This window comes from Lissotriton vulgaris, chromosome 11 (assembly GCF_964263255.1).
Source record: "Lissotriton vulgaris chromosome 11, aLisVul1.2, whole genome shotgun sequence".
Taxonomy (NCBI): domain Eukaryota; kingdom Metazoa; phylum Chordata; class Amphibia; order Caudata; family Salamandridae; genus Lissotriton; species Lissotriton vulgaris.
The window spans coordinates 112,847,180-112,919,268 of NC_141699.1; the positions used below are offsets into that span (position 1 = coordinate 112,847,180).

Here is a 72,089-nt window from a genome sequence, read left to right on the forward strand (position 1 = left end):
GTTATGCGGAAAATGCTGCAAATCCATTATTATTAAAAAAAAAGCTGCAGAATTGCATAATTTCATGTATCTGCAGCGAATATATGATTATACCACGATTTCAATTACCACGCATGGCTTTACCACGCGAATTTTACATCGCAAGTGGCTTTACCACGCTGGTATTTACAACGTAGGATTTTACTACGCGTAGAAACGTCTTACCTGCACGTCTTTCTCTACGAGCCCTTACTTCCATCCTCCATGGAAACAAGCGTCAAAACACGTATACCAAAATAAAAAAAGGACTGCTTTTTTGACGTACACTGCACGTCTTTGGGGGAGGCTCTTTCCTTTTTCTTCTAAAATTATGTACTTTTTTTTTTAAAGTAACCTGCTTGTTATTTTGGGGGGGGGAGACCCCCCCCAGCCCCCCTCCGAGCCCCCCCCCCCCTCTGCCCCCCCAAGCCCACGCAGAACGACTTGAAGGAATACCACGTCTCCCCCCCAGCCCGTGGTAAAGACGTCGTGGAAGGCACCCTCGTTGTAAAGACGTTTGCGTGGTAAGTGTCACGTGGTAAACGTTAGTAGTGGTAATGCCTTCGTGGTAAATGATGTTTCCCTCTGCAGCGCTAAAGCCGCCTCTTTGGGGGTGAACAATGCGCTCTACGAACAAGCATCCTATTTTGGCCCTCATCATGCTGTAATATTTATCACACTTGATTAAAATACGACCCCGCAGAGTCGGTATTTAATGTGCGCAATAAATATCGCCTCATTTCAAGTTTTTGGAAATAGCATGGATTGTGATGCTTACTATAACATAATCCGCACGTACTGGTCAATCCTGGCCATTTTCCCTGGATACATTTCTGCAGGTTTGACCTGTTGGAATTCATCAGGGAAAAAATCTGAGGGAGTGAGTATTGTCACACAACTCCTAACTAATAATTATTATTATCAAAAAAGGCATTAAAATTATCACCGGTTTAGCAACAGAAAACTGCAGCTAAAGCGGCGATAATGGACTTGATAATATGCCCTGGAGACTTCCAATAGAAGCCCAGGTTCACACCAGAACATGGACTTCTATTGGAATTCACAAGGGCCTATTATCAAGCCCATTATCGTCGCTTTAGAGGCAGATTTCTGCTGCTAAACCGGCGAAAATCTTTAACGCCGTTCTTGATAATATGCCCCGAAGTTTGGTCCTTTGCTCTTTTTCCAAAATACCCTGCGCTCAGATTGACAGTTCTGATGTCACTTCTTCTCACAATATACAGCTATCCTGAATCCTTGCCAATAAGGGAAGCATCATACTGTCTTTCTGTTGAGCATACATCCCTGTCTCTGGGGCATCGTCTTTTGTTTTGAATCTGGCATAAGGTCTATTTCTCTTTATTAATAGCGTGAACCTAGCCCATAGGCACTGGGGCACTTTAGAACAGAACCAGACTATCTTACACTTTTTCAAGGCACAGGGAGATTAAAGGCCAGATGTAGGTAAATGGCATTTACTGATTCGTAAATACCGAATTTTACGGAATCGGTATTTACAAATCGGTAAATGCTATGTAGGTATTTTTACCGAATAATTTAACGAATCGGTAATATTCGGTAATTACCGAATCGGTATTTACCGAATCGGTAATTGCCTTTGATTCCTATGGGCCTTGAGACGTAGAGTGGAGTGTTGCAGAGTGGAGCAGTGGAGTCACATAGAGTGCCATAAAGTGGAGTGGAGTGGCATAGAATGAAGGAGTGAAGTGGATTGGAAGAGTGTGTTATAGAAAAGAGTGGAGTGAAGTGGCATGGAGTAGCATAGAGGGAGTTGGATAGAACATCATAGAGTGGAGTAGTGTTGTAGAGTGGCATTAGAGTGAATTAGAGTGTTGGAGAGGCATAGAGTGGAGTAGAGTTTAATGGAGTAGAGAGTCTTAGAGTGGACCATTGTGGAGTAGAGTGTCGTAGAGTGGAATGGAGTAGAGTGGCCTAGAGTGAAATTGCATAAAGTACAGTGGTGCCAAGCAGATTGACGTAGAGTGCATTAGTTTTGAGTAATGTAGTGTAGAGTGCATTAGTGCAGAGTGCAGTGACTAAGGGCCCGATTCACAGAACTAACTTAAGACAAAATCCTAAACTTACTACTTTTGGTATTCACAGAAGTTAGGATTTTGTCTTAAGGCAGACTTAAGACAGACTTAAGACAGATTTAAGTTAGGATTCTGTCTTAAATCTATCTTAAGACTGTCTTAAGACAAAATCCTAACTTCTGTGAATACCAAAAGTAGTAAGTTTAGGATTTTGTCTTAAGTTAGTTCTGTGAATCGGGCCCTAAGAGTCGAGTGTCATACATTGGTGCAAAGTAGAGTAAAGTGCAGTAGAGCAGAGTAGATTGCTGTGGCGTAGAGTGCATTGCATAGAGGGGAGTGGCACATGGTGGAGTGGCGCAGAGTGGAATAGAGTGAGAGGGATTTCTTGACTCTGGGCTCCTGCATCAATAAGCTCAAGGATCAGTTGAGCGATGATCATAAGAAAGAGTTTTCACTCGCTCTTTCATTACAGACCTAATCGTGGACGGGTTAGTAAACAATTCAATGTGTTCCCTGTTTTCTGTAGGGTATCAACATTGACATATCCCCATGTTTCAGCACCAAAAAGAGTAGAGTGTTGCAGAGTAGAGTGCTGTAGGGAGCAGTGGCGTACAGTACTGTGGTGCAGAGTAGAATAGAATGGCATAGAGTGCAGTGACGTAGATCACTATGGCGTAGAGTGGTGTGGTGTAGAGTGCAGTGGCCTAGAGTAGAGTGCCGTAGAGTCCAGTGTCATGGAGTGCAGTGGTGCAGAGTAGACTATAGTGGCTTAGAGTGGATTGGGGTAGAGTACAGTGGCATAGATAGGAGAGATGCAGAGTAGAGTGGTGCAGAGTGTAGTGGGGTACAGTGCAGTGTCATAGAGCGCATTAGAGTGGTGTAGAGTGGTGCAGGGCAGAGAAGAATAAAGTTCAGTGGAAGAGAGTGCAGTGTTGCTGAGTAGAGTGGTGTGGTGCAGAGTGGAATGGTGCAGAGTGGAGTGGTGCAGGGTAGAGTGGCGTAGAGTGGAGTCAAGGTGAAGCAGAGTAGAGTGGCGTAGAGAGCATTAGCACAGAGTGGCGTAGAGTAGAGTGGTGCAGAGGCGTTGCGTGCAGTGGCATGGAGTTCAGTGGTAGAGAGTGCAGTGTTGCTGAGTAGAGTGGTGTGGTTCAGAGTGGAATGGTGCAGAGTGGAGTGGTGTGGAGTGGAGTGGCGTAGAGTGGAGTGGAGGTGAAGCAGAGTAGAGTGGCGTAGAGAGCATTAGCACAGAGTGGCGTAGAGTAGAGTGGTGCAGAGGCGTTGCGTGCAGTGGCATGGAGTTCAGTGGTAGAGAGTGCAGTGTTGCTGAGTAGAGTGGTGTGGTTCAGAGTGGAATGGTGCAGAGTGGAGTGGTGTGGAGTGGAGTGGCGTAGAGTGGAGTGGAGGTGAAGCAGAGTAGAGTGGCGTAGAGAGCATTAGCACAGAGTGGCGTAGAGTAGAGTGGTGCAGAGGCGTTGCGTGCAGTGGCATGGAGTTCAGTGGTAGAGAGTGCAGTGTTGCTGAGTAGAGTGGTGTGGTTCAGAGTGGAATGGTGCAGAGTGGAGTGGTGTGGAGTGGAGTGGCGTAGAGTGGAGTGGAGGTGAAGCAGAGTAGAGTGGCGTAGAGAGCATTAGCACAGAGTGGCGTAGAGTAGAGTGGTGCAGAGGCGTTGCGTGCAGTGGCATGGAGTTCAGTGGTAGAGAGTGCAGTGTTGCTGAGTAGAGTGGTGTGGTTCAGAGTGGAATGGTGCAGAGTGGAGTGGTGTGGAGTGGAGTGGCGTAGAGTGGAGTGGAGGTGAAGCAGAGTAGAGTGGCGTAGAGAGCATTAGCACAGAGTGGCGTAGAGTAGAGTGGTGCAGAGGCGTTGCGTGCAGTGGCATGGAGTTCAGTGGCAGAGAGTGCAGTGTTGCAGAGTAGACTGTCTTAAAGTGCAGTGGTGTATAATAGAGTGGCATAAAGTGCATTGGCATAGAGTACAGTGGCATAGAGTGGTGCAGAGTAGAGTGTCGTAAAGAGCAGTGGCATAGAGTAAGGTGGTGCAGAGTAGAACAGTGTGGCATAGAGTGCAGTGAAATAGGGTACAATGGTTTAGAGTACAGTGGTGTAAAGTGTTGTACAGTAGAGTATAGTGGTGTAGGGGGCAGTTGTGCAGAGTAGGGTGTCGAGTATAGAGTGCATTGATTTTGAGTAACGTGGTGTGGAGTGCATTGGCATAGAGTGCAGTGTATTGTATTGTAATTGCATTTATATAGCACTTACTACCCCTGACTAGGTGTCAAAGTGCTTTTTCGGCGAGTAGCACGCTACGCCGGAACCCATAAAGGATTAGTGGTGAATTAGTATATTGATATAGGAAAGTTATTTGAGTGGTGGACATGTTAGTCAGTTATTTGGATTGAGAAGGATAGTGGGGGATAGAAAAGGGAAAAATGTTTGCATTTATATAGTGCTTGCTACCCTTGATGGGGTTTTGAAGTGTTTTTTTCTGCGAGCAGCACGCTACTTTGGAACTCATAAAGGATTAGTGGTGAATTAGTATAGTAAAAACATGAAAGTAATTTGACTGGTGGATATGTTAGTCAGTTATTTGGACTGAGAAGGATAGTGTACTACTTGTAGGACACCCCCGCGCCGCACGGCCACCAGCTGCTGCGTGTGCCCCCTCCGCCCTGTGCCTCGCTGCCCGGCTGCTGCCGCTTGACCACGCCCCCTCCCTCGAGCCTCGAGGTCCGTGGTTGCTCCTGTGCCCTGCTGTCTTCTGTCAGCCTTAATTAGATCTGTATTCTTTATTTTGTGTGATTTCTTCTTTTTTTTTCTTAAATTGTCAGCATTGTCGTCTCTGTCCCTCTGTTCCCTCCCCGCTCCCCGCTTCCCGCCACCGCCGCTAAGCCCCGCCCCTTTTGCCTTCTGTATCCCTCCCCGCTCCCGCCTCCCAGCTGCCCCACCCACCCGCGCACTTGGCCATATATGGCGACCGTGCGACGCAGGTGAGTGTGACCTACTTGTAGGACACCCCCGGGCCGCACGGCCACCAGCTGCTGCGTGTGCCCCCTCCGCCCTGTGCCTCGCTGCCCGGCTGCTGCCGCTTGACCACGCCCCCTCCCTCGAGCCTCGAGGTCCGTGGTTGCTCCTGTGCCCTGCTGTCTTCTGTCAGCCTTAATTAGATCTGTATTCTTTATTTTGTGTGATTTCTTCTTTTTTTTCTTAAATTGTCAGCATTATCGTCTTCTGTCCCTCTGTTCCCTCCCCGCTCACCGCTTCCCGCCACCGTCGCTAAGCCCCGCCCCTTTTGTCTTCTGTATCCCTCCCCGCTCCCGCCTCCCAGCTGCCCCGCCCACCCGCGCACTTGGCCATATATGGCGACCGTGCGACGCAGGTGAGTGTGACCTACTTGTAGGACACCCCCGCGCCGCACGGCCACCAGCTGCTGCGTGTGCCCCCTCCGCCCTGTGCCTCGCTGCCCGGCTGCTGCCGCTTGACCACGCCCCCTCCCTCGAGCCTCGAGGTCCGTGGTTGCTCCTGTGCCCTGCTGTCTTCTGTCAGCCTTAATTAGATCTGTATTCTTTATTTTGTGTGATTTCTTCTTTTTTTTCTTAAATTGTCAGCATTGTCGTCTTCTGTCCCCCTGTTCCCTCCCCGCTCCTCGCTTCCCGCCACTGCCGCTAAGCCCCGCCCCTTTTGTCTTCTGTATCCCTCCCCGCTCCCGCCTCCCAGCTTCCCCGCCCACCCGCGCACTTGGCCATATATGGCGACCGTACGACGCAGGTGAGTGTGACCTACTTGAAGGACACCCCCGCGCCGCACGGCCACCAGCTGCTGCGTGTGCCCCCTCCGCCCTGTGCCTCGCCGCCCGGCTGCTGCCGCTTGACCACGCCCCCTCCCTCGAGCCTCGAGGTCCGTGGTTGCTCCTGTGCCCTGCTGTCTTCTGTCAGCCTTAATTAGATCTGTATTCTTTATTTTGTGTGATTTCTTCTTTTTTTTCTGAAATTGTCAGCATTGTCGTCTTCTGTCCCTCGTTCCCTCCGCGCTCCCCGCTTCCCGCCACCGCCGCTAAGCCCCGCCCCTTTTGCCTTCTGTATCCCTCCCCGCTCCCGCCTCCCAGCTGCCCCGCCCACCCGCACACTTGGCCATATATGGCGACCGTGCGACGCAGGTGAGTGTGACCTACTTGTAGGACACCCCCGCGCCGCACGGCCACCAGCTGCTGCGTGTGCCCCCTCCGCCCTGTGCCTCGCTGCCCGGCTGCTGCCGCTTGACCACGCCCCCTCCCTCGAGCCTCGAGGTCCGTGGTTGCTCCTGTGCCCTGCTGTCTTCTTTCAGCCTTAATTAGATCTGTATTCTTTATTTTGTGTGATTTCTTCTTTTTTTTCTTAAATTGTCAGCATTGTCGTCTTCTGTCCCTCTGTTCCCTCCCCGCTCCCCGCTTCCCGCCACCGCCGCTAACCCCCGCCCCTTTTGCCTTCTGTATCCCTCCCCGCTCCCGCCTCCCAGCTGCCCCGCCCACCCGCGCACTTCGCCATATATGGCGACCGTGCGAACGTGCAGCGGTCACGCGCAGCGGGCGCGCCGATTGTGCGCCGAAGGCGCGCCAAAGGTAAGCCCGTCTGCGCCCGTCCGCGACCGGACCGCGCCCAGCGCCAGGACCCCTGGCCCCCGAAGACCCCGGCCGACCCGCCTGACGTACACCGCCGCCACCCTCATCGCACTCAACACCGGCCGAGCCCCGGGATGCTGCAGAGCCACCCCACGACGCGTCCACGGACCCTTCAGCTGCAGCACCTGCAAGTTCACCTGCATCCGGACCTGCCCGACACCAGCACCTGCCATGCCGAACACCAGCAGCAACCACCTCAAGTGCATCCTGCTCAACACCCGCTCCGTCCACAGACACGCCATCGAACTCTGGAACCTCATCGACACCACAGCCCCCGACGTCGCCTTCATCACGGAGACCTGGATGAATGCCTCCTCAGCGCCCGACATCGCCATCGCCATCCCAGAAGGATACAAGATCACCCGGAAGGACCGCAACGCCAACCAGGTGGGAGGAGGCATCGCCATCATCCACAAGAACACCATCCGCATCACGACCAGCACCGACAACTCCCCACCCTCCGCCGAACACCTGCACTTCCAGATCCACACTGACCCGAAGACCACCCTCAGAGGCACCCTGATCTACCGACCCCCGGGACCACGCACTCAATTCAGCGAGGACATCGCCGACTTCGTCAGCCCGCACGCCCTCCCCTCCGACTACATCCTCCTGGGGGACTTCAACTTCCACCTGGAGAACAACAACGACTGCAACACCAGCACCCTGCTCGACAACCTCGCCAACCTTGGACTCAAGCAGCTGGTGTCCACCCCCACCCACCTCGCCGGACACACTCTCGACGCCATCTTCTCATCCAGCAAAGACATCGCCTTCAGCCATGCCACAGAACTCCACTGGACGGATCACAGATGCATCCACTTCACCTTCAGAAGAACGACGATCCACCACCACCAGCAACAGGCTGCCCGAAGAAGCTGGAACAAGATCACAGCCGACCAGCTCGCCGCCTCCCTGAGCCAGCACCCTCCGGCCAGCTCAGCGAACCCCAGCCAGGCCGCCGACAACCTCACGAAGTGGATCAGCGACTGCGCGGACGAACTTGCCCCACTGAGGACCCCGCCCAGCAGACCCGGCAGCAAGAGAGCCCCATGGTTCACCGACGAACTCAAGAGCTCCAAGAAGAACTGCCGCGTCCTCGAGAAAGCCTGGAGAAGGGAACCCACGCCGGACAACAGGACCACCCTCAAGCTCGCCACTCGGAAACACCACCAACTGATCCGCATCGCCAAGAAGACGGCTTTCAAGAACCGACTGGACAACAACGCGCACAACTGCAAGGAACTCTTCAACTTCGTGAAAGAGCTCTCCAACCCCAACGCCAGAAACAACGACATCACCCCTTCGCAAGACCTCTGCAACGCCCTCGCCTCCTACTTCCACATCAAGATCGCGGACATACATAACAGCTTCAGCACCCATCCGACCCACGCCACGACCGCAGCAACGCCACCCACCACCACCCTCCGCGCCTGGACCCCGGTCAACACCGAAGACACTGTCCACACGATGAACTCCGTCCACTCCGGATCTCCGACCGACCCCTGCCCTCACCACGTCTTCAACAAAGCCAACGCTGTCATCGCACCCCACCTGCGGGACATCATCAACACCTCATTCGACACCGCCACCTTCCCCGAGAGCTGGAAGCACGCCGAACTCAGCGCTCTACTCAAGAAACCTACAGCAGACCCCACCGAACTCAAGAATTACCGCCCCATCTCTCTACTCCCGTTTCCAGCCAAAGTCATCGAGAAAACCGTCAACAAACAGCTGGCCGCCTTCCTCGAGACGAATGGATCCCTCGACCCATCGCAATCCGGATTCCGGGCCAACCACAGCACCGAGACCGCCCTCATCGCCGCCACTGACGACATCCGAGCCCTGATGGACAACGGGGAAACAGCGGCCCTCATCCTCCTAGACCTCTCCGCGGCTTTCGACACTGTCTGCCACCGCACCCTAGTACAGCGCCTCAGCAACGTCGGAATCCAGGAGAGGGCGCTGGAATGGATCATCTCCTTTCTCGACGGAAGAACACAAAGAGTCCGCCTACCACCGTACAAGTCAGAGGCCACCGAAGTCATCTGCGGCGTCCCTCAGGGATCCTCACTGAGCCCGACTCTCTTCAACGTCTACATGAGCCCTCTCGCGGCCATCGCACGCCAACACAACCTCAACATAATCTCCTACGCCGACGACACCCAGCTGATCCTCTCCCTGACCAACGACCCCGCCGCCGCCAGAGCCAACCTGCACGAAGGGATGAGAGAGGTAGCCGAGTGGATGACGACGAGCCGCCTGAAGCTGAACTCAGATAAGACGGAGGTCCTCATCCTGGGCTCCTCGCCCTCCGCCTGGGACGACTCCTGGTGGCCCCCCGCCCTGGGCACCGCACCCAAACCGACAGACCACGCACGCAACCTGGGTTTCATCCTGGACTCCTCCCTCTCCATGACCAGGCAAGTCAACGCCGTCTCCTCGTCGTGCTTCAACATCCTGCGCATGCTTCGGAAGATCTTCTGGTGGATCCCCACAGAGACCAGGAAGACCGTCACCCAGGCCCTCGTCACCAGCCGACTGGACTACGGCAACGCACTCTACGCCGGAACCACCGCCAAGATCCAGAAGAGACTCCAGCGCATCCAGAACGCCTCAGCCAGACTCATCCTCGACATCCCACGTCACAGCCACATCTCCGGACATCTAAGAGACCTGCACTGGCTCCCGGTCAACAAGAGAATCACCTTCCGCCTCCTTACCCACGCACACAAAGCTCTCCACGACCAAGGCCCGAGCTACCTCAACAACCGAATCAACTTCTACGCTCCCAAACGCCACCTCCGATCCGCCAGCCACGCCCTCGCCACCGTCCCACGCATCCGCAGAACCACTGCTGGAGGAAGGTCCTTCTCCTACCTGGCCGCCAAGACCTGGAACTCACTCCCGGCCGACCTGCGCCTGACCCAAGACCACCTCTCCTTCAGGAAAAAGCTCAAGACCTGGCTGTTCGAGCAGTAGCTGCCCCCCCCCCCCCCCCAAGCGCCTCGAGACCCTACGGGTAGGTAGTGCGCTCTATAAATTTCTTTGATTGATTGATTGATTGATAGTGGAGGGATAGAAAAGGGAAAAAGGTTTGCATTTATATAGCGCTTGTTACCTTAATGGGGTGTTGAAGTGCTTTTTCAGCAAGTAGCACGCTACTTTGGAACCCATAAAGTGTTAGTGGTGAATTAGTATAGTGAAATATGAAAGTAATTTGAGTGGTGGATATGTTAGTCAGTTATTTGCATTGATAAGGATTGCAAAGAGGTAGAAGAGGTAAAAAGGTTTGTATTTATATAGTGCTTGCTACCACTAACGAGGTGTTAAAGTGCTTTTTCGCTGAGTAGCACGATACTCCGGAACCCATGAAGGATTAATAGTGAGTGGTTAGAGTACAGTGCAGTGGCTTAGAGAAGAGTGGTACAGAGTGGAGTATGGTGGTGCAGAATTGAGTGGTGCAGCGTACATTGCAGTGGCACAGAGAAGAGTGCAGTGGCACAGGTTGCAGGGACACAGAGCAGATGTTTTCAGACTAGAATGAAGTGGTATATAGTGGAGAGGTGCATGGTAGAGTGGAGTGGAGTAATGCAGAGTGGAGTGGTGCAGGGTAGAGTGCAGTTGCATAGAGTGCAATGGAGTAGAGTAGAGTGGTGTAGACTGCAGTGATGCAGAGGAGATTAGAGTGGATTGGCATAGAGTTTACTGGCATGGAGTGGTACAGGGCAGAGTGCATTGGCATAGAGTCGAGAGGCGTAGAGTGCAGTGTTGTGGAGTGAAGTGTCGTAGAGTGGAACGGTGCAGAGTAGAGTGCAGTGATACAGAGTGAAATGGCATAGAGTGGAACGGTGAAGAATGCAGTGGTGCAGGGGCGAGTGTAGTGGTGTGGAGCAGTGTCGAGTAGAGCGGACTGGGGTAAAGTGGAGCATGCATGGTGTGAAAGCGCACTGCCATTACAGACAACACATTTTCAATTGAAACGACCATTACATTTGCACAGGCATAACATTTTACTGATAAAAGTAAGCAGCTCACAAACGATAATGTGTGGAAATGCCATCACCTAGTGTATTGATATGTTTTGATTCTATTAAAATATTTTTGCCCACCATAATTTAGAATTACCCCCAGAAGCCAGCAGGATTGTCACATAAACCCTCTCACTTTGAAGCCAGAGAAAGAAAAGTAAACACCAAGCTCACTCGAAGACAGAGCCTGGCATTTCACCTTGGTCTTTGAATGCACAGCAAATGAGACCAAATAAGAACAAGATTTAAAGGCCTGTTTATAGAAATGGAGCATTCAGAAGAGACGATCTCAAGCTGGACAGCATAAAACAAATAAAGTCAGTAAATAGAAAGCAAGCAAATGTGAGTTACAAACCACACAGCCAATGGCAAATAATGAGCGGATTGGATTCACAGGGAAATTTTTTAATTGTCCCCAAGATGTCGTTAGCAAATCAGACAGTTGTACTGCCTGGTAGGCTTCAACCTAAAATGGGCTTGTTGTGGTAGATATACATTCTTATTAGTAAATCCCATCACTCTGATACCTTTTAAAATCCTGAGTTTGTCCTTCTCCAGATCAAACGAGGGAGTTTAATGAGGTAATTGAGGAAATAAAAACTCAAATTTTGTGCAGCATTTTTTGCTACTTATCAGTGAGTTATGCACAAGCCTACAGGGATAAACTGCACAGATGTTATAGGAATTTTAAAGACTGATTATGTTATTCTAAATTCCCAGCTTTGATTCCCCTATTAGCATCCCCTTTGTGAATTTGTGTTGAAGCATCTGCTGCTGATGTCGGCCTGTCACTTTGCATCTCGTGCCATACGTTCTATCAGTTCCTAATTTGAGCCTGTGGTTTCCGGTGCTAGGCACTGGTACTTAATTGCCAACACGGCGCTTGAGACAGTCTATCACAAGGTGGCACTGTCTGACTCATTTCGGGAGAACACAACAATAGTTGACTAATAATTCAATGTACATTAAACATGATATTACTTACTGTCCAATCCATTCATATTGCTTTTGGGCCTGAAAGAGTCAAAATTGTCACACTAGTAGGAGTGTGCTGGTTAGTAGTTGTGTTGTTACTATCATTGGCAGCATAGCGGGGCAATGTGTGGTGCAAGATACAGTGACCTTCTGACCAAAGCCCTGGCACTTATTTATTTACAAATTAAGCACTGCGTTCCATGTACCTTCTCTCGGTGCATTCCCAGTCCTAGCTCCATATCCTTCTTTCTGGTTGCTTCACATGTTGTCATGTAAGTAGGAAAGAACAATATACCTTGTTTTTTTAGTTTTTTTAGGTGGAGCATTCGAGAACTCTTTTATATACTTTAGCATATACTTATATGTGTACGTACTTTGTGGACACTGGAGATCACCCTTAGGACTTGTCTGCTTCCGCGTAGGGACATTTTTTTCTGTTAAACTGCCTCTATTTAACTGTCTTGATAGAAAACGGCCAGTAGAGGTCAGTAAAATACCAGAATTGCTTTTTGCTTGTTCAACCGCCTCTATTTAAATGTCTTGATAGAAAACGGCCAGTAGAGGTCAGTAAAATAGCAGAATTGCTTTCTGCTGAGGGATTTTCTTTTTAATTTTTTTCTGGCAACTGCCTCTATTTAACTTTCTTGATAGAAAATGACCAGCAAAGGTCAGTAAAATACCGAAATCAATTTGGCATTCTCTAGATCCCAGGCCATAGGAACTGTCTCCCACGAGCACCCATAGACAATAATATTTTTATCAAATCTTGTATTTTCAGTGATATTACCACCAAAAGCCCTGATTTTATATGAAAAACAGAGCTTTGGACTATACCATTTCCTGCTGAAAGGCAATATTTCTTTCCATGTGTTCCCATATCTGGCATGTCACGCAGTTTGGTGCTTACTTTCCCTCCATGTTAAAGAACGGTAGATGTTTCAGCACCCAGGTTAATGTGCTGCATAGGTAAATGCATATAAGGTCCCAAAGGTGAGACCGATTGCATTGCAAATGCTTGTTTCCTCTGTGAAGTGACATTCCAAAATCCATTTATTTTGCAAAGTCCCGCTTTGTGGATTCTTTTCTTCTATTTCCTTTTTCCTTCCACAGTAACAAACACACCCTTCATGTCCCCATCTTTTGGTTGTCCTTTCTTTACTTTACTTCATGCACTTTCTTTCAACCTTTTAACATGGCATTTCCTTTTAGATTACATTGAACACCCCTTTTATCAATGCTGATTGTTACTACCATTATATTCAAAGACTTGTTTGTAAAAACTCAAATATTTTTTAGAGGCGTTACTTGTTTTGAGAAGCTGTTCCAACCAAAACTACTGAGGAAATATCGTCAACAGAATTTCTCCCAGAGCAGCTGATGTACTCTTTATTCAGCAAATACATTTAATTCAGAAATATATAGATCTGAAGATACCTTACAGGGCTGGGCGATCCCCTGCTCAGCTTCTTATGGCAGCCACTCACCTGTCACAGCTCAACAGTGAATAAAACACACCCCGCTCAGACACATGCCAACATTCTACATTTAGGCAGGAGGCTCTCCATTTTAAAAACACTAAAAAGAACGGGGCAGATGTACAACTTCTGGCGAATCCCTGCAAATCAGCAGGGATGCGCCAGGAAAGATGCGTGACGCAAGTTTAACCTTGCGCCACCACAGATGAGCCGCATTTACAATGCGGTGCATCATGGCGCATGGATAAACAGATGCGTGTCGCATCTGCCAGCGTAAGGTTGGCACAGTGCTGGAGTTGTGTTGCGGGCGCGACGCAATTCCAGCACAGTTCCAACTTGGCCTATCCACAACATGGTGCGTCACTCCTTACGCCTGCTTCAAGCAGGCGCAGGGTTTTGACGCAACATGGCCGTAAAAGTGACTCAGTGAAATCTTGTAGATTTCACTGCGTCACTTTTACGTGGCGTTCTGGTGCCGGAACGCCCACCCTGTGCCGGAATGCCCACATGAAACATGACACAGGTTTCATGTGGCGCAGGGCTTTACAATGTGACGCATCTCCCTAGATGTGTCACGTTGTAAATAAGGTGCAACGTGGCGCATGGTTTACCACGCCGCTGCGTCACAGAAGTGACGCAACGGCGGCATAAAAGTGTCGTAAGGGGCTTGTAAATCTACCCCAACGTGTTTAAGCGTTTCTAACGCTACAAAAATCCTCCACTTCAATGCACATCTCCTTCCTAACTGTTTCAGATTTTGACGTCTCATGTTCACAATCTCTAACAACATCACAGGACTGTACTCAAAGGACTCTTTAAACAGCTGTATATGATACCGAAGAGAAATGGACTTAAGATAAATTGTTCAGTAAAACGTTCCCCAAGAACCCCTTACCTCTAAGGCTCGATTGAGCGGCTCCTCGCTAAGGTGAAGGAACGTCGCCTCACAGGAAAAAAAATGGTAACACTGTGTTATCATAATTTCTTTTTCCCTGTACCTACCCAGTTTTGGTTTAGGTGCGGAGTGGGGCGGGGCTGTCAGTCAGCAGGGGTAGGAGTGGTGTCATTTTCTAAGTGCGTATGACTGGTTGGCTGGCCGTCTTGGATTGGCCAAACAGTCATGCACACTTAGCATGTTCTCCACCTGGCTATATTGCAAGGCCATGTGAGAACATGCACAGGCTCCCACTCCCTGTCTGAGCGCTGAACCACAGCGCACAGACTAATCACAATGCTGCTGTCATGCTGGTGACAGCAGGGTAGTGATTGGCTAGGGGAGACTGGGAGCCTGTTTACTTCCTGCTACCATGGGACCATGCGTCATTGACAGAAAAACAGAAGAAGGACAGAGGCAGCGGATGGCAGGTAAGTGCACATTTCTTTATTTTGTTATCCACCCACCCCACTACTACTGCCCCGTAGCAGCTGCCACTGAAGGCCAGTGTGGAATTCTGCCCAGAAAATCATCAGTTGGCGAGTGTTTCCGTACCTAGGCTGCAAGAACATTGGACTCAATTTTACTGGATGGAAAATCTGGCTGGTAAAATCGTACTGGGAAATGGCCGGGGAAAGTAATGCATTGTAGACTGGACCCTTTCTCTACCCCCATGACCCTCAACCAAAGCACGGGTAATACCCCTATTGCCTACCCTTCTTTATCGCCTCAAACCCCATGACCCCTTCCCTTAAAGACGACCTTGCAGCCATTTACTACCTGAGGTGTTAAATGTCTGTCTTAAACTCTCCATAACTGGGAATAGCGTGTAGAATACCGCCCTGTAAATCGGAGACCAGATGGTTATTTCCCATTCATAATTATAGACATTTATTGCCAGATTGCAGCTGGTATGGGTAATTCCGGACACCTGGAATCTCTGCATAGAAAGCCGCGGTTACTTACCAGTAATCTTCATTACTCTGAGTCCGAGTCTTTTCTTTCTGCCAGTGAGTAGAGGCGTTTCAAGCGCAAGGACTGCATCCAGGAAGACGGGCAAGGATGTAATGCCTCCCAACTGGTAATCTGCCCTGAAAGTCAAAGGCTAGTGCTATTTTAATCAAGAAAATGACTATTTTAGCAAAATCCCAGAACAATAGCAAAAAACAAACCTATACAATATTATGATACCTTTCAGTTGTGAGAGCAGCAGCAAGTTACGAATGTACACAGGGGCATATTTACAACAGAATGGCGAAACGTGGTATTAAGCAAAAATTGCTAACACCATGCTTTGCCATTCTGAAAATGCAGGGATGCGCCGTATTCACAAGAATGTGGCGCACCCCTCTGTTTCCACTGGCTCTAAATCTAGCTGCCTAGCGCCAATGCAGGCACCCTTGAATCATGGTGCAAGGGTGTCTGCGTTGGGGGGGGATTATTGTGTATGTGCTGGAAGTTGTCCTTTACTGCACATAAACAATCCAGAATGCCGATTTGAAACTTCTATGTGGGCTGCATTGTGCAACACACATAGAAGTAGCAAATCATAATTTTTTTCAATGATAGTTTATGTGCAAGAAGGGAAACCTTCCTGCACATAAACAATCATTCATGGCGATTTGCTGTTTCTATGTGTGCTGCACAATGCAGCACACATAGAAACAGCAAAAACGAGGAGAAATAAAAAAAAAATCCTTGTTTTGCCTTGTTAAGCCCAGGTTTTTCCTGGTCTTAATTTTCGTGCTGCCTTCTATTCACGCCACCCTTGTAAATAGGGGGCAGCGTCAAAATCAATGGGGGTTGCGGCAGAACGCCCACCAAAACACCCCTTGCACGCCCCTTTAATGCTAAGTGTAGCGTTGCTGGGGGCCTTATTTACAAGGCGACGTTAAGCCAAGTTTAATGGCTTAACGCCGCTTCGTAAATAAAGTGAAGGACGTGAAGCCACAAGGACGTCACAAAAAGTGACGTTCCCATGGCAATAGGGGCTTGTAAATATGCCCCACAGTTTGCTAATAAAAATTAGAAGACACAAAAGTTCTTATTGGTAATTTCATAAATAAATTAGATGAAATGTTTATTATGAATAAATACGGTTACCAAAGTAAAACACAGAAACTCATATTGACCTTAAATCAAATTTGGTGCAGTGGGTACCCTCATATAGAAGCTCAAAACACATTAATCACAGCTGAAATTAAAGAAAAAAATACAAACAATCTACAAGATGCAGAATCCGCAGAAAATGTACACTTGGGTCTAAGACAATAAAAACCTACCTTAAAGTAAAAACTGAATTAAACATGAAACAATGATGTGTAGTTGGGCAATATTAAACTTATTTAATGACCCCAAGACAAGCTTTAACAAACAGTCCTATTTCCATACAATATTTCCATACAACCCTGTGTCCTCATTTCCTCTAGCATTTTTACCAAATAAAAGACGTCAAATTGTTCCCCGCAAATGTAGCCCCACCCTTTTTCTCTTATCCGTCTTCCCCTACCCTGGCCACTTGATCCCCATTTCTTCTTGAACTATGTTTTTCCCTTACCCTACTCCTGTCCTCTACCCCTACTTATTCCCTAATACATCTAACCCCTAACTATACTTTAGCCCCTCCAGGGGCGTAGGAGACACTAAATTTCTGGGGGGGACAAAGACTATTTTTTTGGACTTCCCAGTGACCCTATACAAATCGCTCATTGTCTAGGAGCCATACGCTCGGTTAAACCAATACAATCGCATGGTTTTGTAGTGAAACATTGATAAAGGCAGGCATGTAGTCACAGTTTGCAAGTATGCTTTAATTATTATTTACATTCACAAAGTAATTAGACCAAATGTGAAAAACCTGTTTTTGAACCTTACATTTGAATGCACCAAGCAACAAAGATGGGACGAAAAAAAGGCAGAATAAACTAAATCCTCTTTGTGACATTCCTAAACCTCAAAATGCAATTGGATTAATATTGGAGTTTATTGGAGACAAGCTACAAGCACACACAGCTGTAAGAGCATAGAAATATCCACCTTGTAAAAGTAGCATGTCTAAAATAGTAATATGAAATCCAGCCTTACCAGTAGAGAGGATTTATCATTGCGATTCCAAAGATGTAAACATGGAATAGCTACTCCTTTCTAACCATGAATTGCAGCTTAAAAGAAAGTATTTAGGAATTCCCAATGTTAATCTATGAGAGGATTATGCTTCACAGTAGTGAAAAATGAATGTAGGTGTTTTTCACTACATAGGCATGCAAAACCTAAAAGTACATGTCTTACCTTTTAGTAACGTAGCAAACTGCCCTATGGACTATCAAAGGGCCTACTTTAGAAGTGATGTATGTGTAATAAAAGAGAAGTTTAAGGCTTGGGAAGGAGTTTTTAATACCAAGTCGACGTGGCAGTAAAACTGCACAAACAGGCTCTTCAATGGCAGACCGGAGACATGTTTAAAGAGCTACTTGTGTGTGTTGCACAATCAGTGCTCCAGACCCACTAGTAGCATTAATTTACAGGCCCTGGGTATATGGTATACCACTGCACAATGTACTTACAAGTAAATAACATTTGCCAGTTGTGTATACACCAATGTTACCATGTTTAGGGGAGAAAACATGCAATATAACACTGGTCAGCAGTGATATGTTACTCAGAGTCCTATGGCTAACAAAAATAATCATCAGAAAAAGGAGGTAAGCAGCCAAAAAGTTTGGAGGAAGACCACCCTAAGGCTGACAGGTCTAATAGTATTGTATAGGATTTTGTTTCTCTGTTTGAATATTGAATTCAGTCAGATACATTTTGGAAAACTCTGGTTTAGCAGGGCACAAGAAGGAGAGCGAGAATGGTTTCTCAAACAGTGGAAGATTATCGCCTGCATTCCTGAGGCTGGAGGGTGGAGAAAACCATAATGCATTGAAAAATATACAACACAATACCAAAACTTTTGTTGTCTAATCTATGAGAAGCTTTATTGCAGATGTATGTTATGATGTAGAGTGTACTCAAACCACATTATCTTGCACAAACGTATAAGAAGCCCCATGAGATACATTTGCAATAAGAATTAACCTTGTGTGGGATGCTAAAAAAAAATTCGATGTACTGAGTTTGTGTGGAAGATGCTTTCCAATGTAAAAGAAACCATGCATTGTGAGGCGAGACACATATGAGATGCTCACAGAAGATAGATATAGTAAGATAAGCAGGATGAGGTGTATGGCAAAGCTCAGATATGAGTTGTTACTAATGAACACAAGAACCATAGTGTTTGTGTGTGAAGCTTACAAATGAATACAGTGGGTGGAAGGTTACAAACTTTGTTATATGGTAGGCTCACAAAAACTATAAAAAATACTCAAAACTAGCAAATGTGCCTCATGCTAGGATTATTCGAGCCCAAAAAATAAGCATTTAATTGAAACAATGATTGAAGGTGTGGAGGCCTTGCTCAAGACTATGATGATTTATTTACAAATGACATTTGGAGAGTTGCGTATTAACAGTGAAGCAATCTTTGGGGAATAGGTATTGCTACCAAGAAAAAAGGTCATATGGCAGGATAACTTGGATAACGGGATATAGGTAGTGACGCTCCAGAAGATGAGCCAGGGGTGTCTAACACGCATGCCTCTGCTTCTGAGCATGTTCAGGAGGATTCTGAAGACCCCTTACTGGAGAACTCTAGTCCCTCAGGGAATATTTATTTTGACCTGGAGGGATGCCTTAGCGGTAGGACCCCTTTATTCCTCCTGGGAGGGTACAAAGGGGTCAGGGGAGGTCCAGGTCCTCCTCAGTTAATTCTACTTCCTCTGTCACTTCAATAAGGACCTTCATCTATAGCAAGAGGGAAGATTCTTCAGAAAGGGAATACTACCTCCTCAGAATCAAGTAGGAACAGTTCGCCCAAGACAAGGAAACCCTAAAAGTCCAGAAGGCTGGGAAAAATTTGGGATTAGAATCCCATTGTGTTGGCACTAGTACACCTAGAGTTAGGGAACAATCCTTTGACACTGGGAATTTGAGCTGGAAAGTCCCTCCTTACCAGGAGGGTGATGACATTCATAAGTGGATTACTGCTTTATAGAAGGCCTGTAAAGTTCAGAAGGTTCCTCAAGGGCAGAGTGCAGCTATCCCGTGGTTCTCCTTTACTAACAAATGTAGGGACACACTCTTGACTGTAAAGGAAGAATATACAGCCAATTACAAAGTCTTGAAGACTGCCCTCATAGATGGGTTTGGGTTAACCACTGAGCAATACAGGGTTAAGTTTAGGGACACACAGAAGGTACTCACTCAAGACTGGGTAGGTTTTGTAGATAGTGCTATTAAGGCTCTAGAAGGCGGCTTCAGGGAAGTAATGTGCATGATTATGAGGGACTGAACAATTTACTTGTTAGTGAACTATCCTTAATAACTTTCAAAATCAGCACCTGCTCACTGTGTTACTGGCTGATGAGGGGTTATGTCCCGAATCTGGTCCCAGGATGCTTGCTTCCAGTCCAGGGAGGACTAGCTGGGCGGTTTGGGCTGGATTGGTCCCATGAGGCACAGAGTCAAGCCTGATTATCATATGGCTAGGTCTAAACTGAGGTGGCATGGTGAGCAAAAGAATGATGGATTTAACCCAGATCTATTGACTGGGGTTGAATGTTTGATTTGCTCTGCATTCCGTCCATCATCTGTGTGTCTTTTAAAATCAGCACCTGCACCAGTACCAGGTGGACTCGGATCTGACCTCTACCCAAGAATTGGGAAAGATGGCAGACATGTGGGTCTGTACCAGGGTGAAACAAAAGTCTCATGTTGGTCGTGGTCAGAAGAGGCAAGGTGCTTCTAAGGCCCAGGCGAAAGGTGGGGAGAAATCTAAAAAAAAAAAAAGAGTCTTCTGAAGGTCCCCAAAAATCTTCCTCTCCTCTTCCTCCTCTAACACAAAACCTTGGTGCTATTTGTGTAAGGAAAAAGGCCACAGGGCAAGTGATGCCAATTGCTCTAAGTCTAGCACCAATACAGCTACTACTACCCCTCAACCTTCTAGTGCCCCTAGTAATACCACTGGTAGTAGTAGTGCCCCCAAACGTTTAGGTGAGTTAACCTTGGGTACTGAAGTGGGTTCTCGCCTAGTCAGAACAGCCACTCAGACTGATTTAGTCTGTGATGGTGGCACTGAGCTTGCCACCCTTATTCTAAGTCCCACTAACTTGGGCAAGTGCAGACAAACGCCTCTCATCAATGGGCAGGACATATCATTCCATGGCAGTTGTTAATCTCATCTGGAGAAGGGTAACTGGTCCAAAGAGAGTTGTGGTATCCTCAGACCTACCTGTGGATTGCCTACTGGGCAAAGATTGGGAAACGTCAGCTTGGTCTGACGGGGAGTAATTGACTCATGCAGAATTGTTGAGAAATTCAGTCTGTGTGTTTGCTGTCAGTTGAGCTCAGTCCAAGACGTTAGACACTAGGGGAGCCCTGGATCTTGAGAATAATGGACCAGCCTGCTCCCAAAAGGAGCAGGAAGGGTAAATATTTATCCAAAATATTTATCCTCCTCTAAGTCTCCCAGTGAGAATCAGCCTCATGAGGGGGCTGGATCTCAGAACCTTGTCACAGAGGAGCTTAGCCCTGATAAGGCAGAGCTACTGGGGCAAGGTTCCTTCCAGGGAAGCCTTGAGTCTGGAGCAGAAGGTCTGCCCCTTTTTGAACAATTCAGACAGCAAGCTGCTGCTGAGGAAGCAGGGAATGTTAGTAGGTCCCTCTCCAAACCATTCATTGTCCATACAGATGCTTCTGATATATGGGTAGGTGCAGTGTTGTCATAGCTTAATGCAGAGGGCCATGATCAACCAGTAGCGTTTATAAGCAGAAGGTTGACTTCCCAGGACCAGCGTTGGTCAGCTCTTGAGCAGGAGGCCTTTGCTATGGTCTGGACCTTGAAGAAGTTGAGACCATACCTCTTTGGCACTCACTTCATTGTTCGGACAGACCACAATCCCTTCTTATGGCTTAAACAGATGAAGGATTAAAACCATAAACTTTTGAGATGGTCTATTTCTCTACAAGGGATTGACTATACAGTGGAACATAGACCTTGGAGTAACCATGCCAATGCAGATGGACTTTCCAGATATTTCTACTTAGAAAAAGAAGGCTCAACTGGGCAAGGCTATCTCATGTCCTTACATTTGGTGGGGGGTTTTGTAGGTAAGTAGGATCTGCTTCCATCGTTAACCCCAATTTTTGCCTGGTGTAAGCGTGTTTTGACTGTAGTCTGCTGGGATCCTGCTAATCAGGACCCCAGCAACTGTGCTCTCTCCCCAAAATTGGCTCTGGTAAGTACTTTGGTAAATTCACAATTGGCTACTGGTGTACCCTGGTAGGTTGCTAGTGTATGGTACTAAGGTACCCAGGGCATGGGTACACTAGGGTGCTCTCGTGGGCTGCAGCATGCGCCACCTATGAGAGGCCACTTAAAGTCCAGCTACATACCTGCCATTGCAGCCTTTGTGAGATGTTGCTTGCACCTCTCATGACAGATATAAGTTTCTCTATATCTGAGGTCACTGCACTTAAGTCACCCCTATGAAGGGCAGGGTGCTTGGTTACAAATTTGAGGATGAGCAGGACACCAATACAAATCCCAGAGACGATTTTGCAGGCTTTGTAAGTGTGGTCAGCCATTATAAGGTATATAGTGGACATCAGTTATTACAAGATATCTAACTATATACTGCTGCACTGAACCTGGTCATATTTGGTATCAGTTTATCAAAGGAGGGGACTAGAGGACTTTTTGAAGAGGTCCAACAGCAGTGCCCAGTCAGATCAATCAAGCAAATGTGGATGCTGTTCCTCTAAAAAGATATTACCTAGAGTAATCAAACATCATGGAATCATACCCCAGCAACCGATTCCAGTGCTGGAAGTATGATCCCATGTACTGGGGGACTCCTTAAGGGACAGACTCCTGATAATAGCATTTCAGGGTTTGCCAGCAAGCTTGTGCTTCTGTCGACCACAGACATGACTTTGCCCTCCTGCTGCTGAGCTTAGCTTGAGCAGGGAAAGGTCGAACAATAGGTTTTCTGTCACTGGGCGGTATGACCACCTCCTAGACAGAACTTAGTGTATTCGGCTGGGATGGGTGTGCCCTCCAGGGCCAACAGACTGCTTTGAAGGGCAGATTTGATGCCTTCCATGCATACTCCAGTTTGAGCCAGATCAGGAACCTTTGGTTCTCGCTCTGGTGCGAAACTCGAAAAAGGACAGGGGAGTATCCTCCCCTCTGTCCAGCCCCTCTTCTGGGAGGAACCACAAAGTTTTACCAACTCTTTCCCTAGGGGCTCCCCTGTGGGTGGGTCCTCAGATTCGTCATGGAACAAGACTCACTTCTGAAACCAAAACATTCTTCCAACATTTGGACGCTTGGACTTTTTCGAACTTTGACTGGAACTGAGAGTGCATCAAGGAAGACTCTTGCTGCTCCTGGTTTCCCAGTTCTTCAAGTCTTCTGCGTCTTCTGTCTCTGTGCTTCATCCAGGTTCTCCAGAAGGCCTGTGGGCATCAAGGACATCCAAAGTAATCTCCCTTGGAGTGAAGAAGTCACTTCCCTACATCTGCAGGCACCGCAACGAAGCTGACCGGTCATGCTGCAGACTTCCCAAGGTCCAGCAACACAGGTGGTGGTTCTGCAGCTCCCTAGAGGTCTGACCTGTCTTCTCTGAAATTGTGAGGACAATATCCCTTGTTTAAGCTGCTGGGACCAGACCCCTGTGCTCCATGTTGACTTTCCATTGCCAAGGATTGTTGGCTCTGCACTCTAGAAATCTTCAGGCTATAAGAGGCACCAGCTTCTAGCACCTCATCCCTTAAAAATCAGCACCGTCACTGCATCCTCTGCACCGTGGATCTCCATCTTTGGTGAGCTGCCTGAGGTCCTCTTGCAACTTCTGTGCCTTTGGCCTGTGGGTCCTCTTGAGGATATTCCTTTCCTTCAGTGGGCTCCCCTGATTGCACTGGCCTGCTCTGACTCTCCTACACTTGTTGAGTCCTTTGGACCTTGCTGGTCCCAATGTTTGCATCTTTTTGCTCACCACGCTAGTTGCGGCTACTAAGGCTTTTTGCTGCTCCCACTGGACTCCGACCACCTGAACACCAAAACCTGATATGGGACAGCTCGTGCTTGGCTCCTGGTCTTCCTCAATGCTGCCTGGTTCTCATAGCTGCAGCAACAATGTCACAGTCTTCACTCTTCAACCTCCCGTCATCGGTGGGCCTTGTGCTTCTGTGACTCCTGGTCACTTCTGAGTGGCATAGACCCTCACCTCTAGTTGCAGGTTCTCTTCCTCAAAAATCCACTCTTGGATTCCACTGGACTCCTTCACACGCCTCCCCAGAGGTATCATCTTCGGAGTCTTCCATTTTTGTCTAAGGCGGGTTCCAACGTCACATCACCCCGATGCACCTGGCTTTTCTGGTGCAAGTAACCTGGTTCCGGGGCATCTCCAACCTCCAGTCTTACAAAGGGACTCTCCGGGGTCCTCTGGGAAGGGTCCTTCTTTAAAATTGCAACTGCGACTTCTCCATTGACATCCATTGGGCATGCAGCTGTGTTTCCACTTTGCCCACAACCTCTGTGGGGTTCCTGGGTACTTACCATGGGTTGTTCCTTGTCTCCCTAGCAACTCTGAGTCTTCTGATTCAAGTTCTGTTGTCCTTTGTAGCTCGCATTCCACTTTCTTAGTGTATGGTTTGGTCTCCCCATGGAAACCAGTGTATATTTGTGCTACTTACCTGATTATTTTGAAGGATTTTTATGTGTCATTGTAAGTGACATCACAGTGTGTGACATCGCACATGACCTCGCAGGAAGTGATATCACAAAAAATGACATCAGATTCTATGACCTCTCATACGTTAAGTGGTTCTATCATGAGTGCATTACAATATTTAACAAATAAGATTTTGCGTTGGAGCTGGGTCAAAAAAAGTGATGCAACACCGGCGCAAGATCTTGGCCTCCACTTAGACATTTATTAATTCAAACTCTGCCAGAAAGAAATCGACAACAAGGAGAAATGTGGCAGTAAATCTGTTCTGCTTAATTGGTTACTAAGTTTGCATTTTAAAATATCTCATGGGGCTAAGGTACCTGCTGCTGAGATCAATATGTATCCAGTAAATCTGAGGAAATAATGGTGAGATAATTCTGGAGGTTAATGCACTTGCTGGAGAGACAAGGATTTTGTCTAGTTCCAGTTTTTAATCAGAGTGGCATAGAGGGTTAATATGTCTCCCACAGAGCACATCATGTGACACACAGATGATAGATTTTTTTTGTATGTCGCTGGGTAAGTGGGGAACTGCATTTAACAAAGAGATCCTTTAAGTGCTTGCGTTTCATACATTGTAATCTTTCGAATATTGCACTGTAACCTATTAATTAAAGCACATGTGACTCTTACACCTTTTAACGCTCACTATCTTATGGAACACATCCTATAAAAGGATTTACACATATGTTTTATTGTTAAAGTATAATGTGTATGAGTGATGTACAGCGCTCAAACACCCGGGATGGGGTTGAGTAGCGCTATAAAAAAAAAATAAGACAAAATAGTGGTATTTCAATTATTTTTGTAAGTATTAGGACAGACTAACACATCTGCGTGCTTAGACTATGACTAATGCTCATTTGTTTTAATGTTCCAGGGTGAGTTTCAACTGCTTAAAATAAACATTTAAGCAGAACAGTAGCCTCTGAGTGACTGAATTGCGCAGGTAGCGTGAATAAGGTCAGGTCGGTGCTGGGGAAGGGCAGGATGCAGACAGCAATAAACAAACGACTTCTCTCCCTTTGTCCTGAAGTGCAGACTGCAGGCAGCCGGGGTAGCGAGAACGAGGTGTAAAATGATTCCTGGAGCTTTGCAGCACACAAAAGGTAAAGTCACACATGTTAAGTACAGGGCCATTGGCACGTCAAAGCACTAGTGATTTTTACGTGTCAATGGCCCAGCAACTAATAGGAGAGAGAGGGCAAGTTATTTCGTCCCCTCGTACCCCCCACCCTTGTCCCCCGTGTCCCCCCCCACTAGAAAATCTGGGGGGGATATGTCCCCCGCGTCCCCCACACTTCCTACGCCCATGAGCCCCTCCATCGCTACATGTACACTACTACCTCTTTATTGTTCTTTGTTTATTTACATCTCTATCAAGAAGCCTGAAAATACAGATTGCTTCAAAGCGCTAGCGGGAGAGAAGCAAGATGATGGTCCCCAGTAGTGCCGGAGCATCGTTCAGAGTTGGGGTCACATCACAGCCCAGCAATCTCCACAGCCCAACATCACAGGCATATTAAAAAACTGTGATACTGAAGAAGTGATTCTAGAAGAAGCTCTACCTTTCCTTGTCACCACCCTCCACGAAGTGACGGTTGTGAGGGCGGGGACAGAGGGGATAGAAAAAATAGAAAAAAGACTTACCTGTCAATCAATCAATCAATCAATGAAAGCATCTGTAAAGCGCACTACTCACCCGTGAGGGTCTTAAGGCGCTGGGGGTAGGATGTGCTGCTACTGTTCGAAGAGCCAGGTCTTGAGGTGTGTTCTGAAGGACAGCAGGTCCTGTGAATGCCACCACCTCCTCTCCTCCATCCTCTTCTTTCGAAACGGAAGCACCCAGGCTCCCAGACTCTCCCAGCCAATCACGATGCTGCTTTACAGCAGCATTGATGTGCATACCGTTTGGCCAGCTGAAGACGGCCGGCCAAACAGTCAAGCGCACTTACGGCTCAGCTACCACTCCTCCCACTGCTGGAGTAACACGAGCCCAGCCCCCTTCTAACATGGAGCTTAAAGTCAGACTGAAAATAATGATAATAAAGTTCTGTTATTCTCATTTTATTTTTACTTAGCTCTGTTCTTAGAGAAGTGTGGCTTCGCCCCTGCCTCCACCATCTTAGAAAAGGTACAGTGTAGTGATATATTTTAGAGTACATTATCCCAAAATATTCAAGTTTGCATTGAATGCTGTTTTATAGGGATCACTTTCCCTATTAGATGGCCTCCTGTTGAAACTGAGAAACAAGCACTGGAAATCCAACTCATAGACTTAACAAGTTAAAATATAGTGCTCTTAAATACCGACCTTAAATGACTAACCTAAACCTTGTGGGACCTATCCTTAATCTCACTTGTGCTCTTGAATCAGACTTACAAGTTCACATGGCTGGATTTACAAATTCATAACTGCAAGGACTTCCCAAAGGTGACCTTTTTAATTTTGCTGCTTTATATACCGCAAACTCGACCTGAAGGTATCATGGACGCCATTTAGGAGTTGCAGCTGTGACTCCTGGCTTGCTCCTTGTGACCCCTGGCACTGCCTTTGCGACCCCTGGCCTAAGGGGGGGGGGGCAAAATCAGTGCCAGGAAGTAAGGGGGTTTCAGTTTCCTTGTTTTTGTTTCATTAAAAAAACAACTAATAATAAATATTATATTATTAACTATTAGTCGAATACGATATGGAGAACAATTAGCTGGAATATGACCCTCTGTGGCAGCTGAGATAAGTACAAAGCTGTTTCAATGTATGCAGGTGGAAATATGTTTAAGTGAGAGCGAGTGTGTGTATGTGTGAATGTGTGTATATGCCTAAGCGTGTGTGACCGATAGTAAAAGTTAAATGGCATGTGATTTCACATCCACTAGTCCTGGCCTTTTGGCGAATTGACGTTTATGGAAGGTTTTGAAGCGCTCTCGATGAGCACTAGTTACATTGCACAAGGACAAATTCATTTTTGGTTTGGATAGGCACTCGGAGATTAAGTGATGTGCCCCGAATGACAGGATGTTAAGCCGACACCGAGACTCAAACCTGGTTCCCCGGTTCCAAAGATGGTAGTTCTGTTACACCGCATCCTCTCTCTTTGCTGTCATAACTCTTTTGGGAAACTTTCAAGTACTATTACTCCATGATCACATCATATCATCCAGGAGTAAATGACATGCAAGGTGAGGAGTGGACATTTCAAGACTTGAGTACCTTGACAGTTTGTGAATGTCCAGAACCACATGAGTTTGTGGTCATTCGCAAACTTTTTTCACCCTGGAAATGGTTGTAGACTGTTAGAAGCTTGGGTAAATCTTTTTAATAGATGAACATGACGAGGGTATTTTCCAATTCAGGACCCTAGAATAAACCTGTTTACATGTAAATCCACCTTTACAGCACCCGTGAGCCACAAAGTGCTAGACACTTTCGAGACGATGGTAAAAAAAGACTTACACACCATTTTCCAGAATAAAGCTCACAGAAAATCTAACCTGACTACCCAAGAACGACATGCCATCGCACAACTCGCTGCTAATGATGAAATCCCTCATTGTAAGGCAGACAAAGGAGGAGCTTTGGTAATTCTAGATACGACCTTCTACAATGAGAACCTGATGACACATGTCAATGACGATTCATTATACATGGAATTACTCTCCAACCCGACAATTGAATTCAATAAAGTGTTACATACCATCCTTGACACAGCTCTTCTTATGGGAACTGCATCACCAAATGTGATGCAGTGCGCGCAACGAAATTCGTTTTATGTATTTAAATGTTTACTTACCTGTAAAAATCCGTAATCCATACATTATTTCCCCCCACCCTGCCCCTCCTCCTGCCCACGTCACCGCCCTATAGAAACACCTACTGCCGACCGCTACTGATATTGACCAACATCTGCAACCGAGTGTACAAAAAATGACCACCTACATTCAAGACACTACGGATTTCCTAAGAAAGATTACCAATATCAATCTTGATAAAGATCAACAGTTCATTCTTTCTACCATTAACGTAAATTCGCTGTACACTTCAATCCCACATAACCTTGGATTACAAGCTATGGAGTCATTTCTGCTCAATAGTGGAAAAAATTTGGATTTACATGTATTTTTGATGGAGCTTATGTAATTCACCTTACATCACAGCTACTTCACCTGTAAAGATAAATTCTACACCCAACTATCTGGAGTAGCCATGGGCAACTGTGCCACTCCAGCTTATGCTAATTTATTCATGCATAAATTCAAACTAGATCACATCCTATCGAATCCCCAGTGGCCAGACAACTTGATTGTATATTACAGATACATCAACAGCATTTTCCTTATTTGGAAAGGTACAGAAACTCAATTACTTTCAGTTATAAGGGAATTAAACCAGGTAAATGAGAGAATTCAATTCACCCACAACACGAGCAAGACTCAAATAGCATTTCTGGACGTCAACATTCAAATCGCTAACAACGTTTTAGTGACTTCGGTTTACACCAAACCCACAGATCGCAATAACTACCTGCACTTTCACAGCTTCCATCAAATGAGTTAAAAAAACATTTACCATACTCACAGCTACTCAGAGTTAAACGCATTGCATCTTCCGACATGCTGTATGAAGAAGACAGCCAGAAAATCAAAACCAAATCCATACAAAGAAGTTATCCTCACTCCATTATATAAACAGCAGAAAACAGAGTGAAATCTAAGGACAGATCGCAATTACTCGCTCCCAAACTCGCATCTAATGCTACAGAGGAACGAGCCTTGTTTGTGTCCAAGTACTCTATACAAAGCACCAAAATCAAACACACTATTTGCAAACACTGGCAACTGATCCAAACAGAAACTGATTTTAACAACATTTTTCAAGCTCATCCTATATTTGCGTACCAACGTACCAAGAACCTGAATCAATTACTCAACAAGAAAATGCAAGTACCCTACACCATCTATAAGGGAACAGTCCGGTGTTACAACTGTGGAAATTGCAACAGTATTATCAAAGGAAATACGGTAACTCATCCTACTCAAGGCACCCCTATTAAACTGAAAGTTAATGCCACATGCGATACTGCCAACGTTGTTTACTTACTCGAATCCCCATGTGGATTACCGTATGTGGGCAAAATGGAACGAAAGATTAAAACAAGATTAACTGAACATAGAAGCAATATACGAACTAAAAATATGAAATCTCGCATAGCTTCCCACTTTTCCAGTATGAACCATAATGTCAGGCAAATACGATTTATGGTGCTAGAAATGATCACAGACAGTGAAGGCAGAGATAATAAGAAATTCTTATTACAATGAGAAATTTATTGGATACATAGATTGAATGCCCTCCATCCAAAAGAGCTCAATGAAAGACTAGAATTTAGTTGTTACTTATAATGTCACTTTCTGAAGTTCGCACCACCACCTTGTCTTGAACTTTGGTTTTCCCTCTCCCTTTGACTGTGATCAGTATTTTCCTCACTTTCCCTTTTTTCATTCTCACTGCGTTCACATCCTTTGTTAACATTATTTTGTTCTGACTTTCTTTTATTTTTCCTTCTTGTCCTTGCGCTTGTCTCCTGTATTGTTCTGCTTTCCACTGTAGTCACCCCCTACTACCTCTCCATTTTTATTCAATCGTGTACATTTATTATTGTTGTAATTGTTGTTTACCACTCTATTTGTTTTTCCTCACTTTTGTCCACTTTTTCCAATGTTACTTTACTTCTTAAATGTTTTTTACACTCTGCACTTGTTTTCGGTTCAGACCTCATAGTCCGTGTCGTCTGTGTTTCATTTCCATTGATCAATGGGTTGCACGTCCAGGTTCACTGAGTATTATTTCTTGCAGTCACCACACTGCTGGTTATGCTCCAGATGGCGTTCTGAAACACCGGCATGGTTTTATGAAATCACTGGTTAAAAGCACACAGGTACGTTAGAACGTAGAGCTCCTAGACGCCCTAGTTTTAACTCTTTTACCACATAGAGAAGAGTGTTGCATGTTTACCGTTGCTTCACTACGGTCACCTGTTTCAGGCGCTTTTACGCTATTTAATCTACCGGCACTGCACGCCAAACACGTACGTTGCTCTTAATGCAGGCAACTTTCAGCATGAGTTGACAATTAGCACTCTTCAGAACTCCACGCTCGCATGTTCCGGTGCGCACTTATTTCACTTTTTTCCCCGATATTACCTTGATGTAGGCAACTTTCAGCATGAAGCACACAAGAAAAAAGGTCAGGGCACTGGAAACTTGCACTGGTGCATATGTACTTCCCTAAACTTGAGCAATAGTGGTAGTGCAGGAGCTGGGAACCTGCACACCCTAGTTCCCTCAACCTTTGGATGACCAAAAACACAAGATTCAGATAGGCTCAGCACATACCCATGTATTATCTAATCATAATGCATATCATAAAATAATGATCCCAAGTTCAATTTTATTCAAAAACATAGAAAACAATCCCCCAAAGAAAATACATGAAGCTCCTGATTGTATGTGAAAATATTAGTTTTTTTCTTTATTTGATAGATGATCATTCATTTAAAATACAGTACAAAATCATAGCCATCATTGCTGACGCGGCACGTTTCGTCTCCACGAGACTTCTTAAAGGCTTTCTGTATTTATATCTGTTTTCTGATCAAATCCAAAGCAAGTAAATAGCAGCAAGAAGAGCTTCAATGGTGAGATATAGTATTCCTATTGTAATTTAAATCGTTCTATTTCGAAAAACCAAGGTCCTTTGTTGGACCTGTTGTTAGTTTTGTGGAACTTCTCCCAGGGTGGTACAGTTGCCCCTAATTTCTATCCATGAAGCATTCGGCGTGGTGTCCGATTCAATAAATGCAGCATACGGAATCGGACACCAGGCCAAACGCTTCATGGATAGAAATTAGGGGCAACTGTACCACCTTGGGAGAAGTTCAACAAAACTAACAACAGGTCCAAAAAGGACAATACCTTGGTTTTTCGAAATAGAACGATTTAAATTACAATAAGAATACTATATCTCACCATTGACGCTCTTCTTGCTGCTATTTACTTGCTTTGGATTTAATCAGAAAACAGATATAAATACAGATAGCCTTGAAGAAGTCTCGTGAAGACGAAACGCGCAGCGTTGGCACTGATGGCTATGATTTTGTACTGTATTTTAAATTAATGATCATCAATCAACTATCAAATAAAGAAAAGAACAAATATTTTCACATACAATCAGGAGCTTCATGTATTTTCTTTGGGGGGATTGTTTTCTATGTTTTCGAATAACATTGAACTTGGGATCATTATTTTATGATATGCATTATGATTAGATAATACATGGGTATGTGCTGAGTCTATCTGAACTTTCAGCATGGGTCGACAATCAGCACTTTCTCAGAACTTCACGCTCGTACGTTCCGGTACGCACTTACCTCACTTTTTTTCCCGATAGTTACCAGCCAATTCACAAGTATATATATTTTTTTTCTCCTCATTTCTTAGCCCACATTTTCTTTCCACAACCCCCTTTCACCCATAGCAATGTAGTCCCCTTCCTCTTGCTTCGTGCATTCTGTTTTCGCTTGGATTTCGAAACATATTCCCCTTTTTTTCATTTCACAGAAAATTCCCCCTGAGGAAGTGCATTCGCTCGAAATGCATCGGGATATATTTTCAATGCGATGACCTGCTAAAATCTTTGACATTCGTCAAGATATTTTCACCATCTTTGGATTGTATAAATACTGATGGAATAATCATTATTGCAATTTCATATGACGTAATATGAATGAATAAATTCAGGAATAAATCAATGATTTTTTAAAAATAACACTAGCTTCGCTGAATTTTATGAAAAACGATCTCTATCGCTTCAGGAGTGCTTCAGATTTTAACCCTTCCCGGGGAAGGGCACCTTCTTACATATAAATCCTCTAATTGAGAAAATCTTCCAAAATACATGTTTTGAGGCATCATCTGATACGCCCTTTATTTTGTACATTTGAGATTGCTTTTTTACTAGTCCCTGTGTCTCTCATTGTGATGTTGATGTAGTGCCTAAGGGCCCTCTTGCTGAATGAAACATTACAATAACTGACCCACTACCTCACAGGAAAGATTATACAAAGAAGAAAAGGACACAGATTATCTTAAGCCTGACACCACCAGAGCAGATGAGAAATTAATAGAAATCAGAAGGAAAAAGCAGATTGAGATTAGAGAGAAATTTGAAGACCTGGTTTAAAAGTGGAATCATTTTAGATTTCAGTGCCTAGACACCTCAGGGTATTAACGCGCTTAATAAGTTAATATAACATAACATAACAAAGTAATTACTAATGAAATTGGTATATTGAAAAGTATGCTCTTGCTTATGAGATACCCTCACCGAGACGGTGTATAAAAAATTGTATGCCACAAGATTTATTGGATGAAGAAACATTTTCCCTTTCACAGTTTAAACATACGGTTTAAACCCAGACTAATTCAGAGCATCTCTCTCCTGCTAACACCCAGACTGCATCAAAGTTAACTCTTGATAATTCTCAAAATATACTACAGAAAATAACAAAAAAAGCACATATTAAGTTCTACATAGAATTTGCTCCTCATAATAACTCATAAAACAGGCACACGTCTGTCTTGGATAATGCCTGACTCGTTCGCCCAAAGTTGTTCTGTAGAAATAGCCACATAGTGACTTTTTCATAAACAAATACATTATTTTGTACTTCCCAACAGTGCAGCATCTGCTAAAACCTTTAATTATGTCCATCGGAGATATTGTGTGACTTAGTGGAAGTTTAGAGGCACCACAACAGAAAGTTTGTAGAACTTAAGAACATTGGTGAATGTGAACTTTGGTGGCATTGAAAGTTCACGGATATGTATTTCTAGCTAGCTCAATGGTACTGTTGATCAACCTCAGAAGGATGAATGGAGGAGTGCACCTGCCAGGGTGTTGACTTCCAGGATGTCTTTGAACGGAGATGTTGCGAAACATATGCTTCAAAATGGTGTGTTCTGTCCTAATTCATGGTCTTTGTCCATGATTTCAGGGGGTGCTGCAGCAACTTGACCAAGGACCAGACTGGGGGACCAAAAACAACAACGGCAAAAATGCTCACACGAGCCCTGCTCTCCTTATGCAATCTCTTCCTATCCATCCATTCTCTCTCACATCTCTCCCTTAACCTCTCCCTCTCTGATCGCTTTCTCTATTTCTTCCCCCTTGCTTTCCTTCATGAAGCCTACAATGACTGCTGCAATTAACCCCTGGGAGCAGAGTACAGTGACAGAGGCAACGGGAGCAGCCCATGGCTTCCTAGACCGGCCTCCAAGGACTCCAGCCCATCAGGGAAATGCCCTGTGGAATAAAAGGCCTGTCCAGCTGTCACGCGTCCCTGCTCAGGGCGTGCGGTGCAGCCAGACCCGGAACTGATGAAGAGGCCCAGGCAGCAGACGCAGTGTAGTCGTCCTGCGTTCCCCTGCGTTGGACCACCTCCAGGAACCCTCACTAGTTACGGTTGGGTTCTTGGGTAAAACAATATAAACGCTGCACCCGGGGGTCCCTTGTTGGCTGCAGTTATTTTAAAAAGACTTATAGTATTTATGGTGGTCGCACTTCTGCTGCAATATTGCGACCACTGTTTGGATCCTTCCTGTCCTTGGATTCCTGAATTTCCTGATTTTCTTTATCTCTTGATGCTGGCTCTACGGCCTTTGGTTGTTTGTTCATCTCTCTTAAAACCTGCAGAGACAACAGGGTACAAGAGGGTTTACCAGCAGCTGACTGCTCTTCTGAGTTGGGAAAGTGCATGGTTACAGTATGTGGTTGGACATATACTCACCATTTAGTGCCGTTATTCCATGGACTCCTGTGGACAGTGGTTATTTACTCTGAAACAGAAGGAAACAACTGCTATTTTGTGATTACAAAACTAAAATACAGTGATTGATGTTTAAAGACTATTTATTTCTTATACTCTTCTGGTGATTCATTTGACATTACTTCAACCACTGACTGCTCTTATGGACAGTTTTGTGAGACATTGAAGTAATGATTTAAATCCATTTATATCTGGTCTGAACTAGACAATTATCTATTTGTTTTTTACATAATTTTAAGAATTATAATGATATCCTAGTTAGTTGCCTTTTAGAGACACTCAACCTACCTATATTCTGTATTTCTTTTATTGCCTTAGGATTTACACTGCATAATCAGGGTTCCAGCTAGATTCTAGTGGATGTACGTCATTACGACGCACACTTTTACAACTCATTCCATTACAACGTGGTCGTAACAACACAAGTCGTTACAACGACTTGCGTTGGGGGGGCGCAAATTAAAAAAATTTAATTTACTATTCAAACACCAATCCCCGTGGATAGTAGGAAAGGTGTTGGGATCGGAAATTAAATGATTTTTTTATCCTTGAGCGCCCCCCAGCGCAATTCGTTGTAACAACTTTCGTTGTTATGACCGCGTCGTAATGGAACGGCGTTGTAATGGTTGCGTTGTAAACGTTGCATGCCGATTCTAGTGGGAAGTGGTAGGTACTAGGTATGAACATGCATGGTTATATTTATGCCTTAGAAGGGTAGGTCCTAAAAACATATTGTGTTCTTTTAGACACATGACAATACTAGAACACTGAAGGAATCTGCAGTGTGGAGAACTGATGCAGTCACCTTGAAGGGGCCCCAAGGACGTCATCTTTTGTTTTCCTCCACTTCCCTTTTACCTTTGGAGCTGTTTTCGCTTGGAGTTATACTTTTCAGGTGGTTGGTGGCGTAGAGAACCTGCTTCTGGCATTCACGCCTCGTTCCCACAAGATTGTACAGCCAAATCTGAATTGGTTGTGTCCAGACGTTACCAGCTCTATCTCCAGCACCCCTAGTTCCAGTGCCAATAGAGGGGAGGCTATGCTATGCTATGAGATTTATAGAGTGCATAGCAACCCGGAGGTATTCCAGTGTTAAGAGAGAGAGAAAACAAAGCGAGCAGGAGAACGAGCATAAGCCATCATAAAAGGTCATTGTGGAAAGAGCCAGGTTTCAATGATTTTGCGAAAATGCAGCTCATTGTCCAAACACCTAATAGCCAAGGGGAGAGAGTTCCAGAGCTTAGTAAGATTAAATTGAAAGGAGCCCCCTCCATTTCTGGCTCTTTTGACTCCAGGAACAGTGACCAAATATTTGTTGGACGAACGAAGAGCCCTATTGGGGACATAGTGAGTGCCAAACCGTTAAAGAATAGGAGGTTATTTCCCAAGAAGTATTATATGAGCAGAGCACAAGGACTTACATTCAACTTTTTGAGACATTGGAAGCCAGTGCAATGCACTCAACCCCATCTGAGTTGATTGAGACCTGGGAATACCCAGCAACATACCAGCAGCTGCATTTTGTTCCACTTCCAGTTTCTGGATAGCAGTCTTGGGAGATCTCAGGTAAAGAAAATTCCCGAAGTCCAGATGGGAAAGGATTAATCACTGGACTACTACCTGTCTCGCAGTCTGGAGAAGCGCTGCAAAATCCAGTTTTGACTCCATTGAGCTTAAGACGGGATTGATTCATCCAAATGGCTATTTGTTCCTAACATATTCCCAGATTAAATGAGGGTGAGTTGGAACCAGGTGACAGCACCAGCTGGTTGTCATCCGCGTACAAGACTTCGGAGTTCCCAAAAGAAGCTAACATCAGACTGAGTGAGGAACCCTGTGGGACCGAACGAGTAACAGGCAAGATATTTGAAGCACAGCCCTTGTCAAAGGCTTGGAATATTTGCTCATTTAGGAAACAGCCAACCCAGTCCAAGGCTTTGCCTGTAGCACCAGATTTAACAACCCTGTACAAAAGTATAGAATGGTCAACAGTGTCGAAGGCCGCACTAAGGTCTAAAAGGACAATGGCGACTGTGTCCCGAGAGCCTAACCTTGATTTTAACTCTTCCACCAGTGCTAAAAGGGCAGTCTTGGTACTGTTTTAGGGGAGACGCCAATCTGTGGTTGTTGCAAATAAAAGTCAGCCTCCAAAAAGTTAGAGAGATATCTGTTGACATGTTTTTCAGCCACCTTACTAAAAGCTGTAAAAGCAAGATGGAGCGGAAGTTTTCCAAACAAGCAGTGTCAAGATTAGGTTTTTTCAAGGGGGCTTTAACCATCTCACATTTTCACAGCTTGGGAACAGACTTAGTTTCCAGCAACAGAATGAATAAGATAGCCATAGATTGAAATAACACTTTGAATAAGATAGGGAGGATAGTTTCCTGCTCTTGAACAATGATCTTGGGGGGAGCCGGATCAAGAGAAGTTCCTGATTTTAGAGCCGTCAGCTCCTCCATTGAAAGGGGAGGGAATTGGGACAGGGTGAAGGAACAACTATCCCTACTATTGTTGTCAGGAACAGAGTTAGTGTTTCCACAATCTTTTTCAAAAGATTGGTAAAAATCCAAAATTGTTTAACTAAAGAAGTAAGCAAAGGCATTGCATCTTTCAGTTGTTGGTTCCAAAAGAGGTGCGCTAGAAGAATGGTCTAGCAACATTTTAGTAATTTTAAACATTCCTCTGGGGTATTGCTAGCCTTATTAATCCTTATTTCGAATTTTGGAGGGACTCTAACGTTCTCCCTATATAAAAATGATTTTGTTTCTGTATAATCTTTCCTCCATTCACGTTTTCCCACCTTACAATTTTTCTTTAATAGTTCTGAGTTGGGGGAGAAACACGGAGCACACTGATAGTTAGATTTTACTTTCTCATCCACTTAGGGATATTTTGATCAAAAAACTTGGTCAGACAGTTTGTGTTGTTATTAGGATCATCTAATGGCCTAAGGCCCAGACAGGGTATGGATTTATTCAGCAAGCACCTCCAGCTCTCCCGATCCAACTGAGAACATTGTTGATCAACCATAGTTGCACTCTTAATGAGAGAAAACAATTCAGATATCCGAAATTTCATAGGGATCACAAAGTGATCTGTCCACAGAAGAGGCCAAAGATGCAGAACTTTGCTCCAATTGTAGTGCAGCCAGATCATGGATAAACAGGAAGCTTGGGGGTCTTTAGAATCATCCAAGTGTCGATTTAAATCACCCATAAAGGTAAAGCGAGAACACTGTATAGCCAGATTCGCAATAACATCAGGGGATGATTGAATACATTGGTTGGCTGGGCCTGGCAGGTGGTGGACTAGAGCTCGCAAAATTTTGGTAGTATGGGAAAAAGATATAGAAAACACCAAACGTTCACAATAGGGGCGTGTGAGGGGATCAATTATACGCTCAAATGGGTTTTCACAATATAATAGCCAGACCTCCGCCTTTTCCACCCCCTCTATCCCTCCGGATGATGTGATAGACTGAGGGAAGGGTTTGGACTATATCTTATCCGAATTCCTCATGAAGCCATGTTTCCATGTAGAAAACTACTTCTGGATTGTATTCTTCTAGGAGAGAACGGATATCCAACCTATGTGCTGGAGAAGATAGGCGACTGAGAGGTACCATGTAATTTCAGACTATGTGTGTTTACAGTTTTGTTTCTAAATTACAGGAGGCTAGTACCACTGAGGATGTGGGGGGCGAGGGCATCCAAAGCAATTTAGAGAGATTGTTTACCTTTGCTCTACCATTTATTTCTGAAACAGGTAAGAGGTTATCCTGTTTGTAGAAATTTTGTCAAGCTGGGGTCCATAGTCAGACCAATACCTGTAAGAGCAACATTGTGTTCTTGGTTCTTTTGATGTGGAAACTCATTTTGTAATGAGAAAAGACTGTTGCCACTGTGTTTCTGACAGGTGGGCCAATAACATGGATTTCCGTCTTGCAACCCTTTAGTTTGAGACTTCTTTGGTCCACACAGGGCTCTAGTGCTCAATGGGCATTGACTGTGGTTGTGACTTGCAAGTAAATCTGCATGTCGGCGGCACATAAATAAAACTGGAGGTTGTGGACTGTTCGAAGGTCTGTCAGTCCTGTCATGAAAATGTTGACTAGAGGTTCGGATGGGGCAAATCTCATAATGAGTTGGTGACTGGCGTGGGTGGGGAAGCCAGATCTCCCAGTATGACAAGTTTAGAGACTGGTGGGTCACACGTCAACTGATTAGAGCTTGGGTGGTCGATTAAAGTGATTCACAGTGTTGGAAGCTGCAGAGAAATCTAGGAGGAGAACCAGGTTCCATAGGTACCGATTGACCATGTTTATTTAATTTTTTTAAGAGTTTTATGTAGCGCAAACAAGACCACATATGGATAACAGAGCGCTTTACATCTTGGCAGCTCAAAATGTACAAGCCGTGGAAACCATAACACAACCAGAACAAGAAACGAACATAATAGATCATGATAAACATAACCGATCTACAAAGAACAATGTAAACAAATGCATCCTAAGATGATTGGGAACTAGCCAACAACTTTCTTCATCAGTAACTCTTTGACTTCCTTTTTTTAAGGAAGCTGTGAAATTGTTAAGTCTTATTTCAGGTGGCAAGGAGTTCCAAATTCTTGGTGCAACACCCGAGAATGCTTGATTTCAGGTTTTCTTTTTATGGAAATTCAGTGTCTTGAGCAGCAAGGTGCTAGAGCCTCCAGAGGATAGAGAACCCACAGAGAGTTCACGTTGTTTTTGTTTAGAACGTTCTTCCAAACACTGACGGTTTCCATCTTATATCTGTGGCAGAAGTCAGATTGGTTGGAATTAAGGTTTTTCTAGCTGCTTTGTAGTTGGGTGGTGATTAGTTTATCTAGGGTTTTGGAGGTCCATGAAACATGTGCAATAGCGTGGTAGTTTTTTTGAGCATTGAGAAGGGAATGATCGAGTGGCTAGAGGTGGCGATCTGCACAAAGCAGACTCTGTGGTGCAGTATTGCTTTTTACTGATCTAAAATATTTGTGCTGGGATGGATGTTTTGGGGGTTATTTTGGATTGGGTGTTATGTGAATTGTTTTGGATTTGAAGATTTATGGTTTGTATTGGATTTGGTGTTTTGTGGGCTGTTTTGGATTGGCTGTTTTTGCTGTAGCGGCTGTTACCCAATGGGGGTGGTGGTGGCCGGGAGACGGAGGGAGGTGGGAATGAAAAAAAATGTAAAACCCACTTACCTTAATACCGACGGGCACCACCTCTCCTCTGTCCTCTCTGCATCATGAACTAGGAAGCGAAGCACAAAGCCTCCCAGAATCGGCTGACCAATCACAATGCTGCCTTACAGCATCATTGTGATTGGACTGAGCGCTGTAGTTTGGCATTCAGGCAGGGGCTGGCAGGCTGTACATGTTTTCCACCCAGACTGTAATGCAGCCTAGATGGAGAACATGCAAAGTTCGCATGACGGTTTGGCCGGCCCAAGACGGCTGGCTAAGGGTGGCTAAACCATCATGCGCTCTTCAGGTGCTGCCACCACTCCTGACTCTGTTACGCGAGGAGCCCAACCCGCCCACTGCTTCAACTTCAAGCTGAATACAAAAAACAAAGTTATGATAACGGAATGTTATTAACATTTTGTTTTTTGTATTCAGCTTGCATTTGAAGCAGTGGGGCGACGCCCTCCGCCTTAGTGGAGGAGTTGCGCTGTATTTTTGTTGAGGTGAGGTGTGGCGAGTGGAGAGTGGTATGGCTGTGAAGTGGCAATAGGTTACTGTGTCGTAGACTGTGTTCCATTACTGTGCCCAGAAAGTGCCCTTTAGTGTGTAAGGGTCTTGTGGAGTGCAAAACTCTCACATAGACCTTGTTCCCTGGAAGAAAGGACAGGGTGATCTGGCAATCAGCTATTACAGTCCCATGTGAATTGGGCTACTGGAATTATGTGATTTTGCAGCTGCAGCATTTCAATCTCAAACAGATGAAAAAGAAAAGAGACTATAACTGTGAGTGACTATAACACGTTGATGTGCAGTGGAATGCCTTTTACAAAGGTTGTTTCTGTTTCTGTTTCTGTTTCTTATTGCTGTATTTCGGTGTGTGACTGGTAGGAATGAGGTGTAACATTTTACCAGATAGTGTTACCACGTGTAAAAATGACAAAATAATGAGGTAATACTATCACAAAATGTGGCACACTATAGCGCATAATTTGTCTTTCCTGCATAATTTGGTTCTTCTCTCCTGCATAATTCTAGCGGCCCTGCTTCCAAACAGATGGGTGAATGTAAGATCAGATAGGAGTGAAGAGAAGTTGTCAAAGAATTAGTGGGCGAGCCTCGGTGCGTGGGAGCATGCTGCGATTTTGTAGCCATTTGCTGAAGACAGAATGTGAGTCCTAGTGACCCATGAGCAGGTCCACTGGATTTAGGCAGCAGGGGAGGGCCAAATTATGCATCAGGCTTGTGTAAACTATGTGGCAAGAAAAGCCAAATTATGAGACATTATGCTGCACATTTTGTGATAGTATTTCTTCATAATTTTGTTATTTTTAAACATGTTAACACTGTCTATTAGTTGCAACTCATTAGTTCCAGTTTAATTCCCAAACACAGCAAAAAGCGACAGAAAGAAGACCAGCCAATCTTTGCAAAGTGCCTTCCACTGCGTTACAACATTTGTTACTGCGGTTTAGTAACTTTTGAATCGTTTGAGCTAGAAACACATTTTTTCTAATCTGCAGATTATGCAGCAGATGATGAATGATATGACAAATGTGGCAAATGTATAATTTTGCGAGAATGACCTCTGCCACACAATCGGATAATTCCAGTGGCCCTGCTCATGAGGGTACTGGCGCCTCTCCCTATGCTCTAGTACACTTTTGGCTATGTTTACCTCTTCTCCTCTCCATCACTTCTGACCATCTTTCTCCTTAACTGCTTTCTTGTACTGTTTTTCCATCTTCCATTTTCCTTTTTTTCAGGTGTTTTGTTGTTGAAATCCCTGATAAACTTTGAAGCAAAATGTTTTCTTCATTTTGGAAATTCACTAAAATGGAGTTTCACCTGCTTGAGGCCAAGGCTGCTGTTTTCCAGTTTGGGTTTTTCCTGAAATTAAGTACAGAATTTTGAACACTAAGGGAACACAGAAAGCCACACTAGTCAGGACACTACATACTCAACTCAGGCAATATTAAATCAATCAATCAGGGTTTATAAAGTGTGGTAAATCACCTGTGAGGGTCTCAAGGCGCTGGAGTTGCTAGCTGCTTTGTGATGCTCTGTTCATTCGAGCAGCGACGTAAGCAGTCAAAACAAAGGCAAAGCAGGAGAAAGCAGTCAGAAAAACAGGGGTGACAGGAAGGATAAGTAGTAAAAAACAAGGGAGATGCAGGAGTAAGAACTCAGAAAGCGGGTGTTAGATTTGGGGGTCTCTAGTTGGCACAGGTAGGTACTTGTGAAAAATAGGGACCCTTGCCGCTAGTCAGGGTAAGGGGGTACACTCCTAAAATAACTCCTGCTCACCCCCTTCGTAGCTTGGCATGAGCAGACAGGCTTATCTCAGAGGCAGTGTGTAAAGCATTTGAGACCACATACAGTAATCAAGTGACAACACTACAGATAGACACCACACAGTTGTATATTAAAAATAAGTATTCTTTATATAGATTTAATACAAGACCACAAACGGCAAAAATCCACAATACTGTACTTAAAATGGTAGGTTTAGCTTAGTTCTTTTTAGATCTTAAAATGCAACACTTTTAGTCAATGTACCTTTAGATGCGACACGCAGGGCAACGAAAAGTGTTACAAAGATGGTGATGTGTAGAAATTTTGGTGCAAAGAAATAAAGATGTTGTCTTCTTGATGCGGCGCGCTTCTCCGATGTTGCGAGATGTCTCGACTCGATGCCCCAGCTGCAGCAGCGACACCCTTGTTCAGAGTCAGCATGGGCTGAAAATTCGTTCAGCTCGCGGAATCCGCGAATGTCGCAAAATCGCGGTAAAATCCGCGAATCAGCGGGGACGAATTTTCAGCCAAGCACTTACAGGGTTACAGCAGCAGGTGCAAAAGTTGAAGCAAATTTTTTGTAACCTTTTACAAAAGGGTTACAAAGAAATTAACTTCAACTTGGGCACCTGCTGCTGTAAGCCTGTAAGTGCTTCCTGGCGCCTCGTTGCCTACTTGCAACTATTCTCTGACCCTGCTCTGACCCTTGAAGCAGGGTCAGAGAATAGTTACAAGTAGGCAATGAGGCGCCTGTCACAAAATTAAACCTCAACAGGAAGCACTGACAGATATAAAAACAAGCATTTGCAATGCAATAGATCTCGCATTAGGAAAGTTTGAGCTATTGGTCTTGTAAATGACAATTTTTTTTATTTATGTGTTGGTTTTGAAAATAGCTAAATTATTAGCTTTGTCATTTACAATGCCAATAGTTATAACTTTCGCAAATGTGACACCTATATGATTTGTAATGCAACATGTTTTGTATTTACATGACATAGATGTATTGATATTACAAATTACAATGGCTTTTAATTTTTTTAAATAATTAATACTTAAATAAAAGTGATTTTAATTTATAATGGCAATAGCTTAAACTTTTGTAAATAACTTTTGTGAAGATTATGTTCAGTGTATTTTATTGTGACGAAAATCCAAGAAAAGAAGTGAAATATTAACATCTTTTTGTGACATTTGTAATAAAGCTTGAAACATTGAGAGAATATATTTGAACCAGTTGTTGTTGAATGGTTGCGCAGATTGATGCTGTGGTGGCGCTGAGTGGTGCTGTGGTGGTGCTGAGTGGTGCTGTGGTGATGCTGAGTGGTGATGTGGTGGTGCTGAGTGATACTGTGGTGGCGCTGAGTGATGCTGTGGTGGTGTTGAGTGGTGCTGTGGTGGTGCTGAGAGATGTTGTGGTGGTGCTGAGTGAGGCTGTGGTGGTGCTGAGTGGTGCTGTGGTGGTGCTGAGTGATAATGTGGTGGCGCTGAGTGATGCTGTGGTGGTGCTGAGTGATGCTGTGGTGGCGCTGAGTGGTGCTGATTGGTGCTGTGGTGGTGCTGAGTGATGCTGTGGTGGTGCTGAGTGATGCTGTGGTGGTGCTGAGTGATAGTGTGGTGGCGCTGAGTGATGCTTTGGTGGCGCTGAGTGATGCTGTGGTGGCGCTGAGTGGTGCTGAGTGATGCTGTGGTGGTGCTGAGTGATGCTGTGGTGGTGCTGAGTTGTGCTGTGGTGGTGCTGAGTGATAATGTGGTGGTGCTGAGTGATAATGTGGTGGTGCTGAGTGATGCTGGGGTAGCGCTGAGTGATGATGTGGTGATGCAGAGGGCAGAAAGGCACAAAAAGCAGTCTAACAAAGGGCAGAAGGGCAGAAAAACAAGGGAAAAACGAGTCTAACAGAGGGCAGAAGGGCACAAAAAAACAGTCTAACAGAGGACAGAAGGGCAGAAAAACAAGGGCTCAAAAAACGAGTCTAACAGGGGGCAGAAAGGCACAAAAACGAGTCTAACAGAGGGCAAAACGAGTCTAACAGAGGGCAAAAGGGCACAAAAACAAGGGAATAACAGAGGGCAGAAGGGCACATAAAACGAGTCTAACAGAGGACAGAAGGGTAGAAAAACAAGGGAAAAATGAGTCTAACAGAGGGCAGAAGAGCACAAAAAACGAGTCTAACGGGGGCAAAAGGGCAGAAAAACAAGGGAAAAACTAGTCTAACAGAGGACAGAAGGGCAGAATAACAAGGGAAAAACGAGTCTAAGAGAGGGCAGAAGGGCACAAAAAACGAGTCTAACAGGGGGCAGAATGAATCCCGCCCTGCGCGTTTGTCCACGAAGATGCCACCTTTTTGTGCAATACCTCTTCTCAACTGGAGTACTTTCTACTGTCTTATCAATAAGTGCTCCCTCGTTGGCTAAATGGATAGGGATGCGCCAGTTACTGTGCGCCGCAGCTCCGCCACCCATGCTGCGCCGCATTTACAATGCGGCGCACCATGTGGCAAAAACGGCACAGATGCGTCACCATCTGTGCCGTAAAAGCAGCACATTGCTGGAGCTGCGTCACAAGCGCGACGCAGCTCCAGCAATGCTCTGGGGGGCCCTATCTCCCCAATGCTGCGTCAAGCCTTGCGCCTGCTTCAAGCAGGCGCAGGGTTTTGACGCAGCATTGGCCTAAAAGTGACTGAGTGAAATCTTGTAGATTTCACTCAGCCACGTTTAGGAGGCGTTCCTGCGCAGGAACGCCCTCCCCTGCGCCGGAACGCCTCCTGATGGAGCAGGGCTTTACACCGTGACGCATCTCTCAGATGCGTCACGTTGTTAATACCCAACACCATGGCGCATCTTTTGTGCTTCCGCTTTGTCACAAAAGTGACGCAACTGCAGCGCAAAAGAGACGCAAGCGGCTTGTAAATCTGCCCCATAGTGCTTTTACTACACTGTAGCTGCGTAAAGGGCCAGAAGATGTGTCTCAAGGGACCATGTGTGCCTGTACCTGTGTTACAGGCACACATGGTCACTGGAGACACATCTTCTGGCCCTTTACGCAGCTGCAGTGTAATAAAAGCACTATACATTTACCCAATGAGGGAGCACTTACTGGATTAGCCAGTAGAAAGTACTCTAGGGCAAATCGCAAAAAAATCCACGATTTCGCTGGAAAATTTGCAAATTTGCGTATTTTTTTGCGATTTCACGGGGAAATCCGCGAATTTGCGGAACGCAAGTTTGCAAATTTCGCCCATGCTTAGTTCAGAGATGCGACAACAGCGGCTTTGGCTGAGACACTCTTCTCCCTCCATGCAAGACGCTTCTGCTCGATGCGACAGCTGCAGCAGCGACACCATTGTTCAGAGATGCGGCGACAGCGGCTCCGGCGGCGGTAGCTCGCTTCTCTGTGGATGTGAGGCGCTTCTGTGGTGCAATGCGTCAGCTACAGCAGCAACATCCTTGTTCAGAAATGTGACGGCAGCGGCTGCGACGGTGACATGCTTCTTCGATGTTGCGAGACGTTTCTTGTGATGTGGTGCAATGCGTCAGCTACAGTGGCGACACCCTTGTTCAGAGATGCGACGGCAGCGGCTGCGACCGCGACCCGCTTCTTCTTCGTGAGTCGCGCTTCCAGCTCCTTGTGACACGCAGTCCCTCAAAAGGCTCAAGTCAGCAGCAGGCACTTCCAAAGAACTCTTGGGGAGCTGGTGGTTGAAGTCTGTTGTCCCTGAGACTTCAGCAGGAAGCAAGCTCTTCTCTCAAGCCCTTGGAGATCCTTCACAAGTTGAATAAAGTGCACACAAAGTTCTTTCTCCTTTCTTTGGCAGTCAGGCAACCACTGCAGGCCAATCTTCCAAGCAGCACTTCAGCTTAGGGATAGTCTCTCCTCAGTTTCTTCTGGTTCCTCTTCTCAGCAAAGGTTTCTTCTTGTTGTCCAAAAGTGATCTAAATTCTTGGGATCAGGGTCCCAATACTTATACCCTAAAATCCTTTGTCCTCTGAGGGCAGAGGGGCCTCTGCCTAATCCAAACCAGGTCTGGCCAGTCCTGGAGCACTCCGTTTTCATGACTCCTTCTTTCCTTTCACAGTGCAGGGCAGAAACATCATACGCCCCACAGGAGGTGAAGCCAGCATTGTGGAGGGAAGGCACAGCCCTGGAGCACTCTGTTGACATGACTCCTTCCCTCTTTTCACAGTGCAGGGCAGAGACATCAGACGCACCACAGGGGGTGGAGCCAGCATTGTGGAGGGAAGGCACAGCCCTATTCAGGTCCCAGGTGCAACTCCTCCCTCCCATCTAGATGCAGATCTCTCTATTCACCACTGGGCGGACTCACCCTGTCTCCTGGAATCCCCCAGCCCATGTCACTCAAACTCCAGACAAGGAATACACAACCTAGCAGAGGCAGGCTTGGACAGTTAGACAGTAAAATACCTACTTTCTAAAAGTGGTATTTTAAAAAATACAGAATGTTAAAACCAACTTCACTAAAAGATGTATTTTATCATTCTGAGCTCAGGCATACTAAACTCGAATTTCTACCATGTTCCCTGAGTCAGTTAGGATTGTAAGATGTAATAATCTAGCTGCCCATTGTGGCCTACGGAGAACAGGTAGCCCTGCAATAGTGAAAAACAAAAATGGCTATAGTTCACTATTAGGACATACCACACACACCAGGGCTTATCCTACCTTATACTTACAATGCACCTTGCCCGTTGGCCTACCATAGGGGTGTCTGACATTAAGAAATTGGAAGGTTTAGGGACTAGCAAGTGGGTGCACTTACCAAGTCAGCATGGCAGTACCAGACCGCACACAGGCTCTGCAATGGCAGACTTTAGACACACTTTTACAGGCTGCTTCTGTGGGTGGCACAACCAGTGCTGCAAGCCCACCAGCAGCATTTGGATTACCAGCCCTGGGCACACTTAGTGCACGGTACTAGGGTCTGACAAGTAAACCAAACAAGCCAATCATGGAGTCACTAATCCATAAATCAATATATAATAGGGAGAGCATATGCACTTTAGCACCGATCAGCAGTGGTAAAGTGTCCATAGTCATAAAACTAACAAAAACAGGTCAGAGAAAATACAGGAGGAAGGCAAAAAGTTCAGGGATGACCCTGCAAAAAGGGCCAATTCCAACAACGGGGGAAAGGGTGGAGAAAGCAGTACAAAAAAAAGTCAAATCAGGAGAAAGCACTCAGAAAGATGGGGGAAAGGAAGGAGAAAGCAGTAAAACATGAGCCAAAAGCAGTAGGAAGCACTCAGAAAAACAGGGGGAGAGGAAGGAGAAGGCAGTAAAAAACGAGGCACAAACAGAAGAAAGCACTCAGAAAAATGGGGCAAAGGAAGGAGAAAGCAGTAAAAAATGAGGGAGAAGCAGGAGAATGCACTCAGAAAACAGGGCAAAGGAAGGAGAAAACATTAGAAAATTAGGCAAAAGCTGGAAAAAGCACTCAGAAAACAGGAGGAGAGGGAGGAGAAAGCAATAAAAAATGAGGCACAAGCAGGAGAAAGCACTCAGAAAAATGGGGGAAGGAAGGAGAAACCAATTAAACAAGCATTTACAATGCAACGGTTTCGCCTTAGAAAAAGTTAGAGCTATTGGCATTGTAAATGACAACATTTTTATTTATGTGTTGGTTTTGAAAATATATAAATAAATGGCACTGTCATTCACAATGCCAATAGCTTAATCTCTCGCAAATGCCACACACAAACACACACAGAGTCCCACACACATACATACCTACAGAGCAACACGCAGAGCCACATACACACACACACACACACACAGAGCCACACACTTCCAGTAGTTGGTGGGCAGCGTGGAGCAGACCAGCACCCAGCCCGACAGGGTAAGCAGTAAGGCCACGATCTCCCCCGCCATGCTGGCGTTTCATGCAGATGGCATCATGTTGGGGTGTGCCCGTGTGTCACGGCGCCTGAGTAATGTGCGAATGGTGCCCTCGTAAGGTCTGTGGTTTTTCTCACTCTCTCTCTCTCTCTCTCTCTCTCAGTGGTGTGTCAGTGCCGTGTTTAGCAGCGAGGTGAGTGTGATGAATGCATCACTGTGTCACAATAGCGTGTCTTTTCATTCTTGCCAACATGTGTAAATTCCCCTGGAATTTTTACCTTTGTCCTTGCGAGGCTTTCATATCCTTCGTCATGTCTGATTTCACGTTGTAGAAATTAATTCTCCATCGCTACTCTTCCCCTGCAGCTTCCCGATTAACCTCTTCCAGGCATCTGTTCTGCCCTATTCTCACATCCCTCGTACACTCACTCAATCCTGTCTCACTTTTCAACCTGCATATTTCCCTTCTACAGTGCTCACAATACCTTGTTTTATCCAGCAATTTTCTTCGCTCTTCTCTTCATTCAGTTTTCCTCCTCTTTTACTTATTGCTAGGCAACTCTCCTTTCGCTTCTGTTGAATACCACCGCCCGGATAGGTATAACTCGCAGGAATAACTCGGAAAAATAATAAAAATGTCTAGAGGTTGGTTCCAGTACATACACGTCATATCCTTCGTCGTGTGTTTATAGAAGTACATTCATTCAAATGTAAGTCTTCAAACGGAGATCTATGAAAAACAGCAATCGGCTCGTACAGGGAAAAAAATATCTATGGTCGCATAAAACAGCGGTTTACAGTTCACTCTCCCTCAAATCAAGCGTGGGTTTGCCAAGTAATAACCCGGAAGTGACCATGGAGTCACCCAAAGGGTTGTGTTCTGTAGAGGCGTAACTAGTTTTAGATATCCATTGGCAACGACGTCGCTTCACTCACGCACCCGGTAGGTAAAACCCACTCAGAGACCGAAGCGCCCTCGTATGGTTTTTGTGGGTACTTAAAACTAGAAAATGTCACTACGTGACTTTTGAGATTTGATCGACTGTGGACATTTTAAAACATCGAATAGACGCCTACGCTTTCAAAAGCCTTAATCAACGTTAAATAACTAATTGCGCACACACGAAGCGCATTCTTTAGTGTGAAGGAAATGGCCAAACAAATACTAGAAACTACAGTTTCTTCAACAGTTGAAGTAGTTTGTCGTACAAGACAGCGCGCAAGCGCATTATAAATACCCACGACCACTTTGTTTTGTAATTTGCCATGTCTACGGCGGTGATTGGTCGAGTTTCACGAGCTAGACGAATTTTGTCGCCTATTGATTGGCTTGGGCTGACTAGGTCATGGGTGATAATCTTGACTGTGACTCGCTGGACTGGGAACGATGATGAGACGTTACTACACACCATTGGCCAAAAATGAATGAGAAACTAAATATGGCCAAATCCCCTCCTAAACTCAAGTCAACTAGGAGCCATCTTATTTTTTTTGTTCTTGTACTGTTCTGAATCCCGTAAAGTGAATATATTCATGACAATCAAATATTGCTTTATTTGTTTGTTTATATAAATACAGTTAATGCTAGCACACTATAATGGTAGAAAGAAAATCTCAAATACATTTTTATCCTAAAAATGTTTTCACTGGTGATATTGGTAAAACATTTTCAACATATTGTAACAACTTGTCACTAGTCCTATATTTTTTGTCAGGTTCCTGACTTTGCGAGTTTTCTTTACAATATGTAATACGTAAACCCCTTTCCAAGATGGCTATAGCCGTCGCAAGTGTTTGACAGCAGACCAGGCATTTGTCAATCGCTTACCGGCAGGAAAAAGACTGAGCAGTACATTACAACTGCTGGCTACCCACGGCGGCGGCCAGAGGAAGAGATCTAGGAACCAACCTGAAAACACGGGAGCCTAGTGAATTCCAGAAACTGTACGCCGGACCGTAGAAGACAGGCTGCAGGACGGCCAGGATGTCTCCGCATTCTCTGTGCACACTCTGCCTTTTACTCATCTACCTCATTTTCGTGGTGCTTGCAGGGTGAGTGTCATCAGCTGGGGAGGCTGCGTTAGAGAACGCTCTAATGTGGGTTCGGGCAGTCAATCAGTCAAATTTCCATTCATTGTCAGGCGCAGGTCATATTGTGCGTATGAGGCTATCAGAAGACGTTTCCTGGAGGGGGTAAGTGGGTGGCCGACTGTCAGTCGCCGTGCGCATTTCTTTAGTTAATCGCCCACCGCTAATTCAGATACCAATCGTCTTCAAAAGAGGCTGCTTTGACTAAACCTTATATTTATCGAGTGTGAGTATTGTAAAGTATGTGTTGTCTTCCTACCATGGAGTTACTCATTGGAGAGTTAATTTCACAAAGGTGTAGTAACTTGGTTATCAAAATAGAATTACCTATTTTCTCAGACATTGTAACAGCTGGACCTTGACTTCCTCCGGCAGCGGTCGGCCGCGGAATGGGAAAAACAAACAAATTTTTAAAAAAACGAAACTCCGCCCACCGCCGCGATGATGTCATCGCAGAGGCGGAGAGGGAAAAAATCGCGGGAACGCCCCCGAATCTGGTCCGGCCTTGACGGACAGATCTGGCTCCCAATGGCTAGCCTCCATTTATGGAGCTAGCCAATGGGAGCCGGGGGACGTTCCCGAAGCAATATATGTAAACAATAGATTTCGCCTGAGCGAACTGCTTGCGCAGATCCCAGGTCGAAACCTAAAAATGAGGCAAAAGCATGATAAAACACACATAGAAATGGGGGGAAAGGAAAGGGTAAGCTAAAACAAGTGAGGGAAAATACAGAAGAAAGAAAAGAGAAAGCAGTAAAAAAAATTGGCAAAAGCAGGAGAATGCACTCAGAAAAACGTTGAGAAAGGAAGGAGAAAGCAGTAAAACGAGGCAACAGCAGCAGAAAGCACTCTGGAAAAGGGGGGAAAGGAAGGAGAAAGCAGTGAAAAACGAGGCAAAAGCAGGAGAAAGTAATCAGAGAAACAGAGCAGAAGTAGAGCGGTGCAGCAGCACAGGGAGAGCTCTCATTTAGGGGTCCATTACGATGGTGGGCAGACAATGTCACCGTAACGGTAAACAGGACCGACCACCAGAGGTGCGGCAGTCCCGCTATGCTAATTAGAATGCGCCCGCCACCCTGGCGGTCGCATCCTGCATTTTATGCGTTATGGCGGGCGGGTCTGTCAGCAGCACCTGCCGCAATGCACATAATGCATGTTGTGCATTGGCATGCACAATGTGACAGGCACCGAGCGGTGCCTGCCACCTTGTGTATGCCAATGTAGGGGGGTACCATAGGTACCCTCCAAGTGCACTCCCCACCCCCAACATCCTGGGGGCAAGAAACAGGCCCCAATGCAAATAACCGCCTGCCTATCCGCCTTTTTCCGCATCCATCATAATATGGATGGCAGTGCCTTAAAGGCACCACCACGATATTGCCTGCCTTTTTCGCCGAGCCGGGAATCCAACTGACGGAAAAGCAGCGGACGGTCTTTCCGTCCGCAGCGGTGCCCCATGCCATACTAACATGGCGGGTGTCACAGGGACATGTGGCCGGCGGATCGCTACCCCCGGGCTGGCGGTGGCCACTGCCGGCCCTGTGGTGGCGATCCGCCTGTTATCATAATAGACCCCTTAGTGTCCGTGGTGGAGTCATGGTGAGTTACTTTAAAACACAGTGGGGCAAATGAAGATGCAGGGTAGCCAGTAGTACAGGTGATAACAGGATGCTTTATTCTTTCAGATAAGAGTCTCAGGTTACAGGTAAAAGATGGTAAGAAGGAAGCCAGAAGCCTCACGAGAGCAGCATCCCTTCTGCTCAGCCCACGTACTCCAACTGACATTCACTCCACCAGGCACACATCAGCATTCTAGTACCTCACACTCACACTGGCTGAGCTGCAGGGAACATAAAACTAAGGAGAGAATGCAAGGCATAGAAATGAAGATATATCACACGGCCACTGGAATCATGTGATTCTGCAGCGATAGGCTTTCCCACATAATTTTGACTTTGTCACATGCTCTATCATGTGGTGCATAATCTACAGATTTTAACCCAAAATATTTTAGGTCAAATTGATCAATAGTTATCAAACAATTCAACAACACATGCTGTTTAACAGTCGAAAGCCCAATGTGAAAGGCTGCTTGTCATCTTTCTGTTTATTATTCCTGTATTTGAGTGTTAAACCGGTGCTAATGAGATTAAACCTTTGCCCAGAGAGTGTTAACGTGTGCAAAAATCATATAATAATGTAAGTGTTGGATTACGCTGCATAAGCTGGCTTTTACTTGCCACAAAATTTAGTCAACCCAGCCACATAATTTAGTCCTCCTCTGCCGCATAATTCTAGTGGCCCTGGCCTACAGTTGTCCCCCCTCATTTTAAAGCTGCCTGGAGGAGTCTCTGGTTCTGAGTCACACCAGCTGTACTAGGCACAGCTCAAGGTAAACCTGTGTACAGTTTGTAGATTCCTTACTGCATTTTAAGGGTTCTTTGATTGACTTCCCCATATAGCCTCCGACTGTGGTTCCCTCTCATGGTTTCACCGCCCACGGGATATTAGAGCTGTACCTTTCCTGGCCTCAGCCTCTGTAAAATCTCAGTTGTGTCCTCGCTTGGCTTTTATCCCTTCAATTAGCTCACACTCCTCTTGACCACACTCCCTAGTAGGGATTAATTCAGTGCTTAATTTGAGCCAGTGGTTGCCGGTATTGCTGTTTGTTGCATTTAGACAATAGCACAACTACGCTTGTTTATTAATTCAATGTATGTTTAAAATGACTAATACCTGCCACCAAAGCCATTCCTAAAGTTTTGCAGGCTGAAAAAAATCTTAACTTTTTAACGTTTAGGAATCTGACGGTTAGTAGCTGTGTTGGTATTTTCATTGGTAGCGATGGCAGGAGCAATGGGTGGTAAAAGCTGCAGTGGCCTCTTGGCGAGGGCCCTGGCACTTTTTTTTTTTAAACAAATTAAGCACTGGATTAATCTCTATATTTTCTGGTAGTCACTCCTTTCTTTGATTTTGTACTCACTGCTAATGTTAATCTCTTGCATGACCACAGACTTTCATTGTTGGATTCGGGCTCCCTCCCCCGTACAGTCTCGCACTCTCACTGCTCCTCGCCTCGTTTCCTAGTGTGACCTTAGATTCGCCTTTTCTGGTCTCCCGCCCAGGCATGACCTGGTCTCTCAGCTTGCAGAGACCTACGGGCTCCTCCCATGACAAAAACATCAAAACAGTTCCACGAACCTCCACTAGATGATGCCAGATATACAGGAAAAGGTCGTGAAACAGCATTACACAACACACGAATTGCCTGAAAGACGTATTTCAAAAGATTTTCATTTAACTACCTGAAAACTCATAATCTGCCCGGTAGAAGATGCAGTTTTTTGTCTTTCCCTGTAAGGTATTTCCTTCAGATTATGTTTAAAATTGTACCCCAGTTGCACGCTTTCAAACTTTGAGGTAGAACATAGCTGAGTTTCAAGGCAAGCAGAGGCCTGCAAGGCGCGCACAGGAGGGAGCAACCGGGGCCAAGGAGGCGGGGCCGCAGGTGCAGCAATTACCCCAGGGCCAGGCGACCGACACTCACGGCCTCTCTGAGACACTCATTTATCCTAAGAAAAGCAACTGCCGTAATCGCAAAAGATGCGATCATGACGCAGGTCTCTCTAAACCACAAACCAGCGGCGCCATTGGGGCCCGGCCTGACCCCTTGGAGCAGGTGTAGCCTCGAAGTTTGGATTCCACAGCGCCTGGAGGAGTGCGCCTTTCAAAGAGCTTTGCACCTGTGTGACTGTCTGGACAATAGTTAGGGCCACATGTATGAAACCATTTTGCGTTCGCTAACAGTGCCAATTACCAGGGCCGGTCCTAGGGTTCATGGGGCCCTGGGCAGAATAGGAAAATGCGAGGCCCCTATAATTTGCATACGAGTTAACTTAACAGGAAGTGACATCATAGGAACTCCTTTCAATTGGCCATTAATTAAATTGATATTGTTTATAGCGCATGCCAGTGTAGCACTGCCATCTGCAGCTGTAAGCTAATTGGCAACATAGTTGAAAAAAGACAGGTTTTATTTTTTTTCTAAATTGTTTCAGAGTTTGCAAGGAATTAAATAAAGCTTCTGCCACTCCATGTCTCTGTTTTTTTTAGGTGTTTCCACTTTTCCCGAGGAGGTTTATCGAAGAGCTCCCCTAGGTGTGTACCATATGCTTTTCTCCAAGGTACTCAGGACCTATGTTGTGAGCAGTATACAGTGCCTTGAAGGCTACTTCCTTTCTAATGGGAAACTAGTGTAGCTCCAACAATACATGAGAGAAATATTTGAACTAAGAAATTCTATGTCAGGACAGGAGGCTCCGATTATGCTTTCTCATTTCTTTAATGAAATGCTCAGCAGCCAATAAAAACAACCAAAAAACTACATTTCCCATGAACACCAGGGAGTAACCATAGAGAGTAGTGTATAAAAGGTCCCAACATTAGTCTGTCTTCCTCTTTCTTTGCTGCTCCGCAGCCAGTTAAGTGCATATTTTTCTCTTCTAAGCATATTGTTACTCTGTTGACTTTGTTGCTTTTTCTTACCTGTTGTGCTTTGCGCATTTGAGGTTCACGTGTTTGGGGCTTTGTCTCCGTGTTACTTACGTGGTTTTTCTCAGCTGTTGTTCGGCTTTTCCTTCTGTTTGGAGCGTGTGGCCACCTCCGTTTGTTCCGTGCGCTATCTCGCGCTCGTGTACTCTTGTGGAGTGGGAGCAGGGGTTTCCGTTTTCCTTAGGGGAGCGCGAGCGCTCTCGAGACGGTGTTTGGTGACAGGTGACAGTCGCGCATGCGCACTGTCCTATTTCCGGTCTCAGGGTTTCTCCTCAGAACTGGTTGAGTGACGACGTCCTTGGCGTTCTGCCCACGACCTGTCTCCAGACTTTAACCCCGTCAGACACCGAGGTTTCTTGAGGACTTCGGTTGCAACATTGTGGCATAGGCTCTGCCTAGAGTGTTGGTGCTGTGCAGGCTTTGGCTCCCTCCACGCTTGAATACTTTTCTTGAAGTCCGGACCCGGTCCTGCTTCATTCAAAGCCTGCTTTGGGGTTTACACACTCCCCCTTGACTGGTGTTTTGACACTCTGGATTTTTAGTCGTCTTGTGGGCATTTACTTTTCTACCTGGTAGAATGGCTGACTATTATGACGCTGATGACGACTACTACTATGATGTCGAGGAGGAGGACTCCTTGGAACAGAATTTGGTGGAGCAGTTGGATAAGGGGGTCCAACAACCAGTTAACAAGGCACTGGTGCGTGCTATTAACCCTTTGAAGCGTCACCTGAATCTTTACGCCCAACAACAGGGTTGGCTACCTGCTGCCAAGAAATCGGCTAAGTCGCCGGTTAATCCTCATAAGGCGGACTTTCAACGCCTGGCGAAGAGTTTAGCGGCAACTCCTTCTGCTTCTTCAGCTCCTCAAGAGTCGGAGTCGGATAATGCCCACTCTTCCGCGTCTTCAGATCATGCTTCACCGCCTCCTCGGAAGAGGGTCTGTAAGGAACATTTTGTAGACGCCCCTGAGCGTCCTTCAGTCCTTAATTTCGAGCCGGCGGACATTGTCCACTCGAACTCTTCCTCGTGGACGCCTTCACCTGCAGTGGCAGCGTATATAGAGTCTCATATTCGCCAACCTTTTGAGGCCTCAGTTCGGGCACGGTTGCGCTCTGAGTGCCCGAGACCGGACTTGGCGGACCATCTAGCCGACACCCCGGAGGTTGACCCCATGATGGTCACGTACTTGAAAAAGTACGCAAAGGACCCTAAAAAAGGCCTGGACAGATCCTGGCGGTCCTGTCAAGACAAGATGCTCGACTTGCTGGCTCCTCTCACCAAACTCTTGGACCTTGGTTATAAGTCTGACGAGGCTTCTGCTCTTGTGAATCCAAAGGAATTGATCGAATGGGCCCAACGGGCGATTTGTTATCTGGGCAATGCCAATTGCGCGATGTCGACTGAACGTCGCAGGTCCATACTCTTAAAGTTGGATCCGAAACTTTCGGAGTTAGCAACTTCCGAATCTGGCCCTGAGGCTCAAGGACTGTTGTTCGGTCAGCCGTTCCTGAAGGAACTCACTCGTTTTGTCTCTACGTTCAGCTGGATTGACAAGGCGCAGGCCTCCTTGAGACGGGCCATGCGCCCGGTTTTTGCTAAGGCCGGACGTGGAAGGGGACGCTCGTTCGGCCGAGGCTCTGCGAACCAGTCCCAGAAGGGAAATTCCTCTCAGCAGAGAGGTTCCTATGATTCCGGCTACTCCACAAGAGCCAACTTCTATCCTTCGAGAAAGGGAAAAGGCCAGTATGGAAAAGGCCGATCTGGTGGTCAGCAAGGACAATACCATGATGCCTCCTCTACAGGTGAGCCTAATTCATGCATGCGATGTAATGTTGGGGGGTCGCATTCAATTTTTCCTGCACAATTGGCGCATGATCTCAAGCGATGCATGGGTTCTGCAAACTGTTCAAGGGTTCAGAATAGAGTTTTATCATCCAGTGCATCAAACCCGTCCTCCCCCTTGTTTGCGTTTTCCTCTGAAAGACCAGGCTTGTCTCTCCGAGGAAATTGCCACCCTCCTCAAGAAAGGGGCGATTGTTCCCACGACTCGTCATCCCTTGGGGTTTGCCAGTTCAGTCTTTCTGGTCGAGAAAAAAGGAGGCGGCTCTCGCCTTGTTCTCAATCTGAAAGACTTCAACGGGGTGGTAGTCTACCGTCATTTCAAGATGGAGGGCATCCATCTGTTGAGAGATCTCTTACGAGAGGGGGACTGGATGGTCCGTCTGGATCTCAAGGATGCGTACCTCTCGATTCCAATTTTCCAGCCTCATCGCCGTTTTCTTCAGTTTCTATGACAGGGAGTTTGGGACGAGTATCAGGTTCTCCCCTTCGGTCTGTCGTCGGCACCATGGTGCTTCACGAAACTGTTGAGACCAGTTGTGGAACATCTTCGATCTCGGGGTGTACGGTTGATTATTTATCTGGACGATATTCTCCTTATGGCGGATTGTCCTCTGCAACTCCTGCGTCATCTGGAATGGTCCATCGATCTGTTACAATCTCTAGGCTTTCTGATCAATGCTCAGAAGTCGGTTTTGGTTCCTTCCCAGTCTATAGACTTCCTGGGCTTCCAGATAGATTCGGTGGCTTGTCAACTTCTCTTACCCAAGCAAAAGATGCGTTACATCAAGAGAGAGTTGACATCTGTTATTTCCAGACCGACTGTGTCATTGAGGTCGTTGGCGCGTGTAGTGGGTCTACTAGCGTCGTCCATTCAAGTGATATTTCCAGGTCCTCTGCATTACAGGGCAATGCAACGCCTGAAAATTCTGCATCTCCGGAAAGGCCTCGGATACTCGGACCAGATCCCTCTTACGGAGGAGGTCCGTTGGGAAATGCAGTGGTGGTTGGACCATATGGAGGCCTGGAATGGTCGAGCCCTCTTCGGGGCGTCCCCGGATCTAGTGATAGAATCCGATGCCAGCCGGTGGGGTTGGGGAGCCCGTTGCGGGTCTGTCTCGACCGGGGGTCGTTGGTCGCCTCAGGAGTTGACTCTGCATATCAACTGTCTGGAACTCCTGGCGGGTTCCTTTGCGATCAAGTGTTTCTCTCCCCTACAACCGAGTTGTTGTGTCCTTCTCCGGATGGACAATGTATCGGCAGTCCGCTATGTGAACAAACTAGGCGGGACCAGGTCCAAAGTGTTGGCGGAGATCGCCAAAGATTTCTGGCACTTTTGTCTACAGAAGAAGATCACTGTTATTGCGGAGTATCTTCCGGGATGCCACAATCAGATAGCGGACTGGCACTCCAGACATCTCCGGGATTACAGCGATTGGAGGCTTCATCCTCGAGTCTTCCGCGCTCTCCAACGGCGTTGGGGTCCTTGTCAACTGGATCTGTTTGCCTCTCACCTCAATGCGCAACTTCCGCGCTTTTACAGTTGGAGACCGGACCCTCAGGCTCTGGCCACGGATGCTTTTCTCCAGCAGTGGCCATCGACCCTTTGTTATGCCTTTCCTCCGTTTCTAATGATTCCCAGGGTATTGGCTTACTCCAAACGGTTTCAGACGGATCTGATTCTGATTGCCCCTCTCTGGAGGGCTCAAGCTTGGTTTCCCGTGCTTCTGGAAATGTGTTCCGCTCCGCCGTTTCTCCTTTCCCCATTGTGGAATCTCTTGTTGGATCCTCTCGGAGATCCTCATCCCCTGATCACCTCAGGCTCCCTACATCTGCTCGCGTGGAAGATCTCGGGGATCGTTGGGCGATCCCAGGCATTTCGAGCGACGCTTCCAAATACCTTCGTGAGGCATGGGCTCCCAATACTCACAAACGATATAAGGGGTCTTGGAAGCGATGGTGCGATTGGTGTGATCAACAACAAGTTAATCCCGTTTCAGCAGATGTCAGTGTGATTGTTAACTTCTTGGCTTCTTTAGCCACCTCGGGGCTTGCTTACTCGACTATCAATGGCTTCCGCTCGGCTATTTCAGCAGGTCATGCTCACATAGATGGGAAACCAGCGGGTGAACATCCTTTTGTTTCCAGGGTCCTTAAGGGGATTCGTTTTGCGAAACCTCCCAATCCAAAGTATGTTACATTATGGGACGTTTCGGTTGTTCTCCGTTTCTTGGAGGCTTGGCCTTCGAATTCCTTACTTTCCCGCAAGCAGTTGTCTGCGAAATTGACTATGTTGCTATGTTTAGTTTCCTGTAAGCGTGTGTCAGATGTCCACGCTTTGGATCTTGCTGGTCGTAGTTTTACTCCTGAGGGGGTTTCTTTTCGTCTTTCCAGGCGTACAAAATCTAATACGCCTTCTATATTTTACCCTTCTTTTCCTTCTCATCCCAACCTTTGCGTTGTGCAATGCCTAAAGGATTACGAGGTGAGTACCACTTCTTTGCGATCTGACATGCAGGGTCAATTGCTGATTGCTTTGCAAAAGCCTTTTCGCCCCGTCACTCCAGCTACTTTGGCGCGCTGGGTGCGGGGGCTTATGTCTGAAGCAGGTATTGATGTTTCTGTGTTTGGCGCACATTCTGCACGTGGGGCTATGGCGTCCAAAGCCTTCTCCATGGGTGTTACTTTGTTTGACATAATGAAAGCTGCAGATTGGTCATCTGATTCTGTCTTTAAAACGTTTTATTACAAACCGATTGATTGTGTTGCTTCTGTAGTGGTGGATCAGCTTTAAAAAAAGCATAATCGGAGCCTCCTGTCCTGACATAGAATTCAAAATCTGCAAACATTCGTGACAAGAATTTTCAATTCTATTAAGGACAAGGAGGCGAGGATTATCCCACCCAGGTTTTTCATATTTGTATGCTAATGTATTATAACTGTATACATGCATTTGCAAATATTTCTCTCCTTGTTCCCTCCCTGGATGACTCTTGACAGTATTATTACTTTGGATATTATGGCTCTGTATCTTGTTTCAGGTTCAGACCAGAAGTGATGTCGTTTCTTCCTTATCGGGATCTGGTTCTCCTCCTGGCTTCTGGACCCATGGTTCTTCGGCTGCCTACTTCAGGATTCTGTGGATGACGGCGGCTTGTTTGGAATTGCTGTTCCTGTTGTATTTGGGATTTTACTTTAATTTGGACATATTTCCACAAAGAAAGAGGAAGACAGACTAATGTTGGGACCTTTTATACACTACTCTCTATGGTTACTCCCTGGTGTTCATGGGAAATGTAGTTTTTTGGTTGTTTTTATTGGCTGCTGAGCATTTCATTAAAGAAATGAGAAAGCATAATCCTCGCCTCCTTGTCCTTAATAGAATTGAAAATTCTTGTCACGAATGTTTGCAAATTTTGAATTCTTATTAAGAGATGAGCTGTTGTATTTTATAAAAGGTGCTGTTTATTCAGAGATCACAGATTATATGGCATTGTTGAAGCCTTTTTGCAAGAAGCTACTTACTGAGTTTGGATGTGAGTATAACGGTTAAAAATGAATACTTAGAAAATGCGTACCTATGTTTTACATCTGTATTAAATAGAAATACATTAAATGATTTAAAAATTGTTATTGTTCTATTGAATGGGATTATGAATTTATAGAAAATGGGCCAATAATACAATCTTCTGCCATTTTTAAAAGTATTCTTGATGAGGGTGAAACCTCCAAACCACTAGGAAGTGTGAGGCATGCCTTGCACACAACAAATTATTAAATGTTACGTTAGGAACCTCTGCATTTCAAAGATCCCAAGTTTCCCGGCCTCCTAGCACTTTGCATGGATTCTTCTCCTCTTACATCCTTGAATGTAATGCTCTTCACCTCAGCTATTAATCTCTCTACCAGCCTGTCCGCATGGATTCTGCCCATTACATCCATCTCTCCTCTTCCCTGTCCCTTTCTGCCAGCCCACGCCTTTAGGCTGGCTGAAAAACAAATGAGTGGGTCTCTAAAAGGGGTGTGGTCTACATAATTAAGGGTGTAGCTTAAACAGGGTAATCTAAATTTCTGTGATTCCACAAAGAGTACAATCTGACCAGTACTTTATTTCCTCTCTGGGCTTTCCGTGATTGAAAACAGAAGTATAACACAACTGACATACACCTAAAAACAACCAGGAGTATGGATTTTGTCAATGGTTGTTAGCTGTTTCGGATAAATGAGTAACAACAGCAAATTATTTTTCTTTTACCTTGTCACTGTTTTGACCAATGAGTGCCTCCTTCACACACATTTGCACAGAATCACACCTGCAATTTGAATACTGTACTGTTGCTCTGTGTTCCCTGCAGAGAGGCCATGTATTGAATGATCATGCATTCTGAACACCTTTTTGATCCCCAGGTAGGCACAGTGAGAAAGTTATACTGCCTTTGGCCTCAAATACAAAGCACTCAATTGTAGCCTGTTATAAAAACCTGGATGCAACTCAATACAAAGTGTGCACCATACAAGAGTAATATGCTGTGAAACGAATTCCAGAAACACACATCTTGAAAATACCTAAGATTTTTAAGGAATGCAAAATTAAGTGCAGCACGTGAACCACAAACAGGAACTAATTTGTTGCCATGTATTACCCTAACATACATTGTCAGACTGAGACAGGAAATAGGCCCCAGCACCGAAATAAAAGTGGCCCCCATTAGTGAATTAGTCAGCTAAAAAAATGTCTGTATTTGCAAATTATATCAGTTTTTAATTTGTAAAGACATGCTGTATACGATTGTGTAAGGTATGGAAGACTGCATATATTTGAGTTTGCTGGAAGCAATGTTTGTTTTAAAATATCATGAAAATCAACATTAAAAAAAGTCTCATATGACCATAAAGCAGGCCTGTAAACATAAAAAAAACAGCCTACATACTGACCTGACAGATTAGACCGTTGGGCACAGCCTGATTTGATTGCCCTATAGGTCAGTTCGACCCTGTAAACGTGTCATACCTCATTGTGCAGACACTAAACCATTTTTTTTGCAGGTCGTTAGTATATGAATATAGGAAAAGATATGGGGCCCGTTTCAATCTCCGTTCTAATTAATTGCTGGGTGTAAGAAACGTAAAGCCTTGCTCCAGCCACATGTTAATGCTGTGTCTGCTTCTTTGCCTGCACCCCAGGTCTCTGTCATACTCACACCTATCTGCTCCCCGCCTTTTTTCTCACCTCTATGCTTCCTTTCCCAGTGTTCCCTCATCCTAGGTGATCAGATTTCACGTGACAGGAAGTAATTATATTCTTTGTTGTGCGCCCTGCAGGAGCTCCTGCTTTTCATTCATACAGGGGCAGGGCGCACTTCACACATAAGGGCAGTTTAAGTACCTATCAAATCGCTGCCATCATCACGCAGCTGCAGCGATTAGGCCCTGTGTGAGGGGCCAGCAGGGGAAATGGGTAGAACCTTTAAACTCTTAGGGGGCCCCCCGGGCCTCGAAACACCGAAGTCTTTAAAGGTGCGAGGCCCCCCTCCTGCGACCAAACCAGGGGGCCCAGGGCAGCCGCCCATGCTGCCCATGCCTAGCGCCGGCCCTGCCAATTACTAATCCGACCGTTTGCGAATGCAAAATTGCCGTTCAAGGTTTATGAAAGGCTTTGTAGTCGCAATTTTTGGTAATCACAATATTTGCGATGACCTAAAGTTGCGAATGCAAATTGGGAATCGCATGTCACAATTCTGTAAGCACATGTACCAAGCATTTTCAAAATGCAAATTGTACATTTTGGAAATATTATTACCATTGACTCCAAGTCGATGCTAAAAAATGCACAAAAATGCATTTTTCAAAGTGCCATGTTGTGCTAACATGCCTATGGGGGATGTGTCCGCTTTAGATGTGAAAAATTATTTGGATGCGCTTCATGGGGGCTTTAGACACCCGGACTATTTTGGTTTTACATTACCTAATTTGCGATTATCACTTAGGTCATCGCAAACTAACTAATGCAAAACCATTCGCACCTATAGGCCTTTAGGCCCATAGGAATGAATGGAGTATTATTATCTAATAGCGATTACCTAATTGCAATTGCGAATCTTTAGGAATCGCTATTAGGTAATCACTATTTTCTTACATACCATTTTGCATTCCTTAAATAGCGATTACCTAAAATTAGCTATTTAAGGAATGCAATTGATTTTTTTTATTTTTTATAAATTCTTTTATCTTGCAATTGATTTTTAATACATGTGGCCCTTAGTTACTTAGGCTGCGGCTGGACTGCTCCAGATAACAATTCACTACTAGGTAACAGCTACTTCTCAATACGTGGAAAACAGAAGAATCAACACTAACTCCATTAACTTGTAAATGTCCCTAAACTTTCATTTTTAGACAATTTCCCAACTAAATATCCAAGTTTCATCACCAGCATAATTTTCAAAAATCATTCAATGTTTGAACTGGTGGTAGCAAGCATAATAGCTTAATGGGGGTGTTTGGGGTGTGACACCCCCCATATAAAGACGTTATTGGCTTAGTGGTTGGGTCTGAAGGTTCTAAAGTCGGGCCTGCTGTGTCGGTGTCAGTTTTTCTTGTCATCCTGATTTCTCTAAGAAGTTTTAATTTGCTCATTTGTTTTTAATCAGAAACTTAAAATACATTTAGGTCCAGATTCACAAAGATTGAGCATCTGTGTTGCCTCACTTTCTTAACGCAGCCGTGACACAAAGTACGTTTTGGTATTTACAAAGCCCTGCAAATGTTGATTTGCAGGCTTTGCAAGAAAAAAGTAAAGCAAAGCAGCGCTTTGCGCTGCATTGCGTTACTTTGTGTCAGGTAGGTGTTCCATGGATAAATGGGCGTTTCCGTGCATCCACCCATTGCTTTTGATGCAAACCCATATACACAAAGAGTTGTAGACATGGGTTTGCAGCAAAATGGTGCCTGAGGCTGGCGTAACTAGTAGCAATATGTCTATTTCTCCTCGTTATTTCCTCTTTACATGCGTGCTGCATTTTGCAACACACACACAAAGAGGAAAAGGCCTCCAAGGATAGTTTTTTGTGCATGAAGGTATCACTTCCTGCATAAAAAGTATCCTGACCATAACGCAGATCCCCTTGCACTATGTCGCAAGAGTGCCTGCATTGGCGCTAGGCATTCCAAAGTGTGCCAGTGCATGGGTACATCAGAACTACAACATTTCTTTGAAGAGATAGTGCTGTTCTGCTCTCTGCAAGTAAATTTGCTTTCTGCGCTGCGCCACTTCTTTGTGTATATGACCATTAGTGACCAGTTTACCCAAAAAGTAGCAAATCTGCACCCATAGAAGTACTCCTTGAAAGGATGCAAAGGCACTACTTTCTAGAATTCACAAGCATTAGCAGTAATAGGCTTGGAAAGCTACACCAGTCTCAGGTTTCCAGACATACTACTCCCAATCAAATACTCAAAAGTTGATGGGATGAATGCGTGCAAATCAATCAATCAATCAATCAGGGATTTATAGAGTGCACTACTCACCGTGAGGGTCTCAAGGTGCTGAGGGGGGGAAGTACGGCAGCTCCGTGGTCATCTGAAGAATCAGGTCGAGATCTTTCCTGAATAGGTGCAGTGTCGAGCTTCGTCTGATGTGGGGGGGGGGGGGGGGGGTGGGGGGGGAGTTTGTTCCAGGTCTTGACCACGATTTTGAATAAGGATTTGCCACCCGTTCTGGCACTGTGAATTCGGGGGACCGTGGCTAGGGCTAGGTCGGCGGAGCAGATGGTTCTCTTGGGGGCGTGGAAGGAGATTCTTTTGTTGAGGTATTGGGGTCCAATGTTATAGAGGGCTTTGTAGGCATATGTGAGCAGTTTGAAGGTTATTCTTTTTTTGATGGGGAGCCAGTGGAGGTTGCGGAGGTGATGGGCGATGTGGTCTTGTCGTGGGATGCTGAAGATGAGTCTGGCTGCAGCGTCCAGGATGGTGTGGAGTTTGCGGAGGAGTGTTTTGTTGATTCCGGCATAGTGCGTGTTTCCGTAGTCCAGTTCGTACTAGATTAACCATTGGCAATCCCTTGGGTAGCATTCCAAAACATTATTTTACACACACTGCGCCACTCTAGACCGAGCACCATATTTAAGATTTAGCAGACGGAGTAAAGGCAGATAATGGCGGAGGACTTGAATGTCTTTACTCCAGCCACCAAATTTAGAGATATCCGCAAGCCTGGTGGACATCTTTATACATTGGCTGGAACTGCCGTCAGGACGGTTCTTGTCGATGTAGGAAATGTTTAATGGATACTGGGTCAAACATAACACGGGCTGTCAAAACTCTTCTAAACGTTTTTGTTTTTCAAAAACAAATTCCTAAAGTGGGAGTTTGTTTTTGAAATTTAAAACAAATTATGAGCTCCACAACAGTTTTCTCCTATGGCGTGGTGGTCATTTTTCTTTTTTTACTATCTCTCACCACCAGGATATACCTGGTGGTGGCGGTCAGGCAAATAAAATAACCACTTTACTGTCAACTCTAAATCGGGTGCCTTCTGATAGCACCTACTCACTTGAGCTTTCAATTAAAGTTTTACACTGACAGAGTACGTTTTACTCTGCCGGCATAAAACTTGCAGTCCACTTGATTCAAACTTGAGCGGGCGGACATTACTTTTGGCAGATAGGGTACTCCATCACCGTTACAATGGAGTACCTGTCCGACAAACTAAATCAGCCCCATAGGCCCACCTAATGCAAATCAGTGCTGACCCTAGTCCTCATGGGACCACTCCTTCCCAACCCTTGGTTACCTCACACGTTCACCCTGTGGCCACTGCTTTTTGAGTTGAGAAATTTGAGATTCACACTGTTACGCCCCTGATAAAAACCACCGCCATCCTTGAGTGTGTGCATCCGAAAGACAGACAGTGAAAATGCTTGTGAGAATCAGAAGTTGAGAAAGAGAGTGAAATGAATAAGACAAGGCACAGTGGAAGGGAGGCTAAATGTGTGAAAAGGGTAAGTAAGTGGGATTTCTGAGGGAAAGGAAGAGTTGAGGGAATTGAATGTGGGCATGTGTTTGTGAGAGGAGCATTTAATTGAGAGGTGGGGGTATGAGTGAGTGTGTGTGAAACATGGATGGTGGGAGGAATGTGATGAACAGAAAAGAGGCTCTTTGAGAGAAGGCAGGCCCCTCGCCCCCTCCCTCTGACTGAAGAGAAACAAAGTATCAACATTGTTTCTCTTCAGTCAGAGCTGAGGCAGGCCTGGGACAAGGGTGGGGGTGGGGCCCCAGAGACAGTCTCCAGTGCTCCTCTGAGGCAGCACAGAGCAGGGACCCTGACAAGGAGAAGAGGGCTGGGGCCCCAGAGAGCAGGAAGTAGCACAGAGCAGGGACCCTGACAAGGAGTGGGGGCTGGGGGCCCAAGAGAGCAGGAGGCATCACAGAGCAGGGACCCTGACCAGGAGAGGGGGCCTGGGGGCCCCAGAGAGCAGGAGGCAGCACAGAGCTGGGACCCTGACAAGGAGGGGGGCTGGGGGCCCCGAGAGCAGGAGGCAGCGCAGAGCAGGGACCCTGACAAACAGAGGGGGTGCGGGGGGACCCAGAGAGCAGGAGGCAGCACAGAACACTGCTCAGGACCCTGACAAGGAGATGGGGCAGCTGGGGGCCCCAGAGAGCAGGAGGCAGCACAGAGCACTGCTCAGGACCCTGACAAGGAGGGGGGCCCCAGAGAGAGAGGAGGCAGCACAGAGCACTGCTCGAGACCCCGACAAGAACGGGGTGGGGGCCCCAGAGCGCAGGAGGCAGCACAGAGCACTGCTCGGGACCCTGACAAGGGTGGGAGTGGGGTCCCCCCAGAGAGAGCATTCTCCAGGGCAGAAGTGTGGAGAAGTGTGGCTCAATGATTTGAGCGGCAGACCCTGATGCAGAGGTCTAGCCCGGGACCAGAGTTCAATTCCCCCTCCTCGGCGGGTCTTGGGCTCAAATAATTCCACGGACCTGATAATTCTCGCCTCGGTGCCTATTCCAATCATGGAGTCCCACTCTGCAACTCTGGGTAATAGCTTGCTTAATCTCCACAACGACCCCCACAACGCTAAGGATGCCTGGCCTCCACCTTTGGGGTGCCCAGGAGTGGACGCCTCACAGGGAAAGCCAGGATGGGTTCCACAGCGGTATTCGTACAAGCGCCTTGAGACCCTTGCGGGTGAGTAGTGTGCTATACAAGTATCAATTTACAATTTAAAAGCTCATATGAGAAGGGATGAGGCAGCAAAATGATGCCCTTAGGTAAGCACTCTTGTTAAAAGCACCATGTGGGCGTCTGCAGGAGGGGCAAGGGGGGGGGGGGAAGGGTGCAAGGCAGAGGGGAGAAGGGTGCAAGGTAGAGAGGAGAAGGATGCAAGGTAGAGAGGAGAAGGGTGCAAGGTGGTGAGGGGAAGGGTGCAGGGGGAGGAGATGGGTGCAAGGCAGAGAGGAAAAGGGTGCAAGGCAGAGAGGAGAAGGGTGCAAGGTAGAGGGCGAGTAGGGTGCAAGGCAGAGGGGAGAAGAGTGCAAGGGGAATGGTGATGAAGTAAAAAATGTGCCCCCACCTGGAAACATTTCTGCGGACGCTACTTTGTGAGAGACAGTGGAGAGAGAGTGGAGTGAGAGAGAGAGTGGAGTGAGAGAGAGAGAGTGGAGTGAGAGAGAGAGTGGAGCGAGAGAGACAGTGGAGAGAGAGAGTAGAGAGAGAGAGGGTGGAGAGAGAGAGTAGAGAGAGAGACAGTGAAGCAAGAGTGGAGAGCGAGAGTGGAGAGAGAGAGTGGAGAGAGTGGAGTGAGAGTAGAGAGAGAGGAGTGAGTGTAGAGAGAGTGGAGTGGGTGTAGAGAGAGTGGAGTGAGTGTAGAGAGAGTGGAGTGAGTGTAGAGAGAGAGTGAGAGACAGTGGAGAGAGAGACAGTGGAGAGAGAGTGGAGAGAGAGAGTGGAGACAGAGAGTGGAGAGCAAGAGTGGAGAGAGAGAGTGGAGAGAGAGGAGTGAGTGTAGAGAGTGGAGTGAGTGTAGAGAGAGTGGAGTGGGTGTAGAGAGAGTGGAGTGGGTGTAGAGAGAGTGGAGTGAGTGTAGAGAGAGTGGAGTGAGTGTAGAGAGACAGTGGAGAGAGAGACAGTGGAGAGAGAGAGTGGAGAGAGAGAGTGGAGACAGAGAGTGGAGACAGATTGGAGACAGAGAGTGAAGAGAGAGAGTGGAGAGAGAGAGAGAGAGTGGAGAGAGAGGAGTGAGTGTAGAGAGTGGAGAGAGAGAGTGGAGAGAGAGGAGTGAGTGTAGAGAGTGGAGTGAGTGTAGAGAGAGTGGAGTGGGTGTAGAGAGAGTGGAGTGGGTGTAGAGAGAGTGGAGTGAGTGTAGAGAGAGAGTGAGAGACAATGGAGAGAGAGACAGTGGAGAGAGAGACAGTGGAGAGAGAGAGTGGAGACAGAGAGTGGAGACAGATTGGAGACAGAGAGTGAAGAGAGAGTCGAGAGAGAGAGAGAGTGGAGAGAGAGAGTGGAGAGAGAGAGCGTGGAGAGAGAGAGAGTGGAGAGAGGGAGAGTGGAGAGAGAGTAGAGAGACAGTGGAGAGAGAGAGAGTGGCGTGAGAGAGTGGAGAGAGAGAGTGAAGAGAGAGTAGAGAGACAGTGGAGAGAGAGAGAGTGGAGAGAGAGAGAGAGTGGAGAGAGTGAGTGGAGCGAGTGAGTGGAGAGCGAGAGAGAGTGAAGAGAGATAGAGAGGAGAGAGAGAGAGTGGAGAGAGAGAGAGTGGAGAGAGAGAGAATGGAGAGAGAGAGAGTGGAGAGAGTGGAGAGAGTGAGAGAGGAAAGAGAGGAGATAGAGGGGTGAGAGAGTGGGGAGAGAGTGGAGACTGACTGACACAGAGTCTGAATACTGACTGACGGAGAGACAGGCTGGCTGAGAGACTGACAGAGAGAGAGAGAGAGAGAGAGACCGAATGACTAACTGACTGACAGAGAGAGATAGAGAAACTGACAGACTGACTGACTGAGAGAGACTGAATGACGGACAGAAGAAGAGACTGACTGAGAGAGAGAGACTGACTCATTGAGAGAGAGAGACTGTGATGGAATTGGGGTCACAGTGTGTATGAAGCTATGCAATGCCTCTTAAGATTGCTATTGTCTACTAATAAAAATGTATTATCAAAATGTGCTCTTTGTAGTTACATCTGCTTTTGAAATACCACATTGTCGCTTTGTCTAATGTTTTAAAACTGAAACCAGAAGGAGCAGTGGATGCACTTTTGTCAAAACTGAACGATGAGTGGGCCCGACGTTGTATATCATGACAGGAGTCTGCATCAGGAAACCCACCTAAAATTGGGCAAACTTCCCCGGCGTACTGATGGCAGGGACCCTGCAATGAATGGACCACCACCTATGATAGCCTGTGGGCAGACTAAGCCCAACCTTTACCTCCACCATCCAGTGTTACTTATAACGGCTGTATTGGTGACAGTGGCGTAACAATAGCCCCGCATCCCCTGCAGGATGGGGGTCGCTGGCCTGAGTGCTCTAGACTGGCACGGAGGATGGGAGGGGGGCCCCCTCCATGTAGTTTGCAGAGGGGCCCCCTCAAGTTTGGTGAAAGGAGTTTTTGAGATACAATTGTGAGAACTGATAGCAAGAGCAGTGTGGAGTTGAGTTTGAGGGAAATGAGGATAGAGAGAGGAGGGACTGTGAGAAAAGTGTGAGAGAGGAGGGCATGTGAGATAGTGAAGGGACGGTGGAAGGTGAGAAGGGAAAGTGTGAGGATCAATCATTTAAGAAGAGAAAACAATGAATGATAAAAAAGAGTTCAAGGCAGTGTCTGTGAGAAGAAAGGACAGTGTGAGACATATGAGAATAGGGACAGGTTCTGTGAATGAGAATACAAGGCGTATGCCTAGGTTACCACCAGCAGGGGTGTCATATTTACAATAGAAGCAGAAAATATGCCGCTATTGCTAGAGTAGACGGCACAGAAAACTGCAGAACTAGGGATGTCAAATATCCTTGTGCTGGTCCTGCATGAGGCAGATGGAGATGGAAGTAGTTGTTATTGTTATTGTTATTTAATTGTATAAGGCGCACAGCTACCCAGAGATTTCCCAGCGCCACCTGACACGAAGAGAGTAGAAAAGGAACTATTGATTCATTACCCTCCTGCCAGAACCTGAGGCGGAGGCTGGGTACGGAGTAGAGGAGGCATTCTCTGATGATTTATAGCTTATTTTAAAACTTGTTGTGTATTTTGCTGACTGCGAGCGTTTTTAAATATATGCTTGTGGCACTGACAGTACTTCGCGCTGATTGCTAGCGCCTGGATTACGCAACTGGTACTGCTGCTTTTAGGACTCTTGCGCTGTATACTAGCGCTTTATAAGTAATTGTGACATTGTCATTTTTAACCTTATTGTGAATTTGTGCACTTCCTTCGCTTTTATTTACCTTTATTTTCCACACCTGAGGTGAAAAGCCGGGTGTCTTCTGAAGCTATACATTTCCCGCTTGCATCTTCTTTGCTTCTTTCAGCTTGGGGGCAACTACATCGCGTCTGAATTCTTTCCCTTTCCCTTACCTGCACGGCCTGCGAGGTGCCGTTGGGGGACTCTGGGAATTGTAGGCTGCTATACCTACACCTATAGCGGCCATCTTAGTAGGTGTCTAAGACGCTGGTCGCCGGACCAGTGGTGCGGGCTCCCTCTCTTCGCCTGCAAAATCTATATAATTAGAGGTCTTCTCCTCCGCGTAGCGGATGCGTCTAGCGGGCGCGCCTAAGGAGCGCCGAAGGAAAGCCCGTCTGCGCCCGTCCGCGCCTCGGACGGGCCTCAGGGCTATGGCTATGTCTCTACAAATAGTACCCATCACCGAACAATTACAGGTACCATTTACGGGAGATGTAATTACATCTATGTCCGCACCCGCACGCATTAAATATACTTCAGAACATTTGCAGGCCTTAAGACCCCAAAGACAACCCTCCTGCAGTATTCTGAAGTTGGGTTGGGAGAAAGCTACCTGCCAACATTGCACACTCTCCATTAACCCTGTAGGGATGAGAGTCATACAGGATAGAGATAGCAAGAAAAATCCGATTTATAACTCAAAATCTTTTTCTTTTCTCAGTCTAAATTGTCGTTCCCTGCCTGAGCACAAGATAGAGATATTTAATCTACTACTAGATGAGGCTCCAAATGCCATGTTCATAACAGAAACATGGCTACAAGAATGCTCTTGCCCGGATATAGCCATGACGCTCCCAGACTCATATGCCATTGTAAGACTTGACCGCGGAAAGAAGCTAGGGGGAGGAATAGCAATTTTTTTTTTTAAATTGTATAACTGTGAATTTAACAGACTCCCATGCGCTGGCTGTGAAGGCGCTATTTTTAAACTTACACTTGCACCGAATTACACCTTCTCAGGAGCGCTTATCCATAGACCGCCGGAGGCGGCATCAAATTGGCTGACAAACAGGTCAGAACTCATTGCCCTTTAGTAATGAAAACTGCTAATTTCACGATCATTGGAGATATGAACCTGCATTTGGAAAAAGAGGAATGCACAACTGCCAAGGAACTTATAGCAGACTTAGCATCCCTTAATCTGACCTTGAAGAACTCGGGATCGATGCATAACGCCGGTCATCTGTTGGATCCTATCTTTTCCAACACAAATGACTTCGTTACGTATCCCGCCCTACCCGTGCCCTGGTCAGACCATTTTCTTGTCAAATTTTCACTCCAGGTAGAATTGTCAAATAGAGACAGAGTACCGGCACCTACCCAATTTGTTAGGAAATGGAAAAACTTGATATTGATAGTCTTAACTCTTTTTTGGAAGGACATCTTCCCTGCACAGAGTCAACGGTACAAATTTTTCGACATCAGTTTAAAATTGGCTCATGGCAGCCATTGACTCTTCTTTGCCCAAAACGAAGTTAAAACTCAATAATCATCGACCCCTGCTCCGTGGTTTAACGAGATACTAAAGCAGGAAAAAACAGCTGTAAAAACGCAGAGCGTCAATGGAGGAAGACCTATTCTTCTGAAGCAAAGAAGGACTATAAAATAAAACTAACAAACTATCAAAAGTTGTGTGGAAAAGCCAAAGCAGAATTCGTATGTACAAAAATTACAGAGGCCCTGGATCAATCTAAAACACTCTTCAAAATAGTTAAAGAGTTGGCTGGTTCAAATACGACACAACCTTCACCAGACCTTAATAAGACACAGTGTGATCTACTGGCTACCTTCTTTGTCAATAAAGTTGATAAAATATATCAAGGCATAGAACAGGCACAATATGAACAAAATCAGGCAAATATGGCCTTGCCAAATACTCCATCTACCAAACCGAGCAATTATACTGACATACTAGATCTGATTGCTCCCTCTGAGACACCTCCCGGTGTATTAGATAACTGGCCTAGACTCAGTACAGACATCGTTTGCGAGCTTCTTGACACTATTAAATCAGGTTCGTCCAAAGATCCTTTCCCATGCTCAGTTCTAAAACAACTCAGCAGAGGCGCTATGGCCATTATCACCGACCTTCTAAATGCATCACTTCAGGAAAATTACGTGCCTGATGAATGGAAGCATCCAATGATCCATCCGCTGTTAAAGAAAGCGGGTGCTGACCCTAATTTGCCCTCTAATTTCTGGCCTATTTCCCTCTTGCCCATTTTTGCAAAAATATTAGAGAAACATGTTCATCGGTCCCTTACTGACTTTATAACTACACATGACCTGTTGCCCTCCCATCAATCAGGATTTCGGTCAGGCTTCTCTACTTAGACGACCTTGCTGGATGTAACAGAGAACATCCGTTCCATGTTGGATAGAGGAGAAACAGAGGCACTTGTGCTGCTCGACCTTAGTGCAGCATTCGATACGGTGTCTCATGCGGTACTCATGCGGACACTTCACTCTATAGGCATACGTGGTGCAGCCATCAACTGGATTAATTCACTGCTGGAAAATCGTACATTTCAAGTTTTCTCACAATCTGCTTGCTCAGACACCCTGACTTTCAAACACGGAGTACCACAGGGCTCCATTTTGAGCCCGCTGCTCTTCAACATATACATGAGCCCACTTGCTAAAGTAGTAGAAGAGACTGGATTGCAAATGTTTTCCTATGCTGATGATTCTCAGATTCTCTTCTCTCTTTCCTCTGCGGAACGTGACAATCCTTCCTCCTTAAAATTAGGACTGAGTAAGATTGCAGAGTGGATGCAAGAAAACTTTCTTAAACTGAACGGTCATAAGACCGAGTTAATTGTCCTGGGGAAAAATAAAGAGCTTTGGGGGCCCCAACATTGGCCATCTGAAATGGGCACTCTTCCGGTTCCGGCCACGCAGGCTCGTAATTTGGGTGTCATTGTTGATGATTCCCTGAATATGC

General features: G+C 45.9%; 2 long non-coding RNA genes across 2 annotated transcripts; both read left to right on the forward strand.

The window, feature by feature from the left end:
• Positions 1–3,895: 3,895 nt before the first annotated feature.
• LOC147679081 (uncharacterized) lies at positions 3,896–11,741 on the forward strand. The gene is made up of 3 exons (XR_015300876.1): positions 3,896–4,674; positions 9,794–10,335; positions 10,400–11,741. It is a non-coding gene; the product is annotated as an uncharacterized LOC147679081 (long non-coding RNA).
• Positions 11,742–27,863: 16,122 nt separating this feature from the next.
• Positions 27,864–31,795, forward strand: LOC147679082 (uncharacterized). The gene is made up of 2 exons (XR_015300877.1): positions 27,864–28,972; positions 30,835–31,795. It is a non-coding gene; the product is annotated as an uncharacterized LOC147679082 (long non-coding RNA).
• The last annotated feature ends 40,294 nt before the right edge of the window (positions 31,796–72,089 follow it).